Genomic DNA, 72,089 nt, shown 5'->3' with positions numbered 1-72,089 from the left:
ATCTGAGCAAACTTAGCTAAACGAGGTGTCCCAAAACTTTTTTCGACTTGCAAACGCTCGCCAAAGCTCACAGAAATCGGAGAAAGTGAGCAAGCGTATGCTGGAGATGGTGACGACTGAGCCCAGGAGGATGCAACCTGCTCTGATACCAATTATTGGAATTAGGATTGCAGAGAAACACACACAACTTGAAGAAGAAGAAGGAATCTCAAAACACGCAAGAGAGAGTGTGTTACTTAGTGTGCAATGGAAAGATAGATAGCCCTCGAGTGATGGGCGTATATACAATGCAAGGGGGAAAAAACCTCCTAAAGAGGAAAAAAATGCCCCGACGGTCCTAGTGTGTTCACACACATCACTACCACATGTATATGGTAACAAAAGAGTCTCATAGAGACAACTCAAGCTCTAATGTAGACAGAGAAACAAACATTCCTAATAGGAATAGTTGCAGCATAAAAGGAACGGATAAATTGAGCACAAACGAAACAAATTGACTATTCAAATGAAGCTTGAGATAGAAACACCAATCGACACAAGGTAAGTGGCTAATACCATAGAGGACACCAATTCCCAAGTGATGATGTCAATTCTTAAGGTGGATGATCCATGGCGACAAGCCTTTGGAAAAATATAAGGAATGAGAAGGATGGTAGTGCAACTTTCACGTCTACACCTCTCACTCAAATCAACATGGATCACATGCTTTATCCAAGAGACATACAATGTTATGTAGAGATAACTATGGGTATGTTGGAACACATAATTGTAACACCTAGTGGGATAGAATACAAACATACATTTGAAATAGTAGATTCTGGAAAACAAAACACTTTTGATAACATTCTTGGATATCCATTCATGAGACAACTTCAAATGGTACAAGATTGGGAATGCACAATGAGGTTACCACAAGGATCAATTTGAAAGACCATAGCTATAGAGATGTCACAAAGAAATATGTTGAATAGTTTGATTTATCTGCCATAAAAAAACCAAAAATCCAAACATAGCTATGGACTAAAGCATGTTTTTGGACGTGTAATTTAAACGTTTAAAGAGAATTTTATTCTAAAAAGACCGGTAGAGGACAAAGATTACTTCCCAGAACCAGTCCTTGAAAATTTTTTTGAGCCATTTGAATGGGACCAAATCTTGGCTACTTCAAATTTGTACATAAATGAAACAATGCCTATATTTTTTGTGATGAGGAAAGCTATGACATAGATCTCTATTTTATGATTGATATGTTGAAGGAACCTAGCAAAAATTGCGAGTATGAGATAAAAAAAGGTGAGACAAACAACTATGGCATGGATCATGAAGCAAAAGAAACCACAAGAATATGTCATCATTGACATACCTGACAAATCAACAATAGTTGTTTCAAAGAAGCTAAAATGCACATCTTAAAGCAGAAGAAGAAGCAATGTTTCCGAGTTCCACATTAGATGCTCAACAAACTCAAGATCCAGAGAGGAATGGGGATAATGAAAAAGATTGGTTGTCTCCTACAATGATTAGATTCGGCTTATGTGGAGAAATAGGACTCAAAAGTATGTGCTCAGTCATGATAGTTCCTTATGCAACAAAGAATCTAACGTCTTATGGCACTTGGATAATGATGGGAAAGCCACCAATCAAAGATCTAGAAGAAATAGTGCACACAAGCTCTAAAATGCCAATTCCTAGCTTTGGTATGGTAGAAGTTATACGCAAGTCGAGTAATGGAGAGTTCAAGGACATTTTCTACATAATTAACTCCCATCACATCAATAAGATTCTGGTCTTAACAAAAAGTTGGATGAACATCTTCTTTTGACAACATCAAAAAGCTTCAACAAGAAAAATAGTAATAGTCCCAGAAGCATCTCAAATCCATGCAAAAAAGAAACAACCAACCATAACAAAAAAGATAAAGCTAAAGAAAACACTCAAGTAGATCAATCTCGCAAGTGAACTTTGCCTTCAATGAGTCTCCATCAAACTTCCTGCATAGCCTCTACATCAAAAGCCAAACCACCGATAATGCAATAGAAACTCTAACAAAAAGCTTATCAACAACCAAAGCTTCCGTCACAACAAAGTCTTTTTTTTTTAATCCAAAAAGAATCAATCAAGTGTTAGTATCCAAAGACCACATCAGAGTCAAAGATCCAATTTGGATACATCAATCCCAAGTTCAACATCAACAACCAAAGGTAATAGGGGGGGTAGCATTAAATGAGTTAATCAATTCTCATGGCTACGTTCAAGGAGACACTAATATTTGGGTCAGAAACCATAAGGTAACAAGGTGGACCTACTCACCTCAAGAAAAAAGTTCTATAAAGAGAACATCGAGCTACAATGGTGAGCTATCAATGGAAGACAAATACCTCAACCGGGAGAAAGAACAACCACACAAGGCAAAATAGGATACCTTCAAAGACACAAGCAATTCAACAATCATGGGTACCAAATTCAAGCTTATACTTAGCTATCCAACAAAGACATGTGAAGCTTTAGATGATTCCAGTCATCCTACTAGAAGCACAAGGATTTTATGAAGGTAACTCTCAAATATGGTTACAAAAAATAGTAGCTCAATCTAGAATAACTACAACTAAGATCAGTCATGTAGCACAAGGCTCTACCCAAAGGCAAGCAATCACAACCAAGAGTGAAAAAAAGCCAATCACAACCAAGGGTGACAAAAACCTTTAGATGGATACCACATCTTATACTACAAAGGCAAGGCTTTAACAACGGTAATAGTCAGATATGTATACCAAATCCTAGTGTCTATCAAGTCATAGAGAAAAAGGGAAAAATGAAAAAGATGGTAACATAGAGGCCAAAAAGAAGATGGGTTCCAAAATGTCTATTGGAAACCCAATCATCACAGAGGACCCAAAACATCTACAATTGCTTCTCATGGGAGATTAAAAAAAAAATGCATTAGTCTCTTTTGCAATCATAAAACCTGTTTCACAAAGTAGTATCAACATGCCACAAACAAGTCAAGAGAAGAAAAAAAGTATTCCAATCTACTAGAACTTTCAAAGTCAAGCAGCTAAGCCACTAAATGAGTGAGGTATTAGTCCCAAAGCTTCAAGTAATATACTTTGTGATCTAGAAGTGTTAGCTATTCTAAGTACTGCTCAAGCTAGAAGAGTTGAGCATATTTACATTTTGTCACTCATCCTAGTATAGGTGAGGATAAGAGTTAAAATTTTTGTATTATAAGCACGGTGAAATGAGGGAGAAAATCCAATAGATACTCATGGATGGAGCAAAATGAGGCATGAGTGGAGACTTTTCTACATAAAAAACCCTTCTTGGAAACATGGAAGCTCTTGCAATGTCCTTTAATGTCACATGTGCTACATTTCTTCCTCAAAGCACCCATCAACTCCATCTTTCACACTGCATGCTTTTGTTTGACAAATTTCTTGTATGTATATAGAGTGTCTCATAATTGGCACTTGCATTAGACTTTGTTTCTCCAAAGCACTCACCTAGCATCAATAGGTACTTATAGTCAAAGTTCTCAACTCCAATAAGAGCGTACACTAAAGATACTTTTTTCCCACTAGGTATTTTCCCTTTGGTAATCCAAGTTTTATACCCTAATCTTTAAAAAATCATCGCTACCCTCTTGTATATATTCCTTCTATATCAAGTACTAGAAATAGGGAAATTGCTACCCATATCAATGCCTAGAATTAGAGCAACAATTTCATGTCTCAACTATAAATGTATGCACAAACAAGTCATGGGCTGATATATTTGGTAACAATGTGGATCCTAATTCCTCTCTCATGCAAGCTATGAGAATGTAGATGTAGAGGAGTTGAAGGAATGGGATGGATGATCCAAGAACATTGTTATTCATGGAATTACAAAATAGACGTTAGAGACACCTCCTTGTCTTGCCATTGTTATTGAATATTTCTTCAAAACCCACTTTGGCATGTCAAGGTTTATGGTTTATGGAGCACATAGAATGGGTAATCAGGGAGCTTCTTGCTCGAGAGAATGGCTAATTATATGCACCATGCCAAATGAGACCAAGAAAAAGATTATCCTTGATATTACTTGGGTTTATTCGAAGGATATAAAATGTTTTGTATGTGAAGATCACACTATTAAGCAACAAAATATGCATCCCAAGGCATATGAGGAAAAGAATAAGAAAAACAAAGAGATCTTTCATGAAGAAAATGTGTTCATGAAGAAAATGTGTTCAAGGCATATGAGGAAAAGAATAAGAAAAACAAAGAGATCTTTCATGAAGAAAATGTGTTCAAGGAGGAGGTAATTCCCTTGAGAAAATAGGAATGCGTGAATTATGAGGCTGAATTACAATTGAAAGTATGCTTTTGGAATTGCAATGGATACCCATGGAATAAGAGGGCTGGCATAGATGAACTAAAAAGAAAAGCCGATGTTGTACTTCTTGTTGAAACTTGGGGGCATGATACACAAAAGATTAATGTGCTAGAGGATAAAAAGGTACATTTAGTGATGCGGTCAAATAATCTCAAGCAACAAAGAGCGCAAGGAGGGGTGGAATGTATTATTAAGAAAGGATTGCAAGATTTTGTATCAATTTTAAAAGATGATAAGCACAAACATTATGTATGGCTGAAAAATATGACACAAAAATGAGCACTTATTTTTATAGCCACTTGCTACATTCCTCATCATGATTCCCTCTTTTATGCTTGCATAGATAGAGATCATCCATTTTTTTATTTAGAGGAGGAATTTTCCTATTGGGAAAAGGTGATGTTATTGTCTTTGGGGATATGAATGCTCGTAGAAAAACACTATAACATGATACCTAACAATTTGATATGACATACCTTTCAAGGGAGCTGGAGATATCTCACTTGTATGATCATACTTCCATTGATGAGAAAGAGCCAGACCACTATGGAAAGTTACTTTTACACAACAATGGGTATACTCATTGCTATTGGTGTCTCTTTGTGGAGTGGAACAAATGGATTTACATGTAGAAAGCACAATGGGGATAATGTGATTGACTATATGCTACTCTCTAAAGCCATCATATACCCATAAATATTTTTACACTTGGCCAATGGACCTTGGACTCAGACCATTGAACCTTATGTATTGATCTTACATGTGGAAAAATAATTAAGCATGATAATCTCAATCAAAGGGAAGAGAAGTTTTCTCTTTGTATGGATTTTAAACGGGCACCAATGTATATTGAAATGATTGAGCAAAAGTTAAGGATGAAAAATCTTCAATGTGACACGCCATTGGAAACTAAAAGGGAATATTTCATGAGTTATTTTTTCTTGTGTCAAAGGAATATTTTCCATAAATCATGTCCATGTTATCAACAAAGATAGATCACGTAGAAGATGGTTTGATAAAGAATATCAAGATGCTTGAAAGTCTTTAAGAAAGCTTTATGCATTGATTCAAAAGAAGAGAAGAATATGGGAAGTCAAAATTAATTTTTTTCAAGTCCAAGGCTAAGGCACATGCATGTGGAAGATTTTTTCAAGTCCAAGCCTAAGGCACATGCATGTGGAAGATTTTGGAGAAACTTGAAGGGCAAGCGGGTTGATAGTTTTGGTAACTTGAGTCTTATGGATATGTACACACATTATAGGCAACTATATGAGCAATCAAATGCTATAAAAATACCCTTTTATGGTTCAATCCCTTTTATGCCCTCCTTTTTCTCTAAACAATTGAGGATGTGTGTGGTGAGCTTGAAAAGGTTGCAAAGCAAGAGATCTTCAGGGTGTCAAGCCAGAAATGATTCAATGGAGGGGATATTTTACACATGATTGGATGTGTGATATGTTCAACATTGCACTTTAACATGGTATGCATTGTGATTGGAAGACTAATTGGCTCAAAATCCTTTGCATAAAGGAGGGTATTATGTAAAGAATATAAATAACTACCAAATTATAAAGATTGGGTCTCTTATGGCAAGGTTGTTTGGGTGCATAATGGAGATAAAATTGAGTGATTTGGATGAAGAGAATGGAAATCCTGCAAAAGGACAAGTGGGTTTTAGCCAATGCCATAGTAATATTGATCATCAAGTGTCACTCTTTGTGTTGTCATGCAAAAAAGTCAGTTGAAGGAAAAAGTGATTATATTGTTGAAGGAAAAAGTGATTATATTGTTGCAACTTTATCAAAGAAATATGTAAAGAAGAGTTCGACCCTGCGTTCATGTGTAGTCACTAGCGCAGAATCCACCTTGATCCTTGCCGCACTCTGCATTGGCACCATGTAGTATGCTTGGTGGGGCCTTGCGACATTATCCACTTGTTTATCTGCTCTTGACGACTCAATTTGTGCACTTCCCTTGCAATCTTGGATTGTCGTGCACGCTCCATCGTGAGCTTAGGAGAAAATGTCGTGCGAAAAAACGAGTTGAACATCTCTTCCAAATAACTAGATTGCACCATACCACCACCATGTCAAATATTTTTAAAGTACCACCCCTTTGCTCAATAATGGGACTTCTCCATGCCTTGAGTGCTAAAAATATCAAGCAAACCATATTTGTGTATAGAAAATGCACCATGTGTAAACAAGATATGTTATTCACATGAGAAAACAATGCACATTATTAAATGAAAACAATCTCTTGTAATAAGTTCACTATGTGACATGGCTTACCATGTAATGTGTGATATTATTTTCACCCCAAGAAAGGGTAAAGACCTTGGTGAAATCTGCCAAGACATCTTGAAATGATTGGCATTGCCCTTTGTTGTGCTCGTAACGTCCATAAACTTGACCATTTTATCAAAAGTTTCCCAAATTTTCTTGTGCTTGTTTGCAAGCTTGCCATTCAAATCATTCTCAGTAGTAGCTTTGCATAATTCTTTCTAGAGTTCCCAAAATTTACCTGCCTTGTGATTGGAGTTGTTTTGAGCATCATATCGACTTGGGTTTTCTTAGGTTGCTTTCTTCAAAAAGTGTCTAGATTTTTGTCCACTCATTGACACTTTTTGGGAAATTTCATGGGCCTCCCCTATGTTCTTTGTAGCAACAATTGACACATTTCCACCATGGGAGCCAATGGAATTCAGAAGTGCCTCCACCCTTTTGATCGCTTCCTGGGAGTTTTCCAATGGATTCATTGTGAAAGCATAGTCAATGTGGAGCTTCAATAGCTTATAAAAAATACGCATGAATACGTGTAATGTAAAAAAAATGTACATTCAATAGAGGAAAGGGAAAGATTGGAATTTAAGCCTTGTCTTTTGTGCATGATCTGGGGCATTGAGCATGGGACATCTCAAAACAGGTGCTTCTCATTCTCTGCCTTTATCTCCAACATCAAGATTGTCCAATCCTTCGTCTCCATCCTCTTGCCATGGAAGCATTGAACCTCCCTTTGTAGAGTTCTTGTGTGCTTTTTGGCCATTAGGTTTGTACCCTTGAGTGCAAAATGGACAAAGCAAGAGAGAAGAAGGGCCCTTGTTTGCTCCACATTGTGTAAGGGAAGACCATCTCTGAAGGTCTTATGGAGTTTTTTCTACCTTTCTCCCTTGCCTTTGGTGTGCATGAATCATAAATAGAAGTCCTCAATGTGTAGGTATGCCCCAATGCGGGAGAACAAATCTTTGTTTGTGGCCTTCTTTGCAAGGTTTACCTTGTGCAGAACGAGAAATAGGTTCCCCACAATGCCATGCTCTTTGAGGACATCCTTTAGGAGTTGATAAATAGCCGGTAGGCTTTGGTGTTGATCCCAACCTCATCACAAGCTTATTATAGGTCATATTCACTAACCATATTCTCAATTTGTGCATAAGGTCCTTGGTGACCGCATCCCTAATCTGATTCCCCCCAGATGATTGTAAGATATAAATCTGGGCATTGAGAACACTAGTGAGAAGGTTGACTCAGCCATGTTGGCTTCTTCCACCACATGCCTCCTGGATGACGTTTCTAGCAACAACTAAGATAAATGTTAGCAAATAGTATGAAGTAAAAATGTATCTTGCAAGTGAAAAACAAATCACTTGGTCCTTGGTGACCGCATCCCTAATCTGATTCCCCCCAAGTGATTGTAAGATATAAATCTGGGCATTGAGAACACTCAATATGTGCATAAGGTCCTTGGTGACCGCATCCCTAATCTGATTCCCCCCAGGTGATTGTAAGAAACTAAGATAAATGTTAGCAAATAGTGTGAAGTAAAAATGTATCTTGCAAGTGAAAAACAAATCACCTTGTGGATGTCACTCGTTGTTTGTGTGCTTCACCTCGATGTGTAAGCGTTTCAATGGATGAAAATGAGCACTTGCCCTCCATTGCACCAAGGGGTGTTTCTTTCAAATATGTGAAGATGTTGGCAAGCTTCATAATGTGGGCATCATTTTTTTGCATTTGTTGTTGAAGAGTTTCAACCTCCCTCTCCAAAGAGGCAATACTTTCTTGTAATTCCATTGTCTTGAGCTACAGAGCTTCACATTCGTGCATCCCACGAATGCAAAGAAGCACCTGCACCCATACACAACCGTTTGCAATAGCCTAACAATACTGCTTCTCTCCTTTGAAGATATTGAAGAAATGTTGAATGATGGATGTAAAAGGCTTATAGAAGCATAAGGGTACAAATGGTCATCCACCCAAATATTAACATTTGTCTCACTGGCAACACGACGTTCCTGTGATGACCTTTGCTCACCCTCACGTGCGTCCTTTGGTGCAAACGTTGTGGACAAGTGAATATGTACGCTTTTGGTGTGCGGAGTACGTGGTGGTGGAGGCACACAATTTGTGATGTCCGTAAGCACCATGGCAACCACTGCGTGAGGAAGCAAAGGATGACAAGAGGAAGGAGGGGAGGGAGAGGGAGGGAGATGGGAGGAGACAAGGGGACACAGAGAGAGAGAGAGAGAGAGAGAGAGAGAGAGAGAGAGAGAGAGAGAGAGAGAGACGAGGAGGAGGAGAGAAGGGGGTAGGGAGGGCGAGGGGGGGGGGAGAGAGAGAGAGAGAGAGAGAGAGAGAGAGAGAGAGGAGGGAGGAAGAGGAGACAATAAGGGTTTTTGTTTTTGGAAGAAAGTTATTGAGGAAGTGGACTTTCAATGCTTGTAGGTTTGAAAAAAGGTCAAAAAATGATTCCTTTTATATGTATATATGTTGGGAGAGAGTTTTAAGTCAAAAATAAGTAAACATGACTTTTTGATAAAAAGTCAAATTTTGGCCTTTAGTGACCCACTTTTTTTTATGATGTGTCCACACCCCTTTACTCCCTTCACTTTCAAAAAGGTGGAGAAAGAAAGTGACCTCTTATGTCCACATCCTACATGTGTCTAAAAAAAGGTTAGAAAAGCCTACTCAAAACTAGCTCCTTGAATGCGCTTTTCCCCTTAACCCTACACAATATTAGCTTTAATCCCTAAAAAATAGGATTCCTTACAAGGCCCATGCAAAGTCCACATTTCTCCTAATGTAGTGTACACTAGGACATGAGGCAAATGGGTTTTTTCCACTACATGCATTGTCATGTAGACATGTGTGTGCATATTTTTTGCACCCATAAATATAGGCATTGACAAATAAAGACCAGATTACAACTCGATAGTCGTAAAGGCTCAATGCACCTCTAGATCGAGGTACGGGGATCCGGCATGACTAGAGAATCTAAGGTAGTTTACAATGTGATTTATGGTTTGCCATGATAAAATTACATGTGCTCACATGCTCTTAGATGGTGGTTCAATGGTATAGATCACCATGTGCTTGAAGTGGGTAGATGTAACAAATGTCAGGTCCATGTCTTTGAGATAGGTGGTGGACTCTTGAAATCTCTACCTTGCTTACTAAGATGGCGTACCATAATAACCGACATGGAGTTGTGAGCATCTTCTTGATGGTCTTAGCATCGATTCCCTTTTGATAGATTATCTTAAATATCTCTCCGACTTTGCTTTTGATCATCTTAGAGTAGGTATGTCACTCAGATACAAAGGCATGATATTCAATGTTGCCTCATTCTGCCTACCATGTAGAACAAGCAAAGCAGAAAATGAAACAATACACTGGGGCTCTCAGAGGGCGTGCTCAATTATACCTCCAGTAGAGATGGTCCAAGTCTTCATACTTTAAGAATCATTTTGGAGCTAGAGAATGCATCACTCCATTGCTTGCACAGAGCTCGGTATGCCTCTTTATGAGATGGAGAGAAGTTTTTTGTTATGGATGTGGGTTGGGCTATGATTGCCCTGGTGATTCATGAGAAAGTAGCCATTAGAAACTCAAAGGTTAAAGAGGTTGCAAGGAGTGTAGGATGCCTTAGTGGTGGTATCTTTGTTGATGAGCATTACTTGTGTGTGCTTGCGAAGAAAATTCCTTGCTTGTTAAACTTCCTTCAAGACAATGCTAATCATAGGATAAAGCTTATGAGTGAATCTGAGGTATTTTACAATATGGCTAGAGAATATGGGGTAGTTTACACTAGGGCATGGCTAGAGTCGAACAAGAGGAAAAGGGGCTTTGCCCACTACATGCATTTTCATGTAGACGTCGGTGTGCATATTTTCCGCACCCACAAATATAGGCATTGACCAATAAAGACGAGATTATAATCCCATGATCCTTATCTCTGTGCACCTCTAGAACAAGGTGTGTGGAGATCGGGCATAGCTAGAGAATCTGAGATAGTTTACAGTGTGATTTATGGTTTCTTGATTGCTACTAGAGAGAGAGAGAGAGAGAGAGAGAGAGAGAGAGAAGAAGGAGAGAAGATTAAATTTATATTTAGGGTTTAGGGTTCTCACAGTCATTATGAGTAGTGACAATGATATGGGGCCGTACGACTGAGACAACTATCTTGCAACAAGGATCTTATGTCCTTGTAATCAATACAAACATGTTGTGTGGCAGACAAGGTGCGTTTCTTTGCAGCATGTTCGCAAGTTTGGCAAGTTTGACCCATCTATTATAGATCGAGTTGTTGCCAAGTACAACTCGTCGGACTCTAATGTTGGCCAACAAGGAGCGATCCTGCAACCTGATAGATGTATTCGTAGGCGCTTTACTCAAGCAGCATAAGTGAGGATGCAAAGAGCAGCCTCTTCAAGCTTGGAGAGTGACCGTGCATAGCACATCCCCAGCCAGGCTATGTTTGAGCCCGAGATCGACGAAATGATCAAGACGATCATGGATTCACATGCTCTTGGTTCTTCTAAACATGCAGGCAAAGTTTGGATGGAGTAACACTAGCATCACAAAACTTTTCAAGTAATCTCTTGCAATGTGTCGAATTCAATAAAGAACTATACATGTATAATATAATAAATTACAAGAGATGTTATTGTTTTTCTCTGTGTAGATTTCTCAAGGAGCACATATTGCTAGCTGATAATGTTATGCCAGATTCCAGAGAGGATGCAAGAAAGATTGTGCAAACCTTGGGGATGGATTACAATTTCATTCACGCTTGTCCTAATGACAGCATTCTTTTCAGGCGGGAATATGTGGACATGCAAAAGTGTACAAAATGTGATTTTGAGACATATGAAACGGATCTCCACAGACAAAAAGTGTCGTAGAAGGTGATATGACATTTTCGTCAAGCTACCTTGCGTTGAGCATTTCTTTGAATGCAAGTCCATGGCCGCTCTAGCAACATGGCATGAGGAGAATAGATCTTCCGATGGTGTGCTACAGATCCTTGAAAATTGTGCGGCATGGAAGCATATTGACAACACGTGCTTGTATTTTGCTAGGGAAGCTCAAAAATATTTGCACCTCATCCTGGCTATGGATGGCGTAAATACATTTGCTTAGAGATCAACATCTTACAATGTCTCGCCAGTTGTCATTGTCAACTACAAGATTCCGCCATGGCTGACGACTAAGAAGGGACACCTATTTTTAGGCTTAATTATGCGAGGGTGGTATAAAGTTAAGAATATGGATGTGTATCTTTGCCCACTATTGAAAGAGCTACAAAAATTGTAGACATGCATAAAAGTAGTGGATATGAGTCAACATGCAGGTCGACGCAATGCCTTGATTAGAGGCGTTCTAATGTGGACGATGCATGACTATCCCGGGTTAACAAAATGCTCAGGTGAGACTCATACTCATGGTTTATTTTCATTTGTATGGGTGTAGTGTTTTAGTGGGTTTATTGTTATGTGTATGGGCACAGGGCTTCACCCAAGTAGTTACAATGCATGCGTCACATGTGGCCCCAGACTTAATGCACGTCGGGCACCCTCACTCAAGAATCAAATCTACAAAGGTCGTCGAGTGCATCTTCCAGAGAATCACAAGTTACGAGAGGATTTATTGGGAATAACTACGAAGGATGTCAATTGGAGCACTTGGTTAGAGCAGAAAGAGATGAGTGCAGACAGTCTACCCCCAAGGATGAAGAGATTTCTCTCTATGGTATGAATTACCATACTGTTGAGACTCAAGATCAATCACTTGCTGGATCCAATGCACATATTCAAGAATATGGGTAAACTGTTGTGGGACCATCTCATTGGCAAGAAAAATATCAATCACTTGCTGGATCCAATGCACATATTCAAGAATATGGGTAAAGTGTTGTGGGACCATCTCATCGGCAAGAAAAATACATTGGGATCCATAATCGACCTTAGGAATGTTGGTCATATGGATCGATATTGTTCGTAGATAGCAAAGGACGGATCGATAAAGCTTCCCAAAGCACCATGGATACTGACAGGACAACAAGAACACAAAGTGAAGGGGATCATTCAATCCGTGCATACACCCACAAGCGTAATGCACTTGCTCTAGGTAGCATTCACAAAGGAAGGGAAGCTTATTGGTTTGAAGTCACACGACTTGCATAAAATGTGCTAGGTATGTTTGAAGTGAAATAGATCATAGTAGAATGTGCATAGTATTACCCGTGTGTGGACTTTGATCCTAGCTAAACTTGTTTTGCAATTTCTTTTACTAGCGGCCATTGAGAGTTGTTTGTCCCCTAATGTTCGCCAAACAATCTATAAACTTGCAATGCTGGTGCAATGGATTTTCCCAAAAAGAAATGAGTTTCTATACCATCCGCCAAACAAAATGCTGCAGAGTTTGTTTGCATGTTTGAGACACACTTTCCTACTACCATGCTGACCATTCAAGTGCAGAAAAGCGAACAAGAAGCCATGGATGTGGTGCTAGACAAGCCCAAAACTGCTTCTGAAAGAGGGATGCATGTGGAGGACCTCCTAGATGAAACAAAGGAAATTTGCTTAGACGGAGAGCTCTGTATAGACATATGCTGAGTTATGCGAGGATGAGAGAGAGACCTCTTAAAGTCGTAGACATTGTATTTGAGCAATTTTGCTCCCTTTTTCATAGACATTGTCCCGGGGAGTCCACTGCGTAAAACCTGCATATAGCACATGCGAACACGAGGTATTTAAATAATCCCTTACTTGTATATTTTCAAGTATTATATGTACCCCTTGTGTATGCTTTTTTGTTTTAAAAAAAAACTCTTAAGTATGAAAATTTTCACTTTCTCAATTTAAAAACGCTTTATGTAAGTAGATTTTTTTGTAAATATACCTAATTATAAATCCCTAATTGTTCGCATGTGCTATCTTACTTATTTCCCAATGGGCACCCTGGGGACATTGTATTTGAGAAGTTTCCCCTCTTGTCTTTGTACTAAACTTGTGAAACTCAAACTGTGATCAAATTGTAACCAGCTTGATTTTCCTTCTCCTTTTATCATTAACATTTTTTAACTTCAAATATGTGCTTTTTTAAAAGCACGTATGGATCCATATGAATTTTACGCTTCCTTGAACCTTGAGCATAGGAGGTGGTACAACGTCCACCACGGTGCCAACTCACATGTGTGGCATTCCACTCCTTCGGAGTCTTTGTCTTCTTTGGAACGATTGACGCGCTCCGAGAGCTCGGTGTCAACTAGATAGCCTACTAACTCCTCTAGACACCAATGCTCTAGTGGTGGTGGCAATGGATGATGTGGAGGAGGATCCAATGATGCTTCCACACCACCTTGTAGTCATCCTTACCCCCTTCATTGCCCGCCCCCACACCCACCATAATGTCTCCCTCTACTTCGGCTTTTGCGCAACCATCGACTGCTCTTGGCTACACACTACTCCCTACTCCTCCGAGACCGACCCCACTCGACACTCCTTGATTTGGAGATCAGACTCCCGTGGAGACACCTACAATCGTGACCCCTTATCAAAAATCCACTCGATACCCCTGTTGAGATGCCTGCAATGACATGTAGGTTCAACCACAATAGGAGAGATGGCTTGCTGTATTTGATCAACATGAGTGACAACTTGATCTTGGATGAGGACGGCGAGAAGGTGATTGTGCGCATGCATGACCTATGCTCTCACGTTTTTTGGCACTACATATTAAATACCTAGAATGAAGTGCCCAATGAATTGAAAGACATAGTCGTCAGTATGCTGCATGACAAGTTTCCCGTGGTAAATTAGGAACATAGATTCAATGAAGACTTAATGAGGGTGTGGATGTGCAAATACTGCAAGCACAAGCGCTTTGAAGTGCAAAAAACAATAAACCATGGGTGGAGCAGGCCAGCTTGGCTAGCTATAGAAGATTGGAAGATTGCAAAGCAAGAAGTGCACAAAAATCCCGACAAGTCGAAGCAACAAAGGAAAGCAGTCAGAGTGCGAGTAGAGGTAGGGAGCTTGCATCACTTGGGAAGCGGTGGATGGGTGTCATTTGAAGCCATCTTTGTAAGTGTTATTGCATTATTGAAGGAGAAGAACCAGGAGCACAGCGAAAGAGGAAGATGAATACGCACACACACTCACACCACCATAGCCACACACACAGGTTGGAGGGGGAGAGCTGACACACACTATGTGCCCCCTTTTTTTCTTCTCTATCTTATGCACTTAGGCATAATACACACTCTTCTTTGTGTCAGTGCCTCACACAAGTGTATAGTTGTACACTTAGGGTTAGTAGCCAATAGTGATGGGCAGTCGGCCACATGGCCATTAAACCTAACATTCTCCCACTTGATGGCCAAGATGGGAGACCATAAGAATGGAAGAGAACCACGCTTCACCCAATTCCCATCAACTCACGACAGTGCTAAAATTTATGGTTGGAGAGACTTTTAGTGAGTGCATCCGCTGTGTTCTCTCATGTAGGAATCTTCACTAAATCAAGGCTCTTGTTTGCCAGGCATTCACGACTAAAGTGATAATGCACATCAACGTGTTTTGTCCTGGAATGAAATACTGGATTGTCAGCCAAGGCAATATTACTCTGACTGTCACAATGAAGATCTGGTGTACATTGCTCCAATCCAAGATCTTTCACTAGGCAAGCAAGCCAAATAGCTTCTTTGCATGCCTCACTCAATGCAACATGCTCTGCCTCTGTGGTAGAAATGGATGTACAGTCTTGAAGAACGGATCTCCAAGAAATAGTAGAACCAGCAAATGTGTAAATCCAACTTGTTGTTGATTATGACTATCAACACAGCTTGCAGAATCACTATCTACAAATCCTTGAATAGATGACGCTCCACGACCATAGCATAGCTGTCTATCTGCAGTGCCACTCAAGTATCTGTTGGAATTAGGGTTGCAGAGAAACACACACAGCTTGGAGAAGACGAAGGAAGCTCAAGGCACACAATAGAGAGTGTGTTACTTAGTGTGCAATGGAAAGATAGATAGCCCTAGAGTGATGGGCGTATATACAATGCACGGGGGAAAAAACCTCCTAAAGAGGGAAAAAATGCCCCGGCGGTCCTAGTGTGTTCACACACATCACTACCACATGTATATGGTAACAAATCCCCCCTGGAGTGATGCGGTGAACGAGAGCTGGCACATGAGTTAAGGGAAGTGCCATGCCCTGAGGACAGGATCAGTCCACAAAGGGGAGTAAGCCCAAAGCTTTGCGGAAAGCTTCAAGCTTCTCACGAGACAATGCCTTTGTGAAAAGATCTGCAAGGTTGTCCTGTGTTGGCACATAAGCCAAGCTGATCTCTCCTGCTGAGAGCCTCTCCCTGGCATAGTGGTAATGCACCTCAATGTGCTTTGTGCGAGCATGAAAAACTGGGTTCCTCGCAACTGCCAATGCGCTCTGACTGTCAGTGTAGATAGTGTTGGCAGTGTCCTGTCCAACACCCAAGTCAGCCATAAGGCGTCTGAGCCATACACACTCAACCGTAGCTGTGAAGACTGCCCTGTACTCAGCCTCACAACTCGAAGTGGCCACAGTAGGTTGCTTCTTGCTCAACCATGATATACATGAACTGCCAAGCATGAAACAAAAACCACTTGTGGACACTCGCGTGTCAAAACAACCAGCCCAATCTGAGTCCGAAAAAGCATGTAAGTCTGGCGGCAATGATCCCCCCTTGGGATAAAACAAGCCAAGATGTAAAGTGCCACTAAGGTAGCGGAAAATCCTCTTGACAGCCTGCCAATGCTTAGACCCTGGGCTATGCATAAATCTGCTGACCTGCGAGACTGCAAACTGAATATCTAGCCTCGTGTTGCATACATAAATGAGGCAGCCAACAGCAGTTTGGTAAAGAGTGACATCAGCAGGATCGCCAGCATCATGTAGACTCAACTTCAAACCTGTTTCCATGGGAGTGGCAATAGGTTTGCAATCCTCAAGTCCAAACTTACATAGCAATGTCTCTATGTAACTTTTCTGACACAAGGCAATACCACCATCACACTGCTTAAACTGTATACCCAAGTAATGATGCAACAGCCCCAAATCTTTCATCTTGAAAGTAGCATTCAAATCAGCCTTAAATTCAGCAATATGTCTCTCATTTGGTCCAGTGATCAGCAAATCATCAACATAAAGAACCACAATGAGAAATACATCATCCTCACGCTTTACATACAATGTGCTTTCTGTTGGACTGTTACCAAAGCCTCGTTTAACCAAATGAGTGTCAGCTTTCTCATACCAAGCACGAGGAGATTGCTTCAACCCATACAAAGCCTTTTTACATTTGCACACTTTGTCCTCTTGTCCTTTTATGACAAAACCGCGAGGCTGCGTTACATAAACTTCCTCAAATATGTCACCATTCAAGAAAGCAGTAACAATGTCTGATTGATGTACATCCCAACCAAAATGAGCTGCCAATGCACATAGAAAACGTACAGTAGTCCTATGACAAGTGGGAGCAAAAGTCTCTTCATAATCTATGCCTTTTTGTTGTGCATAACCCTTTGCAACAAGTCGAGCCTTATGGCGATCGATCTCACCATCCGGCTTGCGTTTCAACTTGTAAACCCACTTCGTACCAATGGCCTTTTTGCCAGGAGGCAAATCAGATAAAGTCCATGTGTCATTCTCTATAAGTGCATCATATTCTGATTTCATGGCAGCAATCCAATTTTCTGAATTCTGTGCTTCATCAAAAGACAGAGGCTCCTCAACATCATGTAAACTAGACACAGCCAAATCATAACAATCTGATGCATAAGATGTATGGCGAGAGCCTGAACGAGTATGACTAGATAAAGGTGCATCCAATTTACTGTCACGCAAAGTGTGCACCAGCCATTTTGGCATACCTCTAGCCTGCTCATTTTCAGCCCTTTCCTCATCAAGTACATCATGTACATCTGCATCAGTAATAGGCTGTTCTAAAACATTTTCAGAAACCCCCATAGGCTGTACATTTGCCTCATTGGAACTTACATTCGTATTTCCACCACTGAAAAGAGGCAACAAAGTGTCATAAATGTCCTGTGAGCTTACATTACTGTCTCTAGTACATGACAGCAAGGGCTGAAAAGAATCTTCCACAAACACTACATCCCGTGAAACCAGAATACGTTTTGTTTGCGGATGATACAACATGTAACCTTTGCTTTCAGCACTATAACCAACAAAAATACATTTGACAGCCTTATCATCCTATTTTCTGCGCTGCACTTGTGGCACCAAAGCATATGCCAAATAACCAAAAACACGCATGTGCTCAATAGAAGGCTTTCTATCATGCCATGCTTCATATGGAGTAATAGACTGCAAAGCTTTCGTAGGACACCTGTTAAGTACATAAGTGGCACACATGATGGCCTCAAGCCAAAAAGAATGCGGCAAAGCTTGACTTTTGACCATACATCGTGCCATTTCCGTTAGTGACCTGTTTTTCCTCTCAGCAACACCATTTTGCTGAGGTGTATAAGGCACTGTACATTTGTGTTTTATCCCACGACTAGCCAGAAATGCATTAAATTCATGAGACATATACTCCCCCCCTCGATCGGAACGGAGGGTGCCCATAGTACATTTTGAGACATTTTCAGCCATAGCCAAAAATTGTTTGAAGCACATAAAAACTTCGGACTTTGCTTTAAGCGGAAATACCCATGCATGCCTGGAGTAATCATCAATGAAAGTCACGAAGTACAGGTAGTTGCACAAGGACGGAGTTTGCATGGGCCCACAAACATCACTATGCACAAGCTGCAACCTGCATGTGGCCCTAACTGAACCATCCTTTGGAAACTTAGAACGCTGCATTTTACCCAGAATACAGCCTTCACAAACATGTTTGACAGGTGCTTCAAGAGGCGGCAAAGAAGCAACCATATCAGATTTCTGCAAACGCAGCAAACTGGCAAAATTCAGATGACCAAAACGTGCATGCCAAAGTTTTGCATCTGAAATAGCCCTTGAATCTGCAACAGCATTTGCAAAATTTTGTCCACACTTGGCATACAAAGTGAGCTTATAAAGCCCACGGCACAAAAGCCCAGATGCAACAATTTCATCACCAAAACTGAGATCATGAACTGTACATCTGTCATCCACAAATTTGACTACAAGTCCAAGTCTAGCAAGTACGGATACAGACAAGAGATTCTTCTTGATCCTAGGTACATAAAGTGCATCAACAAGTGTGAAGGAACTGCCATTAGCAGCAGTGAGCACAATCTTTCCAACTCCCTGAACTGGATAAGAGGCGTTGTTGGCACAAGTGACTGAGTTCCCATGAGGGACTGACTCGAGAGAGGTAAACAATTCACGATGTGAGGTAATGTGCTTTGTAGCACCACTGTCGAAATACCACACATGTGAATCTGCAGCAACTGACAAGCATGCATCATGGACAGCAGGATTGTAAGTGCACTCTGCGCTAAAAGCCCATTCTGCATCAACATCAGCATCACAATCTCCTTTCACAGAAGACTCAACAATGGCTGCATTTGTATTGGAACCAGCATTTGCAGTGGAACCACCCTCTTTCTTCTTAGCCTCTTTGGCCTTCAACTTAGGACACGACTTGATCAAGTGATCATTGGCTTTACAATAATGGCAACGCATCTTCTTTTTGCCCTTATCACCAGAATTGCCAGACGAAGTGCTGCCAGCATAAGCATTAGGAACAGAATTTTTGCCACTCGCAGCAAAACCATAAGAAGTGGCTGCATTATTGTTACCACCCTTTCTTTGAGAAGCAATAAAAGCCTGTTCAACTGCACGCTGCCTAGTCCTGTTTTTTCTAGAAAGTGACTCTTGCAACAGCAATGTGCATAATGCATCAAACTTGACAACTTCAGGATTTCCTTGGGTCATGAGTCTCCAAGTACTAGCAAAAGTCTGGTAGGAATCTGGTAAGGCATCAAGAACAGTCTGCACAAGGGAACTGTCCGAAATGACTTCACCTGCAGAAATGAGTTGCTCATTGATATCCTTGACACTAGCAAGGAAAGTGTCCATATCATCTTCCTCATGCATAATCTTCGACTCTAGCTCTTTACGCAGCAAAGCAATTTTAGCCTCATTGCGGCTTGCATAAAGACCTGCTAGAATATCCCAAGCCTGTTTTGCAGATTTTGCTGAACGGATGTGAGGAATAATGGTGCGCTTCACAGACAACGCAATCAATGCATGAGCCTGCGCATCCTTAACATCCCAACGAGCTTGTTCTGCCGTAGGCAAAACAACTCTAACAGCTACAATCCTTGCAGCAAGACCTGCAACATCCTCAACATCGCCTACATCTTCAGAACCAGGACGTACATCAATGCCCTGCACAATGTTCCAGACACCTTTTGACACAAGAACATGTTGCATCATATAAGCCCACATAGGGTAGTTGTCCCCATCCAACCTGTCCTCAGCAGCAAACATCTTGAACACATCTGTGCTGTTGTTGTCAGCCATGGTAAATGCTGCACCTGATGTGAAAATTGCCCGAAAATAGGAGAAATGGAGAGGGAACAACTTGTGCTATATAGCACAAACCGTAGAAGACTATAAGACACATGTTATGCAGAAAACGGCACTGGCAAAAAATCTGCACAAAATGACGAAATAGCCTGTGCAGTACTGCCCGTAGTGGAAACGGAGGCCGAAATGAGCCCAAATCAAAATTCTGAGCAGACCAAGCTCTTCGAGCTTGCCCAAAATATTTGTCGACCTGCGAACGCTCACCAAAGCTCACTGAAAACGGAGAAAGTGAGCAGGCGTGTGCTGGAGCAGCTGGCGACTAAGCCCGGGAGGACGTGACCTGCTCTGATACCAATTGTTGGAATTAGGGTTGCAGAGAAACACACACAGCTTGGAGAAGACGAAGGAAGCTCAAGGCACACAATAGAGAGTGTGTTACTTAGTGTGCAATGGAAAGATAGATAGCCCTAGAGTGATGGGCGTATATACAATGCACGGGGGAAAAAACCTCCTAAAGAGGGAAAAAATGCCCTGACGGTCCTAGTGTGTTCACACACATCACTACCACATGTATATGGTAACAGTATCTGAGAATCGACTTGAAAACATCCCAATGCTTTTTACCAGGGCTAAACGGAAATGTGTTGACAACTCCCCCAACATCCCAATGCTTTTTACCAGGGTTAGACATAAATTCGATGACAACTCCCACTGCATGTGAAATGTCAAGTCTTGTAGGCACCATGGCATACATGAGACTACCACAAGCTGAAGCATAAGGAACCTTAGCCATCACAGCTTTTCCCTCAGCAGATTTGGGACAATTTTTCTTGCTAAGTTTCAAATATGCAGGCAATGGAGTACTCAAAGCCTTCCCCTTCTGCATGTTGAAACGACCAAGAACCTTGTGTACATACTCTTTTTGAGAAAGTTACAACAACCTCTTCTTACGATCACGAGTAATGCGCATACCCCAAATGTGATTGGCTTCACCCAAATATTTCATGTCAAATTGACTTTTCAGCTTGGTTTTCAAGTCAGTAATGTCCTTCTTGGAATGACCAGCACAATAAGCATGTCGTCTACATAAAGGATAAGAATAATAAGTTGTCCATTGGGTTACCTTTTCATGTAAAGACACGGATCCTCATTACTACGCTTATAGCCTAGGGAACGCATAAGTGCATCAAAATTTTGATACCATTGTCTGGATGATTGCTTCAAACCATAGAGACTTACCAGAGCTTACATACCAAATGTTCCTTGCCCTTTAGCACAAATCCTTCAGGTAAATCTCTTCCTCGAGATCACCATGTAAGAAAGCTATAATGACATCCATTTGATCAAGCTCCATATCTTCAGTGGCAACCAAAGCAAGCAACATTCTCACTGTAGTCATCTTGACCACTGGAGAAAAGATTTCCTAGAAATCGACACCATATTCTTGCTTGAAACCTTTGGCCACTAAACAAGCTTTGTAATTATCAATCTTCTTCTTGTAAACCCATTTACAAGTCAATGCTTTCCTACATTTTGGCAGTGGAACAAGTTTCCATGTTTTGTTCTTTGCAATACTGGACAACTCCTTGTTCATAGCATGTTCCCACTGAACCTTATCATTGGCTAGCATAGCCTCTTTGTAACAAGAAGGCTCACCACTATCTGTTAGCAAAACAAAATCCACGCCTAAAACAAAACATTCTGGTGGATGTGGGACTCTTTGAGATCTCCACGACTGGTCAGAACTCGTACTAGCATGTGTAGTAAGTGGCCTAGGAGCTGTCTAGAGAAGAGGTTTGCAAAATTACCTAATAATACCCTTAACAAGTCATCAACAGGGGAAATTGAAGTGATAACACTAGAGTCACTGATGTCTCTTTGAGCTTCAGGGATACTGAGAGATGACAATATTATGTTGTATGACTTTATGAATACATCAGAAAATGTCACTTTATGGAATTCAACCTCTTTCACTAGCTGTCTATGCATCTTAGTCTCATTAAAGACAACATCACTGCTACGGATCATTGATCAACTTTTCAAATCCCATAAACGATAACCAAATTGACCAACTACACCATAGCCAATGAAGATGCATTTCTTGGACTTAGGATCTAGCTTAGCATGCTTCCTTGGGTACATGTGCATAAGCTTCACAGCCAAATGTGTGGAGTTTTTCATAAGACAATTATGTCCTAACCATAAAATCAAAGGTACATGAAATTGTAATCAAGCATGTGGTGATTTATTGATCAAGTATATGGATGTGTATAATGCTTCAGCCCAAAATTCTTGCATTAAATTAGCTTGTGCGAGCATAGACATAATCTGCTCTGGGATGGTCCTATTCATTTGGTTCGCAACACCATTTTGTGTAGGGGTATAAGGAGTTGTAAACTCACACTTAATTCCCCTACTTGAACAAAAGTCTATAAACTCTTTAGAGACATATTCTCCACCATTTTCTGAGGGCAAAGCTTTCAACTTATGTTCAGACTGAGTTTCAACACTAGATAAGAACTTCTTGAAGCAAGAAAATGTCTCATCTTTAGACTTCATGGCGTAGACCCAAACATGCCGTGTTGCATCGTCAAGAATGTAACATAATAGGATGCACCACCATGGGATTTAGAAGGCATAGGCCCATAAACTACTGTGCACAAAAAATGTGTACGACGTGTCTGTGTTTGCTTTCCATTTTGACAGTGCTCACAAAAGGGAAAATCAAAAAATGACAAAGACGGTAAGTAGCCCAAACGAGAGAGTGTCTCCATTCCCTTCTTTGACATATGTCCTAACCAACTATGCCACAAAGCAACAATTGGCAGCTTGATTACAAAAAGAACACTGTTTTTAAAGAGGATAAAGTGAATCAACTTTAGAATCATGGGTTATAATAAGATGACTTTCGCAATACGCCAAGACTATTGATGAAAAGTGACTTTGTAACCCAAGTCATCAAGACGTCCAACCAAAATCAAATTGCGTATCAAGGCTAGAACATGACGCACATTATGGATGATAAAATTCACCCCATTTTCCATAACCATGGCAATATCACCTACGCCAATAATGTCACAAGAGTAACTGTCACCAAGTGTAACAGAGCCAATGGTTTCCTCGTATGTAGGAAACCAATGCCTATGAGGTGTGACATGCAACGAAGCACCCGAATCAAGAATCCACGTATGGGATACTTCACCACTAATAAGGAGTTCAGCTAGCATAGAACTTTGCAAAGATAGAGTTTCCTGTCCATCATAAAAGACATCATTATTTTCAGTCAACATATAATGTCTTGCGCAGCACTATCATCCTGAACTATGTTCAGATCTTCAATCTTAACCGAACTCTTTGGTTTCTCCTCTTTATCATCATGATCTTTGCCTTTACCTTTTCCCTTCTCTTTGGCACACTTCCAAGCATAACAATCCTTCGTTATGTGACCAAACTTATCACAACAATGGCATTGAACATTGCGGCGACCACGAGACTTTGATCTACCATCTGATGCATCTCTATTTCCCTCTTTCTTGGACTCACGCTGCAAAGAACGGCCCTTATGTTGCTTATCATCCCTTTGCACATAGTGAGCTTCGCCATAATGTGAGCTAGTCATGGTCTTCCGACGCATCTCCTCTGACGAAAGTGCACTAGTAACATCATCGTATTTTAGCGTACCATCAGGAGAAGAGTCACTAACAGCTGTGCAAAAGATATCCCTAGAGGGTGGCAACGAACAAAGCAAAAAGATTGCTTTCATCTCATCATCAATGGTCCTGCACTGTGCACGAATCTGGGCGAAAAGAGAATCGAAATCATTGATATGGCTGGCAACGCTAGCTGCCTCCTTCATACGAAGGTTGAAAAGTTTTCGCATCATGAAAACCTTATTTCTATCCATTTCTCTATGTTTTTTCCATAGCCATGTTTGCTCACAAATATAGCTAGAGATAGGTTCACACGTCTTTACTTACTACATGATTTGCACTCTTCTATGCAGTTTTTAGAGTGTTTGTTACTACCATGCTTGTTTGGTACATGCATGGCATCTATGTTTACATGCTTGGCCTAGTTGGCTACGATTGATAGATTCATATTGTAGTGAGAGCTTCATGTTTTGGTACATGCATGGCATCTATGTTTACATGCTTGGCCTAGTTGGCTACGATTGATAGATTCATATTGTAGTGAGAGCTTTATGCAATGTTTCATGCATCGGTAGCACTTGTGGTGCTACAATGCTCTATCGAGATTAATTTTCACTACTTGTAGGAAGAGGTCTCAGCCAAACTTGCTTACACTCTTTTGGTGCGTGTTTGTGCATAGACCTTGCTACTTTCTCATCTGGTCGCACATCCCTAATTTCAATCCAGGTGTCTAGAACTCTCATAGTATGGATAGTGTCTGGCGTATCACCTCGGCATCACTGCCCTGATGTGTCGTCATCAAAACCCTAGAATTTAAGGATCCCATCGGTCGTGGTACTGAAAACTGTTGTCTACTAATTGGATCTTCCACTCTAATTCTAACAAGACTCACTCTTCATGTTTTTGGCCTTGTCTTAGAGATAGTCAATCTAAACATGGTAGGAGTGACATATTACTAGTGGAGAGGTTGGAATGAGCTGGACACTTTCAGTCAGCTATTCTAGGTTGGTAGTTAGAGTTAATTCAGACTACCCATGAGACTTCACATCATACCAGACAGTAACTGAAAGACAAGACTGAAACTAGAATTGAAACTAGTGGACAATGGGACTGACACTGGGTGGACTTGAAAACTGAAACTAGAATTGTATATTCATATCAATAGACAAGTACATAATGACTCAAGTAAACCTAGTGTATGATTCACATTACAAGAGCGTAATAACTCCAAGATACAAGATACAAGGAATTAGGATCTAGGAATAGTCACAAGCTAGGATCTCCAACATGAAGTAATGGATCCTATTTATAAGCTCCCGACTGGAATCTGACCGACTATGCATTGTGCCAGTTATTGTGGTAACTATCCGTAATTACTATCTCTGGAAGCTTCCAATCCAACCGCCTGCTAAGTAGTTGTTCCTGCCATCTTCATTCCCTTGGCCCACTTTTCTTGAATTTTGATATATATCAAAATTTTCAGCAACATTCATTAGTCCTCCATTGTCATTCCATCTAACCCTCTTCTTGTCTAGCACCTTCTTCTTGGGAGGTTTGTGCACGACTTTGAATGGATCTAGAGGGAAATTGGACCATCATTCACTTTCTGAATAAGGTGGTATAGGGCCTCTTGCTCTAGCTTATCCTTTTTTATTGCCTTTATTTCAAATTCGTATGGTGATTCGAGGTTTTTGTATCAGGGTCATATAGAGTTTTTTTACCCCAGGTAAGTCAAGCGCTGGCCAGTTTGTGACAATACGATGCTATGTGGATCCATCCATGAGATAATGGCTGGTTACACTTTACTCAATCTTCAAAGTAAATCTCGATCATCTCTCTAAAGTGAGGTTCAAAATATGTCTTGTTGGCTAGCTCCTTTTCTGGTATCTTTAATGCTTCCACTATTAGATGTAGCAGGTGATTGGTAATCTTTATCAGCCTACAAATCTGTAACTTCCACTAGCCCATTTACAATTGGAAATCTTGAGTGCTTTAATCAGATCATCTAGCTGGTCTTTCTTCAGAGCGTCAATGACCACTTGATTCCAAGATATCCACTTAGTGTTGGCAACCTCATACCAGCCTCAGGCCTCATCCATGATCTTGATACAACTTTGTTGATCTGCGGGTTTAAGATGTGTAGGGTATAGTGCTGGGAAAAACCTTGTAAGCTCCACCTCCTTAGCTAGAATGGCATACATCAATACTAGGGAATCTGAAACAAACTCCAGAAAGCTGAGGAAAGTTTGGTTTTTCTGTTACATTATTTTTCTTGTAATGCAGACCAGGTGAAATAGACTCTTGAGGTTCATTTCTTATTCTCTTATGGTCCTTCGAGTATTTGGTCCTCTATTGCTGGTAACATTATTTTCAAGCAGGGCCTTGATTTGTAGATCCAAAACAAGCACTCTTTATTTGAATTAACATCTCTTTGATTCGAATCCTTATGTACTTCATACACTGGTAGGTGGGTTTTGTGCCTAGCAACATCTCTAAATGTAAGCCCAGAGACTTCAGATTATGAGTGGCAAGGTTTTTTAGAACATGGTTAACCGCCACATCATCAACACTTATGCACCACTCTAGAACTCTTTCTAGTACTTGTACACAGCTTTAAAAATTGCCACCACATCCAAGCTGTGTACACAGCTAGTACAGATGTCGCGGGGGTCGTCGCTCTTGTGGGCATATGCGAAGCCCAAGAAAGTAGTGCCCATGCCTTGGTAGAAGATGTCGACGTCCATGCTTGACTTCTCATCTCTGATGGTGCTTTCTTTACACGGAGGTGCATACATAACTTTGGGAGATCATACCCATTGTCTGACAGGAAAACGTATATTTTGTCAAAAATTCATGTCGAAGTCTTCACTCCCAAAATCTACCCACTAGACCCAACAAAAATAGCAACTGCATGCATGTCCTCCACATTAAAAAAACCTCACTTTGCAAATTTTAATTTGGACAAAACTCCTATGGCCATTAAGGCAATGCAAACAAGGCCGACACTAACATGCAGACGGAAGCACTGTCTGCTGCCACAGCAGAACGAGAGAGAGAGAGAGAGAGAGAGAGAGAGAGAGATGTAGTGCACATGTGCGCACCGTTCGTTCAAAAAGTGTTGTGAACGTTTCGATCGAAAGTACAGTTCATGCACATGCTCCACGTTCGTTGGAACTACGAATAATTTTCATTCGTTTGTGTTTGGCGCACATGCATACCGATCAAACGGTCCGATCAACCCAAAATACAGCATTGTCAAAGGAACTCCACACAAAATCAGCGTAACATAAGGACACATTTGTCCCCGCAAATAAGTACTTTCAATTACCATAGTAAAATAATTCTATCGAAAAAACACCGTGTCACAATACAACATGAAATTATGTGTGACGCGCAAGAAAGAAACGTCAACTGCATGCTAAATAATTCATACAAATTGCCATAAATATCCATGATGATAATAAAATAATCTGAATCAACCACTTAATACAAAATACAATAATCTCAATATGGTAGCTGCCCATCATAATGTCCTCCAGCAGAAAACGCAGTAGAATCCTCCATGACCGCACTCCCTCATACGAAAACCTACCAAAAAGAGAAGTAGTAATCAAATGCATACTTCATAAAAGAACCCTCCTAAGAACATACTTAATGTGTGTATAGTGCAAATATTACATGATCTATCACCCTGTTGATTTCGAGCAGCTTGAAGGCTACTATATCAAAATATAGCAGCTCTTACTCGTGAAGCTAAATCACGATGGTCGAGAGGACCATCCTCATGCAATGGCTCCTCATCATTAAGATGTGGATCCTCTTGCTCTTGCGCTTCAACCTCTCCACATAATTGGACATAGTTATGGAGAAGACAACATGCTGCTACTACAGTCGGGGAAAAAGTAATGTCGACATTCAAATCCCACAAGATTCACCAATGATTTTTCAAGAGACCAAAAGCATTTTCAACCTTCACCCTACCTTTTGAGAGTATTCTGTCAAACTCTCTCTTTTCTCTGATGAATTGTCCCACCTTAATACAAAAAGGTTTCACTAGGAATTTCTTTGCTTTGTATGCAAAATCTCCTAGAAGATATGGCCGAATTACTTCACCTTGCAACAATATGCGAGGACAATCAAGCGCATCACCATGCTTCAATTTGTCATATAGCATGCTATCCTTGTAGTGAGTAGAATCATGCACTCCACCTACTGCCTTGCAGACTACACTCCAGAACAACTTATTCAAATCCACCACACCTTGCAAAAGGATGCTTGGAAAACCATTTCGACTAATATACTAGGAAGGATAATGATCCTTCCCGGCAGGCTTGCGCTGTAGACGGATGTGGATCCCGTCAAGAGCACCTACAATCTGTGGAAGCCTTGTAATGCTTTGGAAGTCCTGCATGATCTTGGTGAGCCAATCTTCGCAAGGGATAGAGATACCATACCTTTGATGAAAGGCTTCACTACTCAAAATTTGACAAATAATTTTGACATATTTCCTTACTCCGCTCTCTCCTACACCATACAGCTCTGCCATGGTTCGCGAGGAGTGGCCTTGAGCTAGCTGCCATAAAATACAAGCAAGAGCTTTCTCACGCTCTATGGGTAATCTGACATATCCTGCAACGCACTCTGAAGGTAGAAGCGGTGCAAACACACCTAACAATGGATGGAAGGACTCGTATTACATCCTGTAAGCAAATTAGAAGCGATGTTGGCACTCCAGTCGAGCCTCTGACCAAAGAACTTTGTGCACATGCTCGTAGAAGGTCATTTGGTGAGGGAGGATCCACCAAAATCTGTGTGCGTAACGCCATGCAATGGTCTCTATCGCAGCAACATTCCACCGCACACAAAAACAACCGCCATCAGAATTATGGAATGACTGCTCTCTTGAAATAGAGATGGCGCGTAAACATTGTGAGATGAGTACGATGTGAAAGAACCATGTGGCCCTCCCACATCGCACAAGGTAGAGAGCATGATCATCATCATTTCCCAATCCTCCATCCTACATTTTTTGGATAAGCATATAGACATCGTGATGCGTTAACACTCACAAGTTCGGCAGCAATAAGACAGCAAGACGAGTCAAGGGGCTTTACCTGAAGAGAGAGTGGAGCAACCGCGTTAATGGACCCGACAAGAAGAAATGCAGAAAACCTGAAAAAAACACAGCATATGCTTGTTAAACACTTCTCAATGAACAAACTAAAAACATAAACAAAATTTTATACAGATTTATCAACTTACTAGTCCTGTCTCTTGGCTATGAGCTTCACAATCTCATATTGCATATTTAGATAGTTTTGTTGCATCTTGAGATCATGCTCCATGCAAGTAATTTCAATCTCGTGCAAGGCAGACAGCTTATTCTCTTCTGCCCTTGTAAACGCTTCTGAGAGCCCTTGCAATTGAGTACCCACTGTCTTTGTGAATGTCCCAAGGGCAGCTTGCTCCTTTTTGCTTTCTTCCCATACACTCCGCGAATATCTACTTCAGCGGATGAGGGATCCACTTGCGGATTTTGAGATGAGGCTCCACCTTCTTGGTTCTCACCATCAATCGGAGTGTCCATGGGTGTAGCTGTGGATGTAGCCACACGGTTGTCACTATCAAAGGCACCCGCAATCCCAGTCACTTTTGGAGTCCTTCCCCATAGTGCATCACACATATTGAAGAGCGGCCAAGAACTAGGAGATGCACTAGAGGAATTCTGCTTGTTAAGCTCTTTCTTGTGCATTTTTTTCGTCAATGAGATTCCGGGCATGCTCTGGATTGTAGTTGCCGCTGGCATCCCTGTTTAGTGCAAAGGTAAGGTCCTCCCAGTCTTTGGAGCTGAAGTTCCCTTTCTTGATGTGTGTCCAAGTATCTTCATACACTCGCAAAAGAGTGTGTGTACTCTTGTCATCCCAATGGACAACGGCTGATCTTGGCTGCTTAGAGGCCTTCGCAGTTGCTGTGGTTCCTTGGGTGTCTTCCACAGGTGTGGAAACATCCCAATTGGTGTAGGCATGTCCTCGGGAGACATGTCCTCCTATATACTGTCATGTAAACTGTCTTGAATCATAGAGTCAGATGGATGGTCATCCTCAACTTGGGAGAGGTTAGCCTTGACGCTTAATTTCGGAGGAGTGGCCATTGCTTCATCCATCATCCCCATGAACGAGAACTTATCAAGCGAGATGTTCTCTTGTGAAAGAGGAACATACTCCTCAAGATCATCACGGAGGCCTGTTTGCAATGTCGTTTGGTGGATTGCCCAACTAGGTAGAGAGGAGGTGGACTTCCACCCTTGCCTCGCTCTACGCAAGCCCGCAGTAACAACGACTGGTCACTGTTGACATCCTAGTGTAGTCACAAAATCATCGACAAATGTTGATTAATTTTGATATGAAATTTTTTATCAAATACGTATTCGATTATGTGTGTGTGCACGTGATTGTGTATGTTTTTGCTAGTGTGTGTGTGAACGTACTAATATTTTGCTAAAGTTTAACATAAAGGGAATGTTCAATTCCATTTTCCAAAACATTTACACATTTCTTTTTTTCTATTTTAGCAAAAATCACAATTGTGAGTGGATTACATTGACCAACCCAAAAAATTACAAGGTCTTGTCATGCTCTTGTTGAGCCATGACATCATCTAGGGACTATAATTACATTGGCTAATAGGGCAACCACCCGTACCAACCCGCCCCCTCCTCCTTGACACACAAGGTCCATAATCTTGTCCTTCTTCTGACATCATCCAGGGACTATAATTCCATCGGCTAATAGGGCAGCCACCCGTACCAACCCGCCCCCTCCTCCTTGACACAGAAGGTCCATAATCTTGCCCTTCTTCTGAGATCTTTTATTTACCGATGGCCAAGATTTTCCCCCATCCTAGGCATTCCATCTGCTGACAACAAGGCACAAGTAGTCCTAGACCAATCCTCCAAGTGTTGCTTGCGCCTGAGCGTCCATATTAGCACTTTGCTTTCTTGAATAATTTTTGCGAAGCTTGCCACCTCAAAACCTCCTTCAAACACGCAGCGGTTCCTTGTCTGCCATACAAAATGTAAGAAGAAGTATCTGACGATTTGAGTGCTGACGAAGAGGGCAGAACTACCTGAATTCTTACCTCCAAGGAATAGGTTAGTCTTGAAAAAACTAATTTTCCATGTTCTTTGGACCCACTTGCATATTTTCTCTGCGAGGCCTTTGATAGTTGGGTAGTCCATGAAAAGGTGGGCCAGATCTTCAATAGCCATCATGCACCCCAAGCATCGATCTGACCCAATCCCTCTCTCCTGAATCTTCACCCCCGTCGGTAGAGCACCCCAAATTACCTTCCATAAAAAACCTTCATGTGCTGCGAAACCTTTGGCTTCCATATGCTCTCCATTACTTGCTCCCACCTTTTCTCCGGCCATTGCTTTTTCCAAAGCTTGTTAAGGGGGCTAGACCAATTCTTCTTATGCATCATTGATTGATAAATGCTTTTAGGATGGGGTTTCCAAAAGAGACTGCTTCCAGGCCATTTCCAGCCATTCCAATCAAACTCCGAATCACAGATTGGCATCACTGAGTTGTTAAGCTCTTTCATCACTTTGTGGATGAGCAAGACCTCCAAGCTATTAAGTTGGTACTGGGTAATCAGAAGGTCAATGGTTTTCCAACTCTTGTTGCCACTGTCCCAAACGTGCCCAAGTCGCTTCAGACCCTTATTATTCAGTTTCCTGACTGTCTCAATCCAATAGGCAGTTTGTGGCGGATCTACAACTTTGGAAAGCCAGGGGGACCAATGCAAAAATGGAATTCTTGAAGTATCTGGCTTCTTCCCCCCACTTTAAGACTCATGCTGCTTTATTGCATTTTCTTATCAATTCTCTTGAGCCGCCTCCCAGTCTTAAGGTAGACCACGCCGAGGCTAACAGTTTGTCATGAACCTCCATCCCTCTCCACTTTCCACCATTCGAGCCAAGTTTAGCTGCTTCTATCATATCTCTGACCATGAAAGCCCAAACTTGATCCTGTTTAGCCAAGGAAACAACAAACTTGGCACAACAAGCTTTTGCATGGGCCACAGGGTTGAGAATTCCGAGGCCTCCTTGATTCACCGGCAGAGCAACTGATTCCCAACGGGTCCATTGCCATGGCTTGGAGGATTTCGTGTTATTTTTCCATAAGAATCTTTTTATTGGTTTTAAGAACTCTTTCCAGTGACACTTAGCCATCTTGAGAAGTAGGCTAGTGAAGGCAATATAAGGAATCATAAAGGCATTCATCACTTTTATCCGACTTGGAAATGGGAGAAGAGCATACTCCCACCTACTCATTTTTGTTTTGATTTTTTCAAGCACCCACTCAAATCTTTGCTTGTGAGTTACGTCCACCCCCAAGGGGGCTCCCAGATGTTTGAAGATATTCCCTTTTGTGACAATCTCCCCCAACCAGACAGAGGGGTCGAATGAGTCATTTTCCGATAAGGAAATCAGCCTTGACTTCTCTATATTACACTCAGACCCCGAAGCTACTGAGAATATTTGTACAATCTCCAGAGCTTTTGTGATGACCTGGGGGCATGCCTTCAAGAAGAGGAGAGAATCGTCTACAAAAAGTTTTGCTAGGAGTTGGCTATTTCCTGGCAAATCAAGGCCTTGCAACTCCCCTCGTTCCGCACTAGCTTCGAGCGTCGTGATTAAAGGATGTGATCCTATGGCGAAAAGTAGGGGGGGCAGAGGGCATCCCTGCTTAATAGACCTTTTGACCTAAAAGAGCCCACAATTCTATCGTTGAATAGGAGCTCTAATTGGCTTTCAGCTCCCAATACACGTACCAAACGACATAGGCGAGGCCCAAAGCCTAGAGCTTCCATGACGGCTTCTAAATATGTCCATGTTATTCTGTCATCATAAGCCTTGTCCAGGTCCAATTGCAGCAGAATGCACTCCTGCTTTGTAACAGTTGCGTATTCGATGCCCACCATTGCTGCCAAAATGTTATCGTAAATGGACCTTCCTTTGATGAACCCATGTTGATGGGGAGAAATGATCTTGGTTAGTAAGGGGGCTAGTCTGAGGGCTACTGCTTTAGCTATAATTTTGTAGGCCACCGACATCATCGTTATAGGGCACCAATGTTTCAATTGAGAATAGCATATCTGTTTTGGGATGAGTTTGATAAGTTCTCTCTTTACACTTACCTCCAATGACCCTTCGACCATGGCTTTATTGGCCAATCTTGTGATTGAGGCCTTGAGATCATCCCAAAATTCTCTATAGAACTCCACCGTCATCCCATCCCAACCAGGGGACTTTTCCTTGCCAGGGACTTGCAATGCTAGTGAAAATTCGTCTTTGGAGAATGCTCGTTCCAAGCAATTAGCTTTTGAGTGGGGAATTTTATTCTTGACACTCTGCAGTAAGGTCCCTCTGGCTTCTTCCAGTTTTTGGGACTGGATCTCTGGCCGTGCAATGATTTGACTAAGATAGCTCAACATCAGACCAACCATCTCATCCTAGCCATCTCATCCTCGTTATGAACTGTTGTCCCTTTCTCATCATAGAGCGAGCAGACGTGGCCCCAGCTCTTCTTGATTCTTAAAGCCCTAAAAATCGAGCTTGATTGGAGGCTTCATGTTGAAGAAAAGTCTCCCTGGAGAGAAGCCTTGCCTTTCTGATATCTTCTAACTACTCATTAGCAAGGTTGGATTTGGCTTCAAGCCATCGTTTGTGCTCCTTCTCAATAGCATGCCCATTGGCTTTTATGGAGGTAAGCAATTGTACCTCCGCTGTAAGATGCAGAAGGTGTACCTCCCTAGCTTTCTTGATTCGGGGGCCCGAGGTTTTGATTGCTTTCTCGATGCTCCGAGCAAAGAGGTCCCACGCATTGTGTTTGTTGAGGTTGACATCTGTTTTGAGCTTACCCAGTGCTTTCTTGGTTAAATCCCTGAAAAGAGGATCTTTGAATAGGTATGCCCATGTTACTAACAATTTTTCCTCACCTCTTGGGGTCTGTTCCTCCCCTTTATTCTTCTTAAAATGTATGTGCAGAGAGGAATGTGATCCGAAAGGCTTTTTGTTGGGACAACCTTCAACTCCATCAACGACGGTATCCAATCAGCTTGGTGTGAGCAATAGCATCTGTCCAGCTTGAAGGCAATGCGGGCATACTAGAGGCTTGTGTAGGTGAAACCAGGCGTGCAATTCCATGGGCCGACTTCCCATAAGTCGATCACCCCCACTATTCGTACAAACTTTTGCCATTTAGACCTTTCCGAGCCAGCCAACATACTGGAGGATCTTGTTCTATCCCTGCTCTTTTCTACCTTATTTAAGTCGCCAACCAACAGCCACTCCCCTTCAATAAGAGTATCTCTAAGATGCATCCATAGTTTGGCTCTTTCTTTTGCATTGCAAGGGTCGTACACATTCACAATGGTGAAGGGATATCCTTCCCACCTGATCTAATCCTCAGGATTTTGTCGGATGGGTGGTTAAGAACCAACTTCAGCTCCAATGAATGAAAATTGAATGAAAAAGCAAAGGTTTGAAGAAGCACCATCGTTTTCAAAAGTAAGGCCTTCTTTTTTGTATTTGATTGTGATAGTTCTCAGGTTTACTAGGGATAAATTATTCTCAAAAGCCTTGTGCTTCCTTACTGTGCACATGCTTGTATGTGTGTGTGTGTGTGTATGTGTGTGTTTGGGGGGGGGGGGGGGGGGGGGGGGGGAAGGGGGGATATACCTGGTTTCTCGTGCTTCTTGCATTACTTCCTAGTGGTTGAGAGCTCCTTTCCTCGCATGCGTTGTTAACGAGCGACTCTTGGAGAGTCACAAGTTTTCGCTTGTTGCCAATGATAATCGTATAAAGTGAAGACAAATTAGTAGCGGGCCCATGTGCAAAACCAACGAAGAGAAGAGCGAACGCACATCATGTGCGCACCCTGAGAGAGAGAGAGAGAGAGAGAGAGAGAGAGAGAGAGCTCTTGATTGCTTTGAACGACAAAGGGAGAAAGATAATCTCATTTTAGTAGGAAGCCTTAAAAAGACCTAAAAGAAAGCCTAAAAAATGTGTACACAATTTGATAGGCACCACGCCTATATTACTAGTGATCTACTGCAAGCAGTCACCGCCAACAAAGGAGAGCACCCACACAGGAGGCGAATGATGGTAGGTAGGGGGTATGTAGAATGTACCCTAAAATGGGACACTGAACTGGAATATTTCTTCATTCGGAAGTACGCTGAAAGGGTGCGCACATGAATGTGAGAGTTCACCGCTGCGGCTAAAACCCATGACCTGGCATGCATCTTCCTGCCGCTGCGTCAAACGCATTTAAGTAGGGCTTGCTACACAGTTACCCGCTGCAGCCTTGACATTCCAAGTGCTTAGCACAACAGGAGAGAGCGATTTCCATGGGTTACGTGCTCTCATGTGCACAAAGGGGCTTCTGCAGCAACCTCGTGAATTCTCGGCTGAAGTACTGTCTCTGTTTTGAAGATCTCATGTGCATAGCCTTAGAAGAAAGCGTCACGGACCTTGCAACCGTATCTGTAGTTGACTAAATAACGAACCAGCAATAAGCGTGACTGACGTGGGATTCGAAGCTAGTGGGCGAGCGCAGAAGAGACAAATGAGGCTCGTCGCATACCCTCCTGCGGCACCAACAGTGCTCTCCTCGTTGGCATGCAGGTGATGTTAAGCTTTCCATGGAAGCTGCAGGTTAACATTATGCTAAAGCCCATGACGCCCTCGTCTAATGATTTTGTTCTTCCATCGAGCCCTATACGATTGCCGACTCATCTGGTTAAATTTCGAGCGCTAGTGCCTACATGATGCTAACAGATGCCCTCGAACTAGAAGATTCCAAAGTTTTAAGGGCATTTGCTAGTGCTTCATAGGCACACTATCTGCTAGAAGGTATCACCAACCACTTTGTAATTGCACCCCTCGCCGTGGCCTCTAGACTAGATAATCTGCAAACATCACCATGGCATTACCCTTTGAACAGGCCAAAACCTATGCATTGATCACTTTACAAGTTCCTAATTGGCAACTGCATACCTGTGATAAGAACGCAGGATCATTCAACCCAATAGCATGCAGCAATGCTCGTGCAAATGATATTATCCCAATATGTACAGACAAATCACTACATGCAAAGTATCCTTACATCCACCATTACAATTAGCTCTCCCAACAATTTACGTTAGTTTCAAAATCTGCTTAAGCTTGATGCCAATTTGCACATCGAGGGGGTCATAATACAGGCCTGCCTGTGGGCATCATCAAACATGCAGACGTTATATCAGAGGACGCTAGATCTCCACGCATACCAGCACCGCTCTGGCTTCGTCTTGCATGGCAAAGCCTCCCTTCGCTGAAAGGCAGCGCCTCAACAAAATCGTGAGGTTGGAACATCTGCAACAACTACCGATGGAGCTCTCTTTTGCTCTGCATTTGCCTCATGTCATTGCAACCTGTCTTTCTCAACAGCTTCTACTGACCCTGCTGCCAAGTATTGCTGGGTATTAGTAATATACACATTCTAGCAAATCACAAGAGGACACATAAGCAAGATTCCAAGCATATTCCAAATCTTTGTCTCTAAATTGGGGATGTATGCATTTTCCTATTTGGGGAATGTCTCATAATTGGCTCCTTTGTCATCAAAACAAACATGGCTAGCAGCAAAGGGCTTGCACACCTCGTTCCCTTGTGCAAGCTTCAGCTACTACTTTTGCTCGACTCCCATCCATTCTGTAAGAGTTGGGTGGCAACCTTCACCATGCGCATGTCGTATAAATTGGCTGCTCGAGAAAAACCATAGGAACAATTTTTGAATCAGTAATCAGACAATTAAAGGATTCCAGAATTTCCATAAGAGCATATGGCATGCAGTCGTTTCTCTCTGGGGAACTAAGGCCCCCAGAGGCACAATCAAATAGCCCAATGTCACATGGAACAGGAAACAAAAATGAGACTGGCAAAGCCATCTAAGGCGAAAACAACCTGCTCTCTGCAAAGGAACGGACTAAAAACAGCTCCCTATAGTTATATTTTGTATGTAGACTTCAAAAATTTGCTAAGAAGCGGCACAAAGGAAGCGAGCAACAGGTGACTGCAAACGGAGTTTCAGATCCGATAGGCCCCGCGACGGAGTTTCCTTCTGACTATGAATAACCATATGGGGCCCCAGAGTGTCTGGTTTTGTATGTGCCTATTTGTGTGCTTGCATAATAAATTTTGACTTCTTTAGTTCCTTTTCTTTGGCAGGGATTGTAAGGCCGCCTCTTAGCAATCTTCTCAAAAAGGGCAGCCTTGCAGATCATATGCTTAGTGAATGTCTAGACATTCATTTAAGCACATCAGGTACGAACATAAGACACATTAAAGTATACCCTCATGAACTTCCGGCTTTTTGGCAGCGTCGCATCTGATAGAACAACAATGCTCGGGTAATCGTATGCAACAGCATCAAATTTGAAGACGGCCTGCCGGATGCAGTTTGGGGTTTGTATGCCTAGAAATAAGAAACATTCCCAATTGTTTAACAGTAAGAATTACAATCCTGGTCATTAAGTCGAGAGAAGAAACTTTCTCCATTCAAACAGATTAGAAAGGCAGAATTCATATCATATACAACTTCCACCAATAATATACCTGCAAAGATCAGATTTTGTATCCCTGCTGATTGCAGAACCAAATGAAGATTGGTCCCAGAAAAGGCACTGAATCTGGTTTTCACAATAACATGGTCCTCCGGTTGGGGGTCGAGTTCATTTAACACTGCAGCTCCTTTTGTACCCTTCATAGCTACTCCTGTAAAACTTACCCATCCGGAACAACTCAACATCCCTCCCACTCAGATGATGTTCTCGTACAACCTGCAAAGCATTGCAAAGATGTAATCTTACCAAGTTCACCCAAAGAAACAACACCATAGACACTGGATTCACTACATGTAGACCCTCTATATATGTCAAGTGCATTCATAACCTATTTTGGAAATCTCCTTATTTGTAAATTTTCCATGAATAAAACTCACCCTTTTCCTATTCAATCTGTAAGTATGCCAATGTGGCCCTTCAATTGAACTCTCATCAACGTGCTATAATTTACTAGTGTCCCCTCAGGCTCTTTTACAATTGATTTTGTTTATGGAAAACTTCTATATCATGTGCATTCAAGAAGTAATATGAAAATCCCTTACGTGTGAATTTTCCATGATTACAACACATCCTTTTCCTATTCAGTCTATAAATTACTTTTCAAAGTTTCGTAAATGATAGTGAAAAGAAATGAACAGTTTTATAAATTAAAAATATCTTTTTATTGAGGCGCTCAGGTGAGGTACATGTATTTTGTGTGACCTCCTAGAAAAATCCCCTAATCTTAATTTTTCATGAAAAGAACACTCCCTTTTCCTCTTCAATCTATAAGCACCCACTTTAACTAGGGCTCTTCAATATGTTAAAAAAGTGTGAAAATAAGGATTTTTAAAACACCTTCAATTGAACTCATGTGCTATATTTACAAATTTACAAGTGCCGCCCCCGCGTTGGTCCCTCGCCGTATCCATCCTTTACACATGACATGACACAAGCCAAACTCACACCTAGACACACGTAGTAAGCTAACAACAGGCTCACCTCCTAGCCATAGAGCCAATACGGACTCACCCCGAGCCTGGGAGCCTACAGCCAATGCGGGCTAGCCTCTGCCACAAGGGCTGGTGTCCCATACCACCAACCCCACTCCATTACGGGTGTGTGGGCAGAGCTGCCACGGGTCTAGAGTCCAAGTGTGGTGATCAAACAAGATGTCTCACAAATGAGACTCAAAAACTATTTATAGAACTTCATAACCTAAGGGCTTGCAGGTTCACACTCGCTGGGCATTCTGCAGGCGTCGATCCTGATGTCTGGAGGGCCCCGGTGGAGCTCTTTTACAGTTCGCTTTGTTCATGTGCAGAATAGATATGCACTCATCAACCTAACCAGATGGATACAAAAAGAAAGCCACGCAGATCGACCAACCCAACAATATTGTGTCACATAAATAAAATAAATAAATGGGCTAACACATTCATATGAGATGCATAACATGAACAAAAGGCGTAGCCAGAAGCTGAACTGTGTCAATTTAGAGATAACATGCAAGACTTAATTATATTCTCTTACAAAATTATAATCATGTCATGTTACCTGCAAGCATCCTTACCTCATTTGCCAGCAGAAAACGCATGAATCCTTTGCATGAGATAACACTTGGCATTGGATCAGAAGAGGTAGACTAAAGCAATCCTTGGAAGGCAAGGTGACCTACCCAGACAATGAGAGCCCCTTTCTCCCGCGCAAAAGGAACCGCCTGCTTGATTAGAGGGACAATGGCAGCAGCCGTCGGCAATAGCGCTCTCTCCTCGTCGGATAGATCTTTAGGGTCTCTTGGGATAGTTTCCTACGACGTTAAAACAATCTTCTTCTTCTCTCTCTCTCTCCACTGGACATGACCATTTTGCCAGCTTGCTTCGATGCCATTTTCGTCATGCATATGCAAGCTCTCACCATGAAAATATTAGCGGGGCGATTTCCTTGAAAAACACACACATGTATTGGACAGGCTCGCCCTAGCTGTTGAACAAATGAAGGTTCTCTCCCTCTCTCTCAACCATATCTATTGCTTTTGGATAGCCATTGCAAGCGCCTCATATATCGCAATATTATTTGATTGCAACCTTCGATGCCCAAACATAGAAGAGAGAAAAACCCAAAATAAATTATTATAGTCATTCCCAAACTTGCTTATCAATTACTATCCAAACCTTTCTATTAGATGGAATCTATATTGATTCCTGTCTGTCTCCTCCTTCCCCAAAGAGAAACTCAAGCCTTACGGTTCCTTATACACCCCCGTTCCCCCCTTGTCATCATCTTGGCTTCCATTTCCTATCTCCCGCCAATAGACATCTCCGGCCACTTGCCCTCGTCCATTGCTCTCCCTTATCTTTCTCTCCCTCAATTCCAAGGGCATCTCGCAAGATTCCCATGAAAACAAATTACTTTTCCCAAAACAACCAGACCTATTTCAAACCAAAGATTCCCTAAGGTGCACTTTGACCCCCATTCCCGCGCGAGACGGATCCCCTTCCGCCTTGGCCCATCCGTGGCATGGCTCCTGCCAAATCTGCTCCTCCTCCATTCACAGTCACGATGGTGATCACCAGATTCTCCTATCGCCCTCCCATTGCACACACTTACAACGGCCATCACCATCCAACATTGCACCTGCACCTGCACGTGACGGCGATCACCTCATGCTCGTACCCCCCTCCCATTGCGCGCGCACACCTGCGCACATTGGGTCCATTTCGTAAGTTGATTCCACCCTTCCCCTTCTCCCAAAAGAAAACCCCATGCACGTTGATCGCCCTCCCTCCCGCTTCTCTCTGGACGCGGGCTGCCGAGCAACATTAGCCACAACAAGGTTGCAGCTATTGTGGAAGGCAATTGCCCCAGAGTGCCTCTCTACGCTAACACGTCGTGCGCCTAAACGGGCTCATGCACACCTTCGTGCAGCGCGCCAGCACGAGACTAGCAAGGGTGCCAGACGACGTAGACTAACACTGAGAAGGAGAAGGAGAAGAAGAGAGTGTGTGATCGTCGAATCTCCTATAGTTGAACCTGTATCCAAACTAGAGTCGCCCTTGAGGGAGGGAGAGAGAGAGAGAGAGAGAGAGAGAGAGTGTGTGAGGGGTAAAGCACACATGAGGCTGTTCGTTCGGTCATTCGTTCTTAGAAAAGTGCAACAAACGAACGTGAACTTTTCATCATTTCGCGCACATGCATCCCTTCGTGCATCCGTTCAGTCAAAAAAACCACTTGTTCTGTCCAGTCACGTCTTGTGCACACAGGTGTTCCTCCGTTCACGTCCGTTTGTTGCTGGAGTTGACGTGCGAACCAACAAATCAGCATTGCCAACATCACAAAGATAGCCTCTTCCAGCAAAAAATGCCTAGTAACATTGCACCGAATGCATGAAAAAATGGCTGACAAAACAAAATTTCAATGTCAGACAAACACATAAACAAGAGACTGATAACCATAAAGTAAGTTGTTCTGAGTACATAAAAAAAGATCATTGACTATGAAACAGAAGCGCGTGGCATTGTTGCTCATTGGCCACCATAAACGAAAATGCTTGAGAACCATAATGAAAACTCTGTAGCAATACATAAATAGAGGTGCTCCGCTACATAAATAGAGGTACTACTCATTGGAGCCATAAAGCAAGCCACATGACAAAAATTGCATCCATTAAGACATGACTCAATCCTCAGACTCCGAATCATCATCAAGCCTTGCGAAACACAACTTCATGAAATTAAAATAAGCTTTATGGATACATATCTAAAACCTTAGTTGAAACAAAAGACATGATCACTTTGAAAATAAGAATAATTACTAAAACCACAACCTGCTACACCTCAACCTGCTGTGTTTTGAACCCTCAAGCTGCTATGGCAGAATAAGGCTGCCCTTATCTGCAAGGCCATCTCGCGATGAGCAAGATCACCGCCATCATTAGTAAGTGGCTCTTGGGAGTTGGGATGCAGATCTCTCTAATCATGAGGCTCCGTCTCGCTTCGGACTTGCACAAAGTTGTGTAGGAAACAACAGGCTCCTATCACAGTGGGCGCGAAAGCCAAATCGACATTAAGATCTGGCAAAATCCGCCACCTATTCTTCAAGAGACCAAAGGCATTTTTCACTTTCACTTTCCCCTTTGAGATTTTCCTGTCAAAATCTCGCTTTTCACGTTAAAATCGCCCTGCCTTCATTCGATATGGCTTTACCAAGAATGTTCTCGCTTTGTAGGCTGAGTCTGCAATCAAATAAGGTCGTACTATCTCTCCTTGAATGTGCAATAGTGGCCGATCCAGTGCTTCTCGTCGCTTGAGCTGACCATACAAGTCGCATTATTTAAAGTGAGAAGAATCATGAACCCCTCCTGCAGCCCTGCAAATTGCACTCCAAAAAAGTTTGTTGGAGTCAACAATACCCTATAAGAGGATGCTCGGAAAACCATGCATGTTGATGTATTGTGCTGGATAGAACTCTCGTGATGGCTTTCATTGTTGACGGATGTGAGTCCCATCAAGTGCCCCAGCAATATGCGACAAACCAAAGATAGCCTCAAATCCTTCCATTATCTGCTCAAGACGGTCTCCATGTGGCACTCTAATGCCGAACCTATGAAAGAACTCAGTACTACTCAATATGCGACAAATGATCACCACATATTTTCGAATGGTGCTCTCACCCATGCCAAACAGATTCGCCATGCTTCGTGAGGAGTGTCCATGCACAAGCCGCCAGAGTACCCAAGAAAGCGTAGCCTCTTGAGAAATAGGCTCTCTCACAAACCTGGCTCCCCTTGTGGGAAGTAGTGGATGAATCATGTTTAGTAGCATAAGAAAGGATTTGCGGGACATGCGATATGCAAAACAGTAGGGATCTTGATTTGCTATTAGGCGAGAGCCGAAGACCAAAGCACACTGTGCACACTGTGAAATTTACCCTTCTTGATGTGTGACCACTACTCCTCATAGACTCGCAAGAGAGTATGCGTGCTTTTGTCGTCCCATATAACTGTTGTTGCCCTCGCACACTTTGTCCCTTTTGTGCTTAGTGTCTGCTTCTTGTGGTGTCTGCAATGGTGGTTAAGTCCTTGCATTTGTGACCTCTAACTACTCACTTGGAGCCTATACTTGCGAGGATATATCTACCTTGGATCGTTTTTGCCCAATTGAAGGAGGCGTAACCATAGCCTCCTCCATCAAACCGACGTAGGAAACCTGCTCAAAAGGCGTGGCGTCTGGGAAAGAGGAACGTACTCCTCACATTCATCTCCGACTGCAAGTGCATTGCCCAAGAGGGCCTAGAAGGCACACCAGCCTCCCCTCGCCTAGCTCTCCACATGCAAGCCGTGACTAGAGGTGGAGAAGACATATTGCGGAATATGATGTTTGATGACGACAAATTTAAAGTATTGAAAAACATGCAATGAAATTTCGGACATAATCTTATGTCCATCCCATCCGTGTACGCACACGAGCCCATGACCCAATGTGCAACTTGAAACCATTCATTGGCGAACGAGACGCTTTGTCATGCAATTGCATTTTGACGAATGAGAGCTTTTGAATGAAAAACATAATGCTATGTGTGTATAAAAAACCATGCAGCTTCTGTCTGTAACGCATGTGTACATGTGTGTGTGTGTGTGTGAATAAAAAGACAATGAAATTGCTTCTCCTTCTGTAACAATGCATGATTCTTGCTCTTCCTTTTCTTTGCTTGTATTTAGATTGAGAAGCTGAGAATAGGCGACAACGTGTGTCTCCTTTCTGTACGTGTGTGTGTGTGTGTGTGTGTGTGTGTGTGTGTGTGTGTGTGTGTGTGTGTGTGTGTGTGTGTGTGTGTGTGTGTGTGTGTGTGTGTGTGTGTGTGTGTGTGTGTGTGAGAGAGAGAGAGAGAGAGAACACCAGAGATAGCAACGCTTACCTTGCAATCTAGGAGGGTATCGAAGCAAAGCAGGAGAAGCAGCAGAGTCGGTCAAAGTGCAGATAGCCTTACGCCGTTTGTTGGCCATCGCGAACACATAAAAAGGGGGGGGGGGGGGGGGGGGGTTCATTGTGTTGGCAAAACGTTTCACTCCCTGCCAAAATTATGTGGGCTTCATTGAGTTGGCTGCGTTTGCAAAACGTTTCACTCCCTATCAAAGTTATGTGGGTCAGCGTAATAAAAAACAAACGAACGGATTTCGTGGCCGCACCATGTGCGCACCACGAGAGAGAGAGAGAGAGAGAGAGAGAGAGAGAGAGAGAGAGAGAGAGAGAGAGAGAGAGAGAGAGAGAGAGAGAGAGAGAGAGAGAGAGAGAGAGAGAGAGAGAGAGAGAGACTTCCTTTCATTTGTGCCCCCACCTTTCAACATCGAAAGAAATCTTTGCCTTGGAACTCGAGACTCAACTTGTAACCCCCCCCCCCCCTCCCTCTCAGCACTAAGGGCACAGGAGCTTTAAGGAAGCCCATGCGGTGGGATCAAGGGCACGGAAGTGGGGCGCCGTGATTGATGCCATCGGGGCGCTACACGTTGGCGCCGGGAGGTAAACTCGGACGGGAGGGTGACGTGGACTAGAAACGTGGCGCGAATCGGCTGAGGTGGAGCCCCATGTGGCAAATGGTGGGCCAACATGGCATTACTTTCACGCGGGCATCCCGTTTTCAAATTTTCCTTCACGAAAATGTAGGGTAATCAGAGATTAGATCAAGAATTAGTAATCGGAGGTGAGATGAGAGCAAGAGAAGGGGAGGCTGGTATCTGAGACAGTAATCAGATGAAGACTCTGTAGGAGATTGGAAGCTCAAAGGCAGCATGGATTTGAACCAGGTAGTGTGTGTGAGTGTGTGTGTGTGTGTGTGTGTGTGAGAGAGAGAGAGAGAGAGAGAGAGAGATGTTGTGTATTAGATGCCTCCCATCGATGTAATCGAAGACCGGCCATTGAGTGGATATTTCAATGGTGAAACAACGGTTGAAGGAGAATCGTCAGATGACTGGCCAATCAACGAGGATAATGGCATGGATTACTCGCCACAAAACAATGGAGGTAGTCCCAGCTCAGTCGCATGTTGGCATTCGCAATGCTCTTGGGTTGCCTTAGATCCTTCTGCATACACATCAAAAACATTTTTCTCCTTCAACGAGATGACATACTCCTTAATGGCCAAAGATTTGGGAGGGACAGAGACCATGTCACTAGCAATACATCAAGCGATCGATGTTCGGGGATTGTTTGATTTAAAGAAGTGGAAAGGATGAAAGACTCCTTGATGCTTTGTCCAGGTATAGGGCTGGAAATAGGCTGCGTGCACTTGAAATCTACTGGTCTAAAGGTTGCCTTTATGGAAGATTGGGCACACATTGTTCATGCAGCCCATTGCCCTTTGACACATGACAATCATCTTGGAGTGGCTGCCACTCTCAAGGCCGTCCAGAAGGAATGGTGCAAAGACAAGAGATAACATGGGTTGCCTCTTGATTACATAAAAGACTCAATCACTGCATGTGGATGATTACTAAAAGAGAAGATCATTGATCGTGATGTAGCTGCGATGCCTATTAGTAGCAAAACCGCAAATTGCCCAACCTCTTCAATCGAGACAACAACACCTCAAGTCGAGCAACAGTTGACAAGAATCATGATAAAGCATCACACACGGCTGGTCCTAGTCAGATCTTCAAAGAGACATAGAGCATATAAGTGGCTACAAGAATACATTTTCCATTGAGGGGAAGCATAGATTGGAGAGGTGCGGATAAGCGGCGACAACGAAAGTCAAAGAGGTGTGGGTGCCTGTTTAGGCTGGTGGTTCAACACTATCATGATGGTGATAGGGTGACTCGCAATCCATGGCGATCACACTGGGCACATACCTAGCTCACATGCCGACCTTTACCACTTGCCGGTGCATTCAATTGTAGTTGCATGCTGTATGGATGATTTGTTTGATGTTGGGATGTGCCGCCATGTCACCAAAATGTCGATCTCCAAGGAAAGGTTTCACATGGCAAATGCATATGAGCTAGATCGTGTAATCTACAGATTTTTTATGATACCAAAAGAGGTGCAAATGCTGTTTCATCAAATGTGCACTCGTGGTACTTAGCTTGCCATTGGATTTCTAAGAAGCCTTTTCTCTATTGAGTTTTTGATAGCATTTGATCCAACATTTCTTTTGACTGTAGGTAACTCTGTAGGTAGTGAATGGGGTGCGATGCTTGCAGAGGCTCTACGTTTGCAAGAATTGAAGAAGGTAATACTACATTCTCAACTTCTTAAGCTGGATGGGTGAGCATGCATCCTCAAGTATACTTCTCGTATGGACAGGTAATCTTTGTGCAGCCTTACAGTCCCCAAAACCCTGATGAGAACAAGCGGCCATTCATCCTCCTCATTGAAGACGAGTGGATTCTTCAAGTCGCTCTTCGTTTCTCTCGTCGGAACTCATGGGCCATGGATAGCACTTTCAAGACAAACATTTATGGTCTGCCACTCTATGGTGCAGTCTTGCCAAACCAAAACTCCGATATGGCTGATGTTATGCAGCAATGATGTGGGTACCAGCTAGGAAAAGGTGGCCCTAGAGCTCACGTTCAAGATGATCTTTGCAAGGTTAGGTGACGTTCAGCCTGCAACCATTGTCATTAATAAGAGCCAACAAGAGCAGCCATCCTCAAGGTTGTGGATCAAGATTCTTTTTGCTGGAGAGAAGATGAGGATGGAAGGTGGCAACAAGTCGCATGCAAAGTTTTGCTATGCTGGTTTCATGTCAAGAAGGCATGGGTTGAGAACATCTTGCCCCAAGTAGGTCATTTCTTTGATGTGTTCTTTGTGTCAGCTCATGTCTACGAATTGATTGTCGTACTCACATGGAGTTGTTGTGCATAGGTCCCTAAGGACAAGCGCGATGATATATACAATTGCATGTCGAATTTGATGCATGCAACAAGTGAGGATATATTTGATGCAAGGTACGATGAGCTATTGCAGGTGTATCAAGCACATGAAAATATTCGACAGTATGTATCCACTGGCTGGTGTGGCAGCACATGTATGTGGCGAAGCTGTTGGCCAAGATTCGATCGTCTATTTCAGCATGGGAATGTGGATACTACAAACTTGGTTGAGCGATTATGGCAATATGTCAAGTATACCTTGCTAAATGCACAGTTAAATAGGTCTCTGTTAGTCTTGTTGAATGCGTTGGTGGGCGATTCAGTGCATGGGACATATATTGGGGGAACGCTTCTCGACTTCTTCAAGCAAAAGTAGGAGATTGGTAAGAGCGGTTCTCTTGTGCTTGAGAGTATGCCTTTGCTGTTGCCAAATGTTGAGCTCATGTTGTTTCAATTTGACAACCGTTCAGCTGATTCTGGGCGTTTTAGTCATTTTGGATCAAGCAAGCAACATACAACCAAGCTAGCATCAGGCAAATCGATTCTTAAACGATTTGAGGCGGATCCAAGCACCCTTAAAGTGATAGAGGAAGGACACATGCGATTCAAACTCCTTAGCACTACTTCGGCCTCAAACTAGTATCATGTGAGCATGCAATCCAACTACTACGATTGTGCGGATTGGGGATCAGAATGTAAGCATATATATTGCCTTCGACTGATAATTGAGAGGCACTTTCCTCATCTTCACGAAGTTCTCCCCATCGTAGATAGCGTTCAAGCTTTGAGCCATGTGGACCTATAACCCATAGTTGGAGCAGAGGAAGACAATATAGCACTATAGCATGACAATTTAGATGTAGCTGAGACAGTTGTCAACAACATAGACAATGAGATTGGTAGCTGCATCTATGACATGAGAAGCATCTTGCAGAGTCTAGAAGAGCAATTGGTGCAATGTGATAACTCTTTGAAGCCAACCATACTAATGCAACTAAAGCTTTCACGAAATAGTCTCGCCGCCTTGATCATCCCAAAGGAGATTGAGCTACCAGCAAAGGGCTCAATCAAACAAGTCCAAGCTCACGTTATCTAACTCGACTCGGGCATGGGATGCCCATAGAAGCAAGTGGAGCCAGCAAGGAATAGGTTCTCGAGGCTGACCTGCCACCATCTAAAGGTCCAACTATTGGTGTTTTGCGACGCAAGCATCAGCGTGGACGGAGTCGAGTCCGCTTTCAAAGAAATCCTCAAATACATTGTCCTCATTGTTGCAGCAAAACTCTCATGCTTGATCCATTGGAGAGAATTTCATGCCATACATGCCATGCCCTCCTTCCGTTATTGCTCGAACATGCCCCAGGTGGAGCAGAGTCGAGCTTGCTTAATCGTCATGTCACCCTCTTTGGTGAGAGCATCCAAAAAGGGATGATTGTCTGTTGCAAAGCTGGCGAGGTTCCCACAGAAGAGAGAAGCTTCACGATCTGCTTGCGTGATGGGTCAGTACTCGAGGCAGTCCTTGCGTCCCAACAGCGAATGGTTCTCGCTACATGAGAGACATGTAGCTTCTTTTTCCTGCATGAAATCTGTTGGGCTGATTTGATGACCAGTTTGTGAGTGTTGGGCAGGCACTTGTGAGCCCATTTGCAACTATCTTTGGACTGATTTGGTGGGTTGTTTTGGGAGCAAGTTGTGAGCTGATTCCATCGGCAGACTTCCAACATGTTTGGCTGATGACTATTTACCGTGTTTAGGCTATTAGGCCGATCTTTTTGGATATCATCTTGCTTGATCGTGCGTGAGCGTTACGGCTTGGTTTCAAAAAGTTATTCTGCCAATCTGTCATGAGCTCATTTCAGCTATCAACTTGATGCATTTTTCCTATAAATTGTGTACGATCTCTATGGACTACGGCTACTCTAAGTGGATGGCATTGAAACTGACCTTTTGTGAGAGTCATGGATGGGTTGTTGCCAGATGTATGTCTTGTTCTACCATCCAATTTTTCTTATCTGATTGTGTACGATCTCTGAGCACTAGGGCTGCCCTAATTGGATGGCATTGAGAGATGATCTGATTTCTCAGCTGATTTCACTTGCAAACATCTAGCGTTTTTGGTATCTGATTATTTACAGTTTTTGGTATCCGAAGCATCAATGACTTGTTTGATCTATTGTGGGCATTATGGCACCTGCTTTGCCAAATGCAAGTGCATTGTTTTGCCAGCCACACATGTCGTGATTTTTGCTGCCTAGATCAAGCATTTATGGCATCCAACAATTTACAGTTTCTGGGTTAGAGGGTTGATTCTTTTTTTTTTTTTTTCTTTTCTGGATTCTTGCCATGAATGCGACTGAGTTGTTTTACCGCCCATATATGAGGTGTGTGCCACACCAAAGATCAAGCCATTTATGGTCGCTGACTATTTACGTTACTGGGGATGGAAGGCTAATGTCTTGTTTGACCATTCTTGAGCACTACGGCTGGTTTCCCACTAGATTTTGTGAGCATTATGGCATGTTTCTTGCCGGTTCATGCTTAAGATTCTGGAGAGTGTGAATGCTTACTGTAGTGACTTATGTTGGGCAACATAGACCCTTGCAAAGAGTGGCTCCTTCGTATACTTTCATCGTATTTTGACCATTCAGGGTGCAAGGTTTGAGATGTTTTTCTGTTAGGCTTTGTGTCATAACCATGTAGTGAATAATGCCTTTGCATTTATATGATGCATTTTTCACTCACCAATGTCGAGATGAACTTTGTGCTACATCATGGGCTTGTAGCACTAACATCTTGGCGACGAACTTCACTCCTTGGTTGCACTATTCGTATGTATAATCAATATTTGTAAAGGGACCTGGCCATGCTTTTGTTTGATTGGTCAGGTGACAATTTAATCCATTGAAGAAAATAAATGCTTTGCCAATGCACGCAAATACTATGTATCGTCCTTTAAGTTTGCAACCACAATGTGCCTACATGGTATGCCAACAAAGGGTTGCCAGTTTGTCATTTTTAGTACAAGCACCTTTGTTTTTTCCAGGATACATAAATTTTCCAAAGATAAAATTTGGAAGTTAAGAGTTGTTATTCTCTATGAGCAATCAGATTATTAAAACATTACAAAGAGAGAGGGAGAGTTTCAATCACTGACATTCTGACAAGAAAGAGATTCCAACTAATGTACACAAAACTTAGCTACGACGAGCTTAAAATGTGTTCAACCCGCTTGCTAAATCTGGAGCAAAGGAAATCCATATGTGTAAACTCAACAAACATCCCACTTGGACTACAGTAAAGGCTATGACAATGTCACGCTCTCACCACTCATGGAGCTTCTCAACACCCACAACGCAATCCGGGCCAACAACCACCCTTAAAGAGATTAAAAAACAAAATATATGCATGCTCCAAACACCTTACCAATACTAACAGCCACCAATAACATCTCAACACAACAACACCTAAGCCGGGTCATTACAGCTGATTCAACTTAACCACATTCACGAATGGTACCAACACATACCACAACCCATAATGAGCAATTGTAAATTGACAAAATAACAGTACTATGACCGATCAATTGACAATGAGATTGAAACGTAAGGCTGACCATTACGTAGACTTAAAACATCCAAAGGGTGTGCTACATTGCGCATAAATGCGTAGCTAGGTAAGCCATCCACAAAAAAAACATTCACTTAGATCCGCTCAAAACGGAGGGTTCAAAATCCATAAAGTACACCGTTGTATAAGTATAGTGTCAATGAGTTCATATGCTAGATATGCTCCCAAAACACCAGCCCCCAAGCGTGCTATTGCTCATGCGTCTCTAGACCTCCGCCAAACAACGTAAGCACCAATCATGCAGCTACACCCTCAGAGTGCATACATCCATGTCCTCAAAACAATCCTTTGTAAGCCAATGTCGCCCAGGCCGGTCTTCCAATCCACCTGCAATCAGCTCCCTGCGGAACAGTGCCTTATGCTAGTCCATGCAATGACCCTCCCTAACAAACTGTCTCGACACTATTGCATAGTGTAGCATGATCTCACCTCACGATCCTCATGACATAAAATCTGCAATCGATTGCATTTGTTTGATGAGGCCCATCCACAACTTTGAGCTCAATCTCTTCCTTGGAATCAGCCAAAGCATGTTGAATGTCGTTGTCATGTACAAATTCTACCAGGCTTCGAAGGCCACTAAGGTGCAGCTATACAACAAACCAGGTTAGCTGAATGTAACCACATCTATTGGGCACAACAATCACATGATGAAATCCAACCTTTGTGCTTGCTCTAGGCACTTGAAAGGGTTTGTCAAACCCTTCAGGGAATCAAAATGAATCAGATAGTGCTTCTTGCCAGGCAATCGGAGGAGACTTGCTCCCCTATTCACATAGAGAGCAAAAAGAGTCCAGTGATGCCTTCAAGCACACATTCTTAGTTTTATGAATGAGAAGTAGTTTAGAATTCACCATACAAAGCATTATGTCACCTTGAAATACCTATAAATGACTGGCCAAAAGCAAAAGACCAGCTCTGGCATGTCAACACCGCTAAATTTCCGCTTAAGAAAATTGGACAGAATACGTCCCTCCATCGTAAACCAAAGTGAACCGACAAAGTATACTTTCCTTAGGATGGTCGGAGGCAAGGTGTGCTCCATCCACCTGTGCAAAGATTCCAGTTTCCAAATTAAAACACATGCAATCCTATATGTGCATATAGCCATTTACAATGATTAGGGCAAGAGAGAACTTACTTGCCAAACAAGTCAATAGTCCTACTACTGGCCTCGCCAAGCAATATGTCAGTTACTAATCGCTGATCTACATTAACTGATAACTTGAACCGGTCGGAGGTGAAAGTAATGCATGCAATAGATCCAAGCCTAACATGCGATAACAATCAAGGCTTAGCATGCAAGTTTTATAGAAGAAGAAGAGGCCCAAAAAACCAGCAAGAAAACAAGCAGTAAGAACTGGCTCATGACTTGTACCCACCTAGCAGTTGCGATGTTTCCTCGTGTCGTGACAACCCTACCTCCCCCTTCTTCTAGAACTCTCAATTGGCCATTTTGTATGGCAAAATTCAGAGACACATGTCTGGTTGGAGCTGCACCAGGTGGGGATGAGACATCAACAACAACCCGGGTCTTCATTGACGAACAAATTTGCAGCTTTGGTCTATGTTGTTTCACAATTCCCTACATGGTTAAAAGAAGATTTTACGCCAAATCATTCAAACATATTTGACACCCTAAACTTGCCAAGAATAACAACAACCAAATAATGCATGCCACTAATGCAATTAGGAAGATCTCCCACTACCTCCTCTTGCACAAGATCAACGTTTAGCGTCATGGATGCAAACTGGCTAAATGTATCTGTATTTGCAGCAGGCGCCTCCTTTGTGTCCACAATCTCAAGAGGCAGTGAGGGCGGTGTATCTCCAAGCCCAAGGGAAGTCGAGTCAGCGGAGACCTCTTTTGCGTTGCTTGCTCCCCCCTCCTCCTCCCTGCATTCCTCTTTGTCTTCTTGGCCATCTTTATCCTCCTTGATGTTTTCATCCTCCATCACTCATAATGTCCAGCCTCTTTATCTTCTCGGTCCGACTGAAAATCATCCGCATCCTCCTCTTCTTCCTCTAGCTCCTTGCCCTTGAAGTTGCCCATGGGCTGGCTGTCCTCAATGTCATCCATCATGACATTTAACCAAGGAGGTAAAACCTTGAGCCGCCTCTGCATTCAGTCAACCAAATAAAACCACAAGTTAGTCCCCCATTGAACCCAACATGTTTAGATGAATGTAGCCAAAAACCAGCACCAAATAAAACCACAAGCAGCCTGTAAGAAACAAGAAATTTTACATAAAATGATTTCAATCAAGACGCCGAGAATTAGCTTAAAATCCCTCCGAAAGCCACTGGTAAACTAAGACAACTACCAGCAAACAATGCACTACCTTGTAAACTAGGACCAAGAAGCAAACATGCCTCAACCACAAGTAATTAATCATAAGCAAGGATAGTCTTTGTTGACAATGCACTGCCTTGTAAACTAGGACCAAGAAAGCAAACATGCCTAAACACAAGTAATCATAAGCAAACATGCCTTGACACAAGTAGTCATAAACTTAATCGGGCCTAAATTAACCATTGAAACGGAATCTAGTGCGATGTGAATCTAAACTGTTCTCAATAAACTAGGCCGCTTTTGGGCAAAAAATCCACCTTGAACTAGAATGCCACAACAAAGTGGACCATGCAAGCAAACATGCCACAACAAATGTAGTAATAAGCCATGCTACAAAAATATGTAAACTTGGTAGAGTCGCCATGAATTTTTCAATAAACTAGGACAATTTCTAGCAAACAATGCACCTTAAGATAAGCTGGGACTAGGCAAGCAAACATGCCTCAACTCATTAATAAATGGTTTGCAAGGATAATCTCTAAGGTCATTATGCCTAAATCATCCATTTAACGGGAGAAATCTCAATATGGACCTAAACCCATCTCAATAACTAGGACCGCATTCGGGCAAACAATCCACCTTCAAGTGAACTAGGACTGACAAAGCAAACATGCAACACCAAATGTAATAATAAATCATGATGCAATAATATGTAAACTCGAAGGAGTGGCCATGGTACTTACATTCTTTTCATAGCCTTCGTCGATTGCGCTCTTTTGAGGACGCGAGGTAGGCTGCCATGTGCTCTTTGACAATCTTCTCAACAAACTCTACCTTTGAGACTCTTCTAAACTCGGGCCTGAGTTTATCCCACTTCTCAGTTGCTCGAAGACGATGAAGGCGCTCTTTTTTTTTCAAATTTAATGCAAACTTCCTATCTCTATCCTCGAAGCGCATCTTTGCTTGCTTGTGCCATTGTGCACTATCTCTTGCATTTGGCGGTTTTGCTCTTGAGCCGAATTCAGCGTTGGAATGCCTACCTCCCTTGCGAAGGGGAACGACCACATCAAGCCCATGCTCTGTCTTTAGATGCCTCTCCATCCGCAATCGAACCAACTCAAAGTGGAACTGCTGAGGGCAATGATCGCTCGCTCGACATTGTCGTGCAAGCCTTCCATCAGGCAAGAAGATCTCAACATATGGCAAGGGTTCAACCATGGCTGAGGATGCACCAATGCCTCTATCTCCTTCTCCCCTCAAAGAATTCATATTGTTTTGCGCTCCGTCGCCTACCGTCTCAACACACGGCTGATCCCTCTTGCCTTTAGCAACTTTTTCTTTATCAAGGTTCTTTTCGTTTGCCTTAGCTATTCCAGCCTTCTTCTCATCCACTTCGTTTTCATTCTGATCAGGCCCTTCAAACATGCCTTCCAACTTCTTTCTTAGGCGCGGATTCGCTGATTTTGGTGTCTCCACTTGGGCCATCTTGCCTAAGCATGGAGAAGGCTGATTCTCTATTTTCTTTAACTCCTTCTCCCTTAGCCAAGGGCTACAACGAGAAACTTTTATAGGCGAAGCCTCCCCCATGCCCCTGCCGATATCTCACCCATGCTTCTTTCCAACCAGCTTCTTTGCCTGCACCTCTTGATGTGGCCTTCTTGGTGCCATAGTTTTTTCTGTGGTGGTCACCATACAATGAACATTTTATTGTAAGAAACACTAGCAGCCATTCATCATAGCATGGAAACATGCTTGCAAGCACCATATTGGACAAGCAGGACAAATCATTCGGGCAAAAATATGCATGAAGCAGAAGGGAAAGGGACACAACTCTCTCTCTCTCTCTCTCTCTCTCTCTCTCTCTCTCACACACACACACACACACACACACACACACACACACACACACACACACACACACACACACACACACACACCTGGTAATCCTGCCTACTGTCCCAATCTGCACCTGCGCCACAATCTCTACCTGGCTCCAATCTTCGTCTATGTAGATCGGTCTAGAGACCCCAAATGGCTCATCTAACGCAATGCAGGCCCTCTTGCATCAGCTAGCAGCAAAACTCCCTCTGTTTGAATGTCCTAAACGCAATCACTCACCCCCCATCCTTGGGTTTCCATCCTCATGCATGCGACGTACAACGTGGTATGAGGTAGACCCTCATGAGGCCTCATGTAGGCCGTCCACCTCAACCCACCCCCACCACCATTTGCCACTTGGGACTCCACCTCAGTCCATTCGCGCCACGTTTCCAGTCCACGTCACCCTCCTGTCCGAGTTTACCTCCCGACGCCTCCGTTTACCAAACCCCGTCCAAGTTTACTTTTTTTAGCCACCTGTAGCGCCCCGATGGCATCAATCACGGCGCCCCACTTCCGCGCCCTTGATCCCACCACCTGAGCTTCCTTAAAGCTCCCCTGTCCCTTGGTGCTAAGCACCCCCCCCCCCCTCTCTCTTTTGCTTTCATTTCCATTAGTTCTAAGTTAAAGCCCCCATGAGCATCTTCTACGATTCCCATTAAAACAAATGCGACTAAAATTTGAGAGACATACTAAGGCAGACTCTACAAAAACGAGCACATGAAATAGCATAGAAACACTCGACAACAATTTGTAAGTTGATTAATGCCATAAGATGTGAAGTCTCTTTGGGATTCTCAATAGCAAAGGTGGAGCAAAGCCATTGGTTAACATTCTCCAACCCCTATCTTCTCACTTTTACTAATAGCCAATTCTACCCTTACGACCTCCCTTTTTCTTGCTACAATTTTCCCTTTTGGTTTTAAATTCTTTTGCCATAAAACAAGTGAAAGGGTCACACTGGTTTTCTAAAACAATAAGAAAGTGATAAAATCATTAGGTTGAGTTTAAGAAGAAATTTCAATGTTCGGGAAAGGATTGCCTCAGCTTAGCCTAGAGCCAGTTGAAAATTGAGACTAGACGGTTGCAAACCATGGTAAAGGGAAGAAAAATCGGTGAGATATGTGAGAATATAGTTCAAAAATCTTGCTAACTTCAAAATTTATGCTAGTATTTCCGGTTTTCTTTTTTGTGAGGAGGAAACCAGAGGTTGCTTAATAAAAGAGACTTTCCCAAACATTGACCAAAATCAAGCTAGAATGCAAGAAAAGTGAAGTTGTGAAATGAAAGGTGAAATAAAAAGAACTCATTTATATATATGTGTATGTATGTATGTATATACATACACACACACACACACATATATATGTATATGTGTGTATGTATGTATGTATATACATACACACACACACACACATATATATGTATATGTGTGTGTGTGTGTGTGTGTGTGTGTGTGTGTGTGTGTAAAATTTACTAGATGGTGAAGCTTCATTTTAGCTTTCTAAAACAATAGACTGCAAAAAAGGTGAAATAAAGATATCCATTTAGTATTTTAAAACTAAAATAACATTTAAGGTAAGTATCAATCATCATTGAAAACATTGAAAGTATTCCTAACTCAACTCTCCTCTAAGTCTTCTTTTAGAAAGCCAAAAATTTGTAATGCCATCCCAAGCTGCAAGATTGCTAGTGCTTTCAACCTATAATTTATCAACCTAGCCTCACCTAAACTAGACTAATAATATAACTCAGTGTGATTTGACCCAAGGGGTGAGTACATTGCTAAAATGTTTTTCATTTAGCCGTGTACATTCATCACACTACCTTCATTTCAAAGAAAATGCCAACAACCTATTTCAAATAACTCATTCCTAACTCAACTCTCCTCTAAGGCTTCTTTTAGAAAGCCAGAAATTTGTAATGCCATCCCAAGCTGCAAGATTGCCAGTGCTTTCAACCTATAATTTATCAACCTAGCCTCACCTAAACTAGACTAATAATATAGCTCAGTGTGATTTGACCCAAGGGGTGAGTACATTGCTATAATGTTTTTTCATTTAGCCGTGTACATTCATCACACTACCTTCGTTTCAAAGAAAATGCCAACAACCTGTTTCAAATAACTCATATCGATACTAACAATTTTCTTATATCTAGTAAACATGTAAGATAACATATGCCAAAGGTTGAGGAGAGCAAACGTGAGGAGTGATGGTTTAGGTCAAGCAGGAGTGATGGCAATGGTTGGCTCACATGGTTTAGGGGTGTATATGTGAGGTTCTGGTTGTCAAGCTGTTGGACTGCTCGTCCCCACCTCGGTGGGGACTAGTTTAGCCGGTGATCATTCAATACCGCTGGCTAGTATTTCCACCTTGCTCATTTGTGCCTTTTCTTTATGCCTTGCGAGCACGACAATGAGTACACTCCCCATCTCGCCTCGTCAGGGTTACTAGTTGTTGCACACAACTAATGTTACATCTTTTGCATGCCTACTATATCATCCCTAGTGCGATAACACCATATCTTCATAGCATCTTGTACTGCATCTTCAGCCTTATTTTTACTACCCTTTTTGGTGGTTTGTTATGAGCATCTAGGTATCGTTCCCACTGGAGTATAACATAGTGAGTCCACTATAGGGGATAAATAACCACGCAACAACGGCCGAATCTAATGAGAACTCGCCTAAGGACTCGTATGCAGAGGAAGTGGCTGGGGGGAGAGGGACTTCCAAGGGCCATCATCTAGAGGCCCAACCGTCCGGTCCCAATGGAGGTGAGCAAGAAAGGGCCAAGACTCAACAGGATGGTCACCTTAAGAGGTCTACTGAAGGGACGAGGGGAGGAGAGTCTACCGACATCCCTTCGATTGGGGAGATAGCCTTCTAGGACCTGAATAAAAGCTTACCATAGGATGTGTGCACAATGTCGGTCCCGCTGACATTGATTAAAAAGTAGCTTGCTGCAATGGCCAATTTGTCCCTTGTATTTGGCTTTATGGACAGAATACCATCATAGGTAGAGCTCATTAGATGGATCTCTGGTCCGATGGTCAAAAACCATGGCAAAATGACTGACTATGTCCAATATTTAACCAAAGGGTTCTTCATTGTTAGGTTCAATGATCGGGCACTATAAGTGACAATATCCGCTCCCCAGTTTGCATCCTACCATGGAACGTGGCTTTTGAATCCCTCAAGGCCTTCAAGGATTTTTGCCCCGTGTGGGTTGATTTCGTCAACTTACCAATGTGGTTGTGGGATAACCTCGGAGACCTTGCAAGCACCCTGGGTATTCCTCTGTTCGTACCAGTGCAAGGAAGGTGGGGACCATGGGAAATTAAGTGTGCATTTTCTAGGATGTACGTAAACCTCCTCCATAGTGCATGGAAGGGGGGGACCATGGGAAATTAAGTGTGCATTTGCTAGGATGTACGTAAACCTCCTCCATAGTGCATGTTAATTAATGTAGGTGCAGATCTAAAAGTGATCCCTCTTAGATTTGGTAGCTTTTTTGGAGCATGCTCTAAGTGCAATGAGTTCGGCCACTTTGCTAGAGACTGCCATCTGAATGGTACTCGGGAAGTTAAAGAAGATAGAGCTGAACATACACAATCATTTTTACTCAAAGAATCGCCAATATCTAGCATGGAAGTTGAAGGTACAAAGCAAGGAGAAGGTGGGAGCAACAAAGATAATGAAGTGCTCCAGTCTGGCGATATGGGCACTCATAAGGACATTCCCAAAGAAAAATTGATTGTTGAGCCGAGCCCTAAAGGTAACAACAATCAAGCCACACCAAGTTTTCATTTCACTGCGTTCCCTGTGGTCAAACCTCCCATGAATCCTCGTCAAAAAATTGCTTTGCCCCCAGCTCCCAGGCTGTTGGACAAGGGCTGGCAGCAAATATCTATGATAAAGTGCAAGAGAGTAAAAACATTGGCACAAAGAAACTTCCACCGTAAGGAGAATCCTCCAGGTTTTCAAGAAGCCCCCCATCAATTTGGATAACTTCTTTGAGGTGCTTAAGGACAGGGATCCAAAGGGATTTCTTACCTCAGAGCTATCCTCTTCTCGGCTGACTGTGCCTGAGGAGGAGAGCGAAAGAGAGGCGTCAAGATATGGTTCTCCAAATGCGGAGGAGTCTGTCCCACTCTCCTCATACTGGACAACTTACATATTCAGTCTTGGAATGTGAAGGGCATAAAATGTGAAAGGTGTAGAGAAAGGACAAAATGAGCAGAAAGAAATTTGAAATTTGGACCAAAAGAAAAAACCGGTGCATTGGGAGCTCGATTGGAAGGGAGAATTCTTGGGAAAAGGGGTGCATTCCCAAGAGATTTGAAACGATACTCATGTGGGGCCCGGAAAGTGATATACTGTGCACCCTGTAAAATATAAAGTTTTCCCCCAGATTTTGGGTTTTAAAATGTTTTGTTCACATTTTGAAAAAGGAAAAGTATTTCCTCTCTCTACCATTTGTTACATGGCGAATTTGAAACCTCACACTTCCCCTAATGTTTAGCTCTACAAATCTAGCCTCATCGAATAGATCTTTGAGGTCTCTCAGGATTGTCTCCACAATGTTTTTTCTATAAAAAGGATTCACCGATTCTTCTAATTCGTCTCATTCTAGTCCTATAAACAGTTCGGTGTCTTTCTAAAAAAATCAGATGCTCTCACTACTCAAATGCTTACTAGTATATAATCAATATCAATTCCTCATAATAAATTCATTCAATTCAAATAACTAAGCTTAACTACAAATTGCTTAATCGTAAGTAGATATTTACTTTGATAAAAAGATACAACATATATGGAAATGACAAATACAAGATGTGTATACTAGTATCGATATTGTGAGTACACTTAGCTTTGATAATAAGTTGGTTTCTACATCTTTCTTTGTCATTCTCCACATCATGCAGGAGCATCATCTTGAACTCTTATACTATCGCTACATACGCGAGCACAAAGGGCCTAAAAAATATAGAATATACCATGCTACGGGCGATAAAACCAATAGATATGCATACCTAAAAGATCCTGTACACATGGAATCTACAACAAGATTGATATGAGAGAGAGAGAGGAAGAGAAAATGCGGCCAATTCATCTCCTAGAGCGGAGTGCTAGACTTACACAAAGAGAGGAGGGGTGAGACAAGACAAGAAGAACACAGACACTGGGTGCAATATCCTCGTGTGCAAGAGTGAGCATTTTATTGTTGCACGTATTTACTTATAGATTTCTTGAATGCTCAAAATGATTACAAACTATCGCCCACACATAAATTGACCATTGCTCTGCAATAAATAACTATTTTTTTATTTTCATTACAAAACTAACATTCAATCACATTCACTTAATTTAATTAACGTATATAAAACATGTTTAACCTAATTTTTAATTTTTAATTTTGTGTATGTGTATGATCATTAGGTAGTGCACTCACATGATCTTAGGCTCTTCTTTCCACGTGCACAATCCACACCAAATCTGCAAAGAAACCCAAGAAAATTATTTGTAAATATGTAAACAATCTCTAAACCTACCTACCAAACCCTAAACCTAAACCTAACAAAATGATGCGACAAAATGTGCATGTGTGTGTGTGTGTGTGTGTTTAATAGAGAGAGAGAGAGAGAGAGAGAGAGAGAGAGAGAGAGAGAGAGGAGAAAAAGGGGCAGATACAAATTTGGGACGAAGAAGGGTAAAAGCAAGGCGCACGAGCAGAAGGAGGGCGTGCAATTACAAATCAAAATGAAAAGGGACATATATGTTTGGCACCTAATTTTTGGTAGGGCGTCGATATAACCACCTATATTTTCATCGAAATCTCCATTAGTACAACTGTCAAAAAGTGCTTTTTTCCCCAAAAAAAAAGTTCCCCTTCTCTTGAGCTTATTCTTTGTCGAATATACCAAAACATGGCTCAATTGTCTCCTGGAAACCTCTTGTTGTGAAGATACCTAGTGAGGCAAGCTCAAAGGATAGGCAACCAACATATATTGATTTTTCAAGATCCATGTGGATGGCTTCAAAAGGTCCTTGTGAAGGATTCTATCAGCTCCCACTCTACAACATCAAATGGAAACATATATATATATATATATATATAAGAATGAGCAAACAACATATATCATACACACATTAAAAGAAACCTATGAGGTGGAAAAAAAAATTTGATCCTAATTATTTAAAGGGAAGGGGACACACAATTTGCAAAAAACCTCGATTGAGTTAATGTTGGCCTTAGCTTCAAAATTGAGAAGTTATATACACATGCCGCACCTTTGCTAGCCACTTACAGTCTTGTATTTTCTTGAACTCCATGGTTCTTCTCTTCTAGTGGTGTGCTCTAGAAGCTATGAGTCTCCTTAAGACCTTGTGAGCACCTCTTGAACTTGGTTGCATTGTCACACCCACATAAACCATTTGTAGTTGTGACAATAACCGAACAACCACAGTCGTCTTGTACATTACTACAATAAATTGAGTTAATAACACTCCTAGGTCATCAAGAACTTGGGGACACCACGGAAGCATTAAGTAGCACCATCTACACAAAGAAATAGATGATTAGTCCATGCACACTCATGTTCTGAGTTGCATACAGAGCAAGGTTAGAAGATATACAAAGACAATCAATCTTACCGTTATGAACCTCCACCTGCAAGTTGACTCATTAGTAATATGGTAAGCATAGCTATGAATAAATAGAAAATAGGATGCTTCTTACCTAACAGAGCACCCAAGAAAGCTAATGGTCTAACCAAATAGTGCTTCGGAGAATAGCTATGAGTAGATAGAAAATAGGATGCTTCTTACCTAACAGAGCACCCAACAAAGCTTAATGGTCTTACCAAATAGTGATCGGGAGCATAAGAAGAGGATATGGGAAGCTGTTGGGAAAAGTAAAGCCACACAAGAGAGAAGCCCTACAAGTAGGATATGGTTCTAACTTATAGATTTAGGGAGAGGCGTGAATTGAGATTAACAAAGCAACGAAGAGCTTCAATAGGTGGTGGCTACAATTGAGAAGAATGTAACAAGCTTGAGGAGGGAAAGGAGACTTCAAACCTCTACCGCAAGAGATTTTCTGGAGGGAAAAGTGACATTGAAGAAGGAGATACAACTTGCAAGGTGGAGTGCAGAGAGGATAGAGATGGCATCGTAAAGAGATAGGGAGGGATTGACAGACACTAGAGAGACAAAAGATTGGTTTTTATCCAAAAAAATTTAGAGAAAATTTTATTTTCTATTTTATAAAATAATTTATCATTATATCACTAAAAATTTATTTCCCACCACCTCTAAGCCTACGAGTTTGACCATTCACTTTTAGGCCCTTCAATACCTATCATTTCAATCCACATGGCATCTACCCATTTGCCCATTCCATGATCCCATTTTTCATCCCATGGCAAGTAAAGAGGCCCTCTTATACCCCACTCCCTTCCTAATGACTGAGATTCTTAAACTCAAGAAGATTATGGACAAGCATGTTGCTCATGCTAGTAAACATAACAACATTGTTGAACACTCTGATCAATGATAGCTTGATTTGGAGAAGCAAGTGATAGAAGCTGTAGAATCCAACTCAAAGCTAAATCTAGATTTAAGACTCCTTGAAACAGAGAAATTTGAAGCGTTTAAGCATGTGGAACAACTTCTTTCACCTAGAGATAAAACTGGCCAAATAAGGTTTTCTACATAATGACATGTCAATTCTGGAAGCTGAACTTACCTAGCCATGCCTAGAGATTGAGCACCGTAGTCATAAGTCTTGAATTTTCCCTCAGAGAACACATCCTTGTTGGGGGAGGCCTTGGAAAAGGTAAGGACCACACAAGCTAGTTACAACTTCAAGAAAGAACTAAAGATTATCGAGAGTAGGAAAATAAGTCATGATTTACATTCTCACTTTACACAAAGTCTCGCACATGCACTAGGTTGTCCTAGTTTATTTATTATAATGTGGTTTCCCACAGTGGTCATAAATGCGTGCTAGTGTAGTAGTTAAGCCATTCGGCTGTGATCGATGGGGACCACAAAGATTCAAATCCAACGGGTGGGATTGGGGTGCCTTTTTTTTTTGAGTTGTCCATGGACCTCGAGATCCGCACGATCATCCCACGCCATAGATCCCATCTCCAACACCCCGTGCCCTTTAGTGTCGAGGGGAGCCGGACATGGTCCCAACTTGAAAAGGAGGGGGAGGGGGGGGGTAAAGGACATGTCGGCACGTGCAAGGTTCAACCCCTGCCTGCGATGCAATGCAGCTTTGCCTTTCTTCCTCAACTCTGTAATGGAAATGGCCTATGAACTTAGAGAATAGCAGAATTAAGAGAATTAGAGTGAGCAACTTTGAGAGCAAAGATGGTGAACTTAATTGGTAGTAGCAACTTAATCATAACACTTAATTAACTAGGCATGAGCAATACATTTGCAAGAGAGAGAGAGAGAGAGAGAGAGAGAGAGAGAGAGATTTTAGAGAATATGACAACAATTGAGGACCGGATTTATGTGGAGCCGGTCCCCCCTCCAAAGGGCATTTGTATTATAGATTCTCTCATTAAGAGAGACTTGATACAATACAATCTTTGTGTTCCTTGAGACCTCTTTGGCAGTATGGAGATGGAATCTTCATACACCAAGCTTTTGCATAATATCAACAATCAATCTTAGCTTGAAAACAATCAAGAACTCGTGAACATCATTAGTCTTTGTGTTCCCTAAATCATTTGAGTGCATGAGGATGTATACTTTTATGCATCAACTTGTGCCTAAAGCAACAATTAATCTACCTTGCAAATACAATTAATCTACTTGCATTAAGTAACTAATCTACTTACAATAAACCATTAGACTTCTTGCAATAAGCATAACATGCACTTTGTGGAAAGCATTAACTATCCCAAGCCTCAGTCCCAAGACCTCAAACACCTTCGAAGGTGGAGAGAGCTAGCAGGGAATGAGGGTAGGGAAGAGGAAGAAGAAGTATTCCATAGGAGAAAGAAATAATTCCTCACTTATCATCACTCTTCTTGCTTAGCATACATAATAGCATAGTAATGAAGATGGAGAAGATGGAAAGCTTAAGCATTGAAGCATAGCTCTTGGTTGGATTTGCATTCCATAGCCAAGAGTGTTGGTGTAGGCTCTCAACTTCTCAAGGAGCTTGGAGAAGGAGATGGAGCTCTTGCACCTTGCCTAGCACACAATGAGAGTGTTTGTGAGTGTGTGTGGGTGCGTATAACCCCTAAGCAACCCCCTAGCTTGCTTGGGTCGACCCCCCCTTGTAGCTCATGCTTGAAGCTCATTGGACCCCTCCAAGCCTAGCCAATCATAAGCAGGAGGCATCACAAGCAGCAAGGGTAGCCTTGAGACAAGTGTCCCCCTTTCCCCTTTGAGAGAGAGGACTTGATAAATGCAAAATCAATCAATTAAATCCCCTAAATTATCATTGGACCCCTTGGGTGGCCAACCAATAGGCTTTAGGCACACCATGAGGGCAACATGAGGAGGAACTTGACAAGTGTCCCTTTTGCTTTCTTTGTACCATGCATGCCTTGTGTGAGTGTGTGGGTGTTCTCTCTCATCCCCCCTCATGTAGGGCTCGCCCCCTCCTTGTAGGGATTGAATCTTTGACTTTTTGACACCTCAACCCCTCATGCATAGGCCCAGTTCCCACCACAAACTTGGCCCTTAAGCACTTTAAGCTTGGGCTGGGTTCTCACCTCAAGTGCAACCCTAACATCTCAAGCATGTCAAGCACCTCAAGCATCTCAATCATTAAGCACCTCAAGAATCTCAAGCACCTCCATCATCAAGCACCTCAGCACCTTAGTCATCAAGCAGGACAAGCACCTCGAGCTGGGTCGGGTTCCCGCGCCTCAAGCTCAGCCCTAGCTTACCTAAGGTCAAAGGACTTTTACACACATTATTGGAGGTCTTCAATGAAGCTAACCCTAAGGTCTTATGCTCCATTGGTTAGCCTTGCTCTTTGATAGACCATCTCTCATTTGGGATCGGTTACCATTGGCCCCGTGTTGAGATAGATCTATAAGCACATGTCTATATCTTAACCCTTGTTTCCGTTTATTCTCCCACATTAAGTGATTAGTTTAATATGAGAAAATCATTTGGGTTGGTTAGATATTAGTTTTTATTACATTACCTCTCTCTTGAAATCATAGTCGTCCTCGACTATGAGGTAGAGATGGTAAAGTCTCACCCGTTAGTCCATTGGTCTTAGAGGGTAGAGGATCCATTTTTACCCTACGACATCATTCCAGAGTGGATGACTAATCCACTTGGTGCTTGAGAGACATTGTCTACCGCAAGCATGTCTGCTCTTTTTAGTCCATATCATACTTCCAAAGTAGAGTGACAAGTTCTTCTTGGTGTTTGGGAGACGTAGTCACCACAAACATGATCCTAAGTATGCATACTTCTTAAAATTTTTGCACGAAACATAAAAAGAAAGTCTTGTAAGACAAAAACATGGATCATTTAAAATGCATTTCTTTTACATTTGCTTACTCTTTTGTGTCATTGTAAGCATCATTAACAAGGTTCATATTATCCTTAAGCTATGTTCTTTGCATGCATTTAGCATCTTTGAAAGGATAATTATTAACTTAAATAAGATACTGTCAGTAATCTTTTGATGTCCCTAAATAATAATAAGAGAGATAATTATGAACGTTGAGAGATAAGTTTCTCTTTGAACTTTTCAAAAGTATTTTTCTCTCTTTGTAGTCCATGTACACTTAACGTTCTTTTTTGTTAAGTCATGTATTGGACCTGCTATAAGCATGAATTTTTCCTATGAAGCATCTCTAGTATGCACTCATACCTTTAGAGCTTCGTAACTCATGTAGACTCCTTGGATTAGGCCATCTTTTTATTACCTCTACCTTTTGTAGTTCCATACAAATACCACCTTTAGAGATAATGTGACCTAATTATTGAATCTCTTAAAAAAAATCCACTTTTCTTTTGGTTAGAGGAAAGCCTAATCTCTCTCAAAACTTACCACTTCATGCTATTGCCTTTTGAACTCCTCTTGTAGAGCTTATAAAGCTCAATAAGGAGGCTTATTAGGCAGTGAGCTTCATGGTAAAAGCTCCATTGCATGGTCATTGTCCCCTCATTGTGGAGAGAGCTCACGGGGGTATCATCAATAAAAACATTTTGGAATCCATTTAGGAATGTAGAAAATTCTAATTCCTCTTGATTCTCGTCTTTTTTTTTTATTGTTATTGGTTGAAACATTGAATTCATTTACAGACTTTTCAACAAAAATCATGTATATGAATATATAGATTTTCATTAACTTACGAAAAGCATGCTAGTATTTACATGGTATAGGATGCTACCCGACTCATAAACATGTATGTACATATCTCCTAGCTTAGGAAAAACAAAAGCCTTTTGCTATGAGCATCCTCTTTTGGAGTTTCCAGCATAGAAACTCAAGGCAGATTGTTGCATGCATTTCTTTGGGAACAAGCACGATAGACATGCCCTTGTTGTCCACACTTGTAGCATTTGTTATCCTTACAATAACACTCTAGCTCTGTTGGAGAGAGTCTATTCTTACCTTTGTAGACTCCTTTCTCCTTAGCGTTGTTATCGGTGTTGCTAGAGTTGCCTTTGGAGGAAGTTTGAGCATTATTCCTTCCTCGGCTCATTTTGATCCTTCACTTCCATGGGCTTGGAGTTTCTCTTAACCCCTTGTTGGAAATTGATTTGAGAGGCGACCATAGCATGGTGTATGACCGCCGATATGGCATTAGGCCTTTGTGAGTTAATATACTCGGCCATCTCGTAAAAAAGACCCACACAAAATTGTTGCTTTTGCTCCTCAAAGCCTATCATTTTGTAGACATTGGCTTTGAGAAGTAAATCCCAAAACTTATCTACATACTTCTGGATAGACTCGTAGGGAGAGAGTTTCAAGCTTTGCCATTCTGTGAGGACATTGTCTTTGGTGTTGCTTGCCAGAAATTGTTTCATGATGGAGGCTCTTAAAGCCTTCCATGTCCTTGGAGCTTTCCTTTGGGCTCGTAGGCTAGCCCACCATTGACGAGCGGAGCTCTGAAAATGCATAGATACCTGACGTAGTTTAGAGGACTCCATAAAGTCCTCATCACCAAAGGCCACATCAAACTGTTGGATGAAGGCCAAGATCTTGTTCGTAGCACCAAAGGTGCCATCATAGGTAAGAAAAGTGGTGTCCTTTCCTCCCTCCTTGAACTTCTTCAGCTTCTTGGACCTTCTCCATACAGGATAGGACTTGTGATGGCCTTTCCTTTTGGGTTCTTTGAGAGAAGAGCCGCTACCTTCATTGGAATATGAGGAAGGTGATGAAGATGGAGAAGAGGGTGACCTCTTTCTCTCCTTTTCCTTCTTTTAGTACCTCTCTTCCTTTTTGTGATAACGAGGAGGAGGAATTTCCGGAAATCTTTCTCTCTTGGGGGGAGTTGGAGATCGTTGAGGCTGCCGTCTTCTTGAAGCCACATCTTCAGAAGTATTGGGAGACTCACTTCTTTCTCCTTCTCTTGGGGAAGGCTCTATAGTATAGACTTCACCTTTCTTCTTGGATGGAGGTAAGCCCGCTAGTAATCGTTTAAGCACTTCAAATGGGTTCTCCTCTTCTCTCACCGTAGAGAGCCCTCTCTTGGAAATCTCTTGAAGAGACTTCTCAAGTGCTCTCTCTTCTGGGGGAGTTTGGAGAATCCCATAACTATGAAGTTGTTGGAAAACTTCACCTTGTAGGGCTGGGTTTCCCATAGCTTGTTACAGCTTAGAAACAAGACACTTGATAAACATGGGAGCATCATCATTAGCACCTTCATGTGCAAAATCAAAGTTATCAATACTCGTTCTACTCTCTTGATTATTGTCAGCCATGTTAACAAAATTTATGTATGTACTTAGTGTATGATTTGGCAATTCAAAACCTTAGTTGCCACTCCTCTTGGCCTTTGAAAATCGGCTCTTAAGTATCTACACCCATGGCTCAAAGTGGTTAATTATAGAGAGTAGAGGAGTAGGTCTAACATAACAGAGTTTCCGAGGGTTAGCTCCTTTTGGACTTCTTATGGCTCAATAATGGTAAAGCCGTAGGCAAGTCTAAAAAGACTCCATTATTAAGTCCAAAGCTCCCGAGGTGTGCACCATATCCCACATAGTGGGCTCAACAAAACCGATAATAGATCCCAGTTCCACTTACCCTAATATAATTAACAACATCAACCATTTATAGGCTACTGAAGGACCTCTCTTCTTAAGCAAGAAAAGAGAAACCAAATGCTCTGATACCAATGTAATGGAAATGGCCTATGAACTTAGAGAATAGCGGAATTAAGAGAATTAGAGTGAGCAACTTTGAGAGCAAAGATGGTGAACTTAATTGGTAGTAGCAACTTAATCATAACACTTAATTAACTAGGCATGAGCAATACCTTTGCGACAGAGAGAGAGAGAGAGAGAGAGAGAGAGAGAGAGAGAGAGAGAGAGAGAGAGAGATTTTAGAGAATATGGCAACAATTGAGGACCGGATTTATGTGGAGCCGGTCCCCCCTCCAAAGGGCATTTGTATTATAGATTCTCTCATTAAGAGAGACTTGATACAATACAATCTTTGTGTTCCTTGAGACCTCTTTGGCAGTATGGAGATGGAATCTTCATACACCAAGCTTTTGCATAATATCAACAATCAATCTTAGCTTGAAAACAATCAAGAACTCATGAACATCATTAGTCTTTGTGTTCCCTAAATCATTTGAGTGCATGAGGATGTATACTTTTATGCATCAACTTGTGCCTAAAGCAACAATTAATCTACTTGCATTAAGTAACTAATCTACTTGCAATAAACCATTAGACTTCTTGCAATAAGCATAACATGCACTTTGTGGAAAGCATTAACTATCCCAAGCCTCAGTCCCAAGACCTCAAACACCTTCGAAGGTGGAGAGAGCTAGCAGGGAATGAGAGTAGGGAAGAGAAAGAAGAAGTATTCCATAGGAGAAAGAAATAATTCCTCACTTATCATCACTCTTCTTGCTTAGCATACATAATAGCATAGTAATGAAGATGGAGAAGATGGAAAGCTTAAGCATTGAAGCGTAGCTCTTGGTTGGATTTGCATTCCATAGCCAAGAGTGTTGGTGTAGGCTCTCAACTTCTCAAGGGCTTGGAGAAGGAGATGGAGCTCTTGCACCTTGCCTAGCACACAATGAGAGTGTTTGTGAGTGTGTGTGGGTGAGTATACCCCCTAAGAAACCCCCTAGCTTGCTTGGGTCGACCCCCCCTTGTAGCTCATGCTTGAAGCTCATTGGACCCCTCCAGGCCTAGCCAATCATAAGCAGGAGGCATTACAAGCAGCAAGGGTAGCCTTGAGACAAGTGTCCCCCTTTCCCCTTTGAGAGAGAGGACTTGATAAATGCAAAATCAATCAATTAAATCCCCTAAATTATCATCGGACCCCTTGGGTGGCCAACCAATAGGCTTTAGGCACACCATGAGGGCAACATGAGGAGGAACTTGACAAGTGTCCCTTTTGCTTTCTTTGTACCATGCATGCCTTGTGTGAGTGTGTGGGTGTTCTCTCTCATCCCCCCTCATGTAGGGCTCGCTCCCTCCTTGTAGGGATTGAATCTTTGACTTTTTGACACCTCAACCCCTCATGCATAGGGCCAGTTCCCACCACAAACTTGGCCCTTAAGCACTTTAAACTTGGGCTAGGTTCTCACCTCAAGTGCAACCCTAACATCTCAAGCATGTCAAGCACCTCAAGCATCTCTATCATTAAGCACCTCAAGCATCTCAAGCACCTCGATCATGAAGCACCTCAAGCACCTTAGTCATCAAGCAGGACAAGCACCTCGAGCTGGGTCGGGTTCCCGCGCCTCAAGCTCAGCCCTAGCTTACCTAAGATCAAAGGACTTTTACACACATTATTGGAGGTCTTCAATGAAGTTAACCCTAAGGTCTTATGCTCCATTGGTTAGCCTTGCTCTTTGATAGACCATCTCTCATTTGGGCTCCTTTACCATTGGCCCCGTGTTGAGATAGATCTATAAGCACATGTCTATATCTTAACCCTTGTTTCCGTTTATTCTCCCACATTAAGTGATCAGTTTAATATGAGAAAATCATTTGGGTTGGTTAGATATTAGTTTTTATGACAACTCTGTTGAAACTGGCAGAGTTGGAATTTGCATGTTCCACCCCCACCTACTGCTACGAGCGATTTTCTTGCACACACAAAGGTTGCCGCTTTTATTGGGTAAACACGAAAATTGATGATGCACGGCAGACGTAGCACCCCCGCTCGTGCGAATCTTCTCTAATGATTGTAGTAGGTAGGAGGTACATAGAAGTTTACTCGTTGTTCTCTTTGTCATTGTTTAGAAGTACTTTATGTTGTCGTTCAATTAGTGGTTACTTATATGCACTTGTCTTGAAATACTAAAGTTTTTCCCATTTTCTAGGCTCCAAATTTTTTTTTGTTGAGGCTCATGTCAGCCACAAGGAACTCTTGTAGCTGACACCTTCTTATACATAATTGGTGTCCACAGTGGCTAGTGGAAGGATGGTCGCAAGGCACCAGAAAACAAAGGAAAACTCATTCTTCATATTCTAATATAAAAGACATCTACATCTAAAATATGTACACGAGACATGTGGTTGCTAATGGTTGCTAATAGTACAATCAATCTCTACAAAAATTAGGAAGAGAATGGGCAATAGGAAAGCCTCTTTATTTGGTAGTTCAAGGCAGTACTTTAAATCTAATCAATCTTTGACTAAAGTCTAAAACGGTGGGGTGTGTTAACACTAGTCTTAGGATGTGTATATAAAAGTCCCTTTGGGCCAAGTTAGTGGTGGCCCTTAGGACATATGCATAAGAGTACCTTGGATCATGTTGGTGGCTTAGTTCGCTAAAGTATCTTATAGTAGATTTTGATAATTTGAACATAACTTTTATATACAATATGAAATATTCATGGAAGAATGGTTTTAACATGCTAGTGACCTAGGCCACTAAAGTAGCTTATGGTAGATATTGAGAGTTTGACCATAAGTTTTATATACAATATAAAACATTAGTGCAAGTACGGTCTTATGTGTTTGGCTTCAACGAAACCAAAAGAAGGATGTTTTCTAGAAATAAAAGTTTATGCATTAAGTTGCAATTTATTGTTGAGCTTAAATGAGTACTGAATACCATCAATCTTTATTGAGATCATACTTTCATACTCGGTCTATGATCGCGTACATTAATTAATTAGTGCTCTAGATTCCTTGGAATCTAGAAACTTGGAAGCAAAAAAGAGTATGGCCGCCATCATCTTCATCATGCTGTAGCGCCACACCGAATGGCCATTGCCACCTGTGCGCAGACTTGGCTACTCTTGGTGCAAGATGAGATGAGCGCAATATCAGACGAGTAGCACGGTTCCAACTGAATATGCAGAGGTGAAAGTTGTCGCCTGCCTGATAGTTCGAGGAGGCAGAAGCGTCTTGCCCGCATAGAGGGCTCTCACCTCGCCACACTCACACACACTTGTATGGTTTTCCTGCTTCGTCTGCTGCACAACTAGCTCATTAATTACCTTGGTACCCATCCTACCCCTCTCCCCTTTCCACTCCTTTTGCATGGGCCCGTCGGCGAATTCGAAAGACAGACACTATTAATTTCCTTCTCTTGTTGGATGACACAAAAAATCTTTGCGATGGCATTGCAAGAGAGCACCACAGGGCATCCATCAGATAATTGCCTCGAGACCAAATCTCTCTCTCTCTCTCTCTCTCTCTCTCTCTCTCTCTCTCTCTCTCTCGCAAATGCAACAACGACTTGCGGCCATACATACAGAAACCTCTTCCTCTCTCCACGATTATCATCGATTGTCCTGACGCTCGACGTTTCTCTCTCTACCTTGCCCTCTATGCTCCTTAGCACTAAAGGGCATGGGTAGAGAGAGATGGGATCCGCGGTGGAGGTTGAAAGGGGGAATCTCGAGGCGAATTGAGGGTGGTAAAAAATAGACGCCCATCGCAGGCACAGGGACTTGAACCCTCGCCATCGCCATGAGAGCCCAATGCACTAACTGCTACGTCCGCAACGGGTAAGTTGACATGTGGACAAACCATAAAATGATAAATAAACTTGGATAGGCTCCCTGCTTGTCCAAGTTTACTTTTTCGTATCCTAGTTTACTATGGCCATCCTATGGCTGCACGCGTCCCGATCCCCGTGTCCTAGCTTCACTGCCGTAGATCCCATTGCTTGGGCTTCATTAAATTGCCCGTGCCCTTTAGTGCTGAGGCTCTATGCTCCACGTATCAACTCCACCCTTTTTCCCCCAAAGTTATGAGAGGCATCTACTTAGATTCCTAGGAAAAGAAATGGAAAAAAGATGTTTGGGACATACTTTGAGACATTGTAGAAGGTTCAAAACTTCAAACTACATACCAAAAAATGGAATTTTCAAATAAATTTGAGTCTCGTTAACAAATATATGACCTAAATTGATGATTTAGTAAAAATTCCTACAATTTGACAGTTTTTTCCTTAAAGATGGACACGGAAATGTGTTAAATATGGAGCTTGATTTAACCTTGTAATTCTTATTTTAGAAAAACACATTTGTAAGGGCCTTGTTATGAGGAGAAGCCATCATGCATGAGAAAAATCCACTTGCCAAAAAACCAAAAATAAGATTCATCAAAATCTTCCCACTTTGTTGGAATATCTTGGTTGGACAATGGCTGAAAATGGCTCGTAAATACATGGTTGGTAAATCAATGGCCGATAAATGGCTGAACTGTGGTCAAAAAATGGTCACTGGGTGGCGGCCGATCAATGATCGCCGGTGGAAAGATATGTACTAAATAATCACATGCAAGGGGTTTGTTG

At 42.1% G+C, this 72,089-nt stretch overlaps 5 pseudogenes across 1 annotated transcript; 1 reads left to right on the top strand and 4 right to left on the bottom strand.

Annotated features, from left to right (window-relative positions):
• Window positions 1-35,913: 35,913 nt before the first annotated feature.
• LOC147452701 (putative inactive nicotinamidase At3g16190) lies at window positions 35,914-39,370 on the bottom strand (annotated as a pseudogene). The gene is made up of 6 exons (XR_015189030.1): window positions 39,344-39,370; window positions 39,159-39,290; window positions 37,494-37,717; window positions 37,232-37,353; window positions 36,538-36,640; window positions 35,914-36,338 (listed from the first exon to the last, which is right to left on the bottom strand). The product of XR_015189030.1 is annotated as a putative inactive nicotinamidase At3g16190 (transcript).
• A 1,946-nt stretch (window positions 39,371-41,316) lies between these two features.
• LOC147452700 (protein ANTAGONIST OF LIKE HETEROCHROMATIN PROTEIN 1-like) lies at window positions 41,317-42,174 on the bottom strand (annotated as a pseudogene).
• A 1,790-nt stretch (window positions 42,175-43,964) lies between these two features.
• LOC147452699 (uncharacterized) lies at window positions 43,965-48,103 on the top strand (annotated as a pseudogene).
• Window positions 48,104-50,212: 2,109 nt separating this feature from the next.
• LOC147452698 (uncharacterized) lies at window positions 50,213-52,059 on the bottom strand (annotated as a pseudogene).
• Window positions 52,060-52,872: 813 nt separating this feature from the next.
• On the bottom strand, window positions 52,873-53,937 carry LOC147452697 (uncharacterized; annotated as a pseudogene).
• Window positions 53,938-72,089: the final 18,152 nt, after the last annotated feature.

Source organism: Adiantum capillus-veneris, chromosome 8 (assembly GCF_014529385.1).
Source record: "Adiantum capillus-veneris isolate H3 chromosome 8, ASM1452938v2, whole genome shotgun sequence".
Lineage (NCBI taxonomy): Eukaryota > Viridiplantae > Streptophyta > Polypodiopsida > Polypodiales > Pteridaceae > Adiantum > Adiantum capillus-veneris.
The sequence above is the reverse complement of the archived record's forward strand: the minus strand, read 5'-3'. Positions and strand labels throughout refer to the sequence as shown.